Source organism: Dermacentor andersoni, chromosome 3 (assembly GCF_023375885.2).
Source record: "Dermacentor andersoni chromosome 3, qqDerAnde1_hic_scaffold, whole genome shotgun sequence".
Taxonomy (NCBI): Eukaryota; Metazoa; Arthropoda; class Arachnida; order Ixodida; family Ixodidae; genus Dermacentor; species Dermacentor andersoni.
Window position 1 is genome coordinate 77,084,222 of NC_092816.1, and position 72,089 is coordinate 77,156,310.

Consider the following 72,089-nt stretch of genomic DNA (forward strand, 5'->3'; position numbering starts at 1 on the left):
GCTCTAAAGACGGACGCTCAAGCTAGCAGGTAGCACGCTTTCTCTAATAGCCTCAGCGTCAGTCCTCTTTTGTGGGCAGTAAGAAAAAAGTACCACTCACTGTCAAGTATGAATGTTAGCTTGTTCATTAGCCAATGCGGTGCTTGGGCAAATGGGAAAGCACCGCAAACGACAAGTGATTCGTTGCTTGTCATGACGGGTTCTATTCACGCCCCAAGAGGCCGAAACAGAAAGCTGAATCTTGTTTGCCAAACTCTGCCGCGACACTTAGCGCATTAATTCCCCTGGAGAAGAATCGACCCTTATAGCCTTTTTCTAATTGCCGCAGAAAGTTGTCCGCTAATATAGTTTAGTGTTTTAATGTGGTGTAGACAGGCTGACGTAAAACATACGCCTCAGTGTTACCACAAAGGCGTATCCGTGAGCGCGACACTGTGGGACGTACCATGGTAAGATGTCACTAACAGCGCTGTTTTAAGTGTCCACGCCTAAGTCCCGTCTACGTGGTTTCCGGTGTACAGTTACAATCTAGCAAGCCTGCGTCGCCCTAAATCTCGAATTTCTAAGCACACACGAGTTAGAAGTAATTTTTAAGGCTCCATACAACGAGGCGTACGCGCATACTCGGGCACATTATTATTTAAATGTCTGGATAATTATGCCAGCAAGCCTCGCAGCATGTGGCGCAAAAGGTCACTGACGCTCGGCGTAGCACCGGGAACGATGGGCCCTTAAGAGGAGGCTTCAGCTCCAGCTTATACACGTAAGCCTGACGTAAGCCTGAAATACAGGCACGCTTTTCATTAGGTGCGCTCTCAAACGCGCGGCGGGCCGCTCGTTATATGAACAAGCACTCGCTGTGCGTTCACTCGCAGCACGCGCCCGTGCGCCCCGTCTATTTTCGTGGAGCATAGGTGAATTCGTAACTCAAGCTCAGGGACTTTAATCCTAACTCACACCAGCCATCTTACTAGTTAGTGTCTTCGTCTAGGCTGAGCACGACGTCAGCGCCTGCGCCAACTCCGGCCGCCCCTCTTTACTAACCTAGGCTAAGCGTAACGTCAGTGTTTGCGCCAACTAATTGCCACGCACCTTTGTGCCTAATAGCTCTTTTTCTCTTTGTGACCTTTTCTCTACTCTCACCTCCAGAAACGACGCAGAACAAATCCCACAAACTCGTAGACATAGGGGAAAAAGATTCACGCTGCAACTCCTCTGGGAGTTGTTTAAGTATGCGTGAACACGGTGCCACTTGCTCATCTCCATGCAGCCCGGTGTCGTTACCAATGTTATGAAACTGGATTCAACCAGTATAAACCCTTATCAGCCGTTATCGGTCGTTATCAACATTATCAGACTACACGCAACCCTCATCAACCGATAGCGCCTGTTATCAACCCTGCCTGACTCGATCCGAGCCTTATCAACACTTATCGGTCGGTATCAACCTTATCGTAATTGATCTGATGTTTATCATCCCTTATTTATCATTATCAACCTCATCGGACATGATCCTACCTTTATCAACTGTAATCGGTCCTTATAAACTTTATCGGACTTGATCTGACCCTTATCAACCCTTATCGGGGCTTATTAACCTTATCAGAATTGATCCGAACACTATTAGCCCTTATCGCTCTTTAGCACCTTATCCATCCTCGTCAAACAATTATCAATCGTTATGAAACCAATATAACCCTTCATCACTCCTTATAATCCTTATCAATTGATTCACGGCTTACGTGTCTGTGTTACGCGATGTGAAGCGCCCGAACCCTCAGAGATCGGCGGCATTTCGGTGGGTGAAGTAACGCCCCAATGGGAGGCGCATCCAACGAACGCCCAAAGGCATCGGTGATGTGGCGTGTTTGGCCTTAAATTTTCGCAAAATCTGATTTTTCTTGAAGTCTACAACACTGCAAGTCGGCTCTACATGTGACCTCAAAGATGGCTTTTACTACACCAACACGAAATGTTTAAACAAAACCTTTCTAGAAATTGTTCTCCTTTGACATTTGTTTTGTACCGCCGGTACAAAACATTCATATGGTTAAAATATATTTGCCTACAGCAAGCGTGGGTGTTTAGCCCACTGGGTCAGAAGCTCTAGTTTCGAGCGTGGGGTCGTAAGTTCGGAACTCACCACCGCCAAATATTTTTTTCACTTTCGAATGTTGTTTGAATGTTGAATGTTGACAGACGGACGGACGGGCTTCCTCGTTTGGTAGGCATAGAAATGCTTACGCATTCAAAAAATAGCTATTGCTACAATATATAGGGCAAGACAATTAGTGCCTCTTTTGTGAACCTCACCGACTACTACAGAAGGTAAACAAACGGATGCTGCATTACGATGCTCTGGGCCAGACGGGCAGATGTTTAAACGTGCGTATGGCGGAGCATAGTAATAAAGTGGAGAGCCTCGCAATAGATGGGCATCTGGCTGCCCATTGTAGAAAATGTGACGCAAAGGCACCATGCTTCCCTCTCTTAAAACAAACTGTTGTGGTCTATCTCCACAGGAATAAGATTACGAGGGAAATTGTCGAAGCAGCTGAGATAGCCAGAGCAGGTGACGATTGCGTTAGCACGCCGTCTATTCTTTTATCAAAGAAAGAGCTTGCATTTTTGGGCATAGTAGTCACATGACTGCTTTTCCTCCTTCCTTTCAGTGTGTCTGTTGCAGTGGCGTCCCAGTGAGTATATATATGCTCACCAGCAGCAATAAATCAATTGTTGAAAGTTAGCGCTCATCCCGTGTTTCTGCTTGTCGCTGTGTCATTCTTGCGCTATGTATCCCAGTTTGTATGTATTCCACCAACACACCCAAACTTCTTCCCTGCTAAAGTGCTCTTTCGTACTTGCATCCTCGGGTGCAGATGTTTTGGCAGGACATGAACCACTTCTGACGGATCAGTTCGTCGATGCAACGCACTGCGCAAAGAGAACACGCAAGGAAAGCATAATTTACTTCATGGAAGTTGTTCACAATTTAATGCATTCTAGTTGCATACATGATCTCGTCTTCCGGGACATCGTATTGCGGTATCCCACAGCAAACTACTAGGTCACAAAACGTGAGTTTGGGGTGTTCAAGAATTATATTGTATACACTTGTGCAAGCGCCGTACTTCCTTTCTTTTTGTCGCTATTAAAAGAAGCGCTGCCCTAGCACAGGGGAGGGCCATTTAAGCCCAATTTCGCTGGCCGCGCATAATCTACCTGGGGGCGAGGGGGGGAGCGTATTCTGTAAGTGTCCACCCAGTGGACACGTCCGTTTTGTCTGCTTCTGAAGTACTGATTGGCTAGAGTGCCTGCCTCTTTCTGACACGTGCCCCAGCCCAACCATCAGCATTTCAGCACTCTAGTCAATCCGCACTTCAGCAGCAGACGAAATGGACATGTCCACTAGGTGGACGCTTACAGTATAACACCCCCCCCCCCCCCCCCCCCCGCCCTGACCCCGTTGCACAGAAAAAAAAAAACCCTATAGTTTTCGTAATGCATTTGTTTGTTCACGTATACACGTCAAACAAGCACCTGGTGTTCGTCCAGACTACAGAGAAATTGACACGTTGGTCACCGTTGGTCATGATCACGCCTACCGCAGTATATCGCAGCACGGGATCACGTGCAGCTCAACCAATACCAACTGAAGCTAAAGACATTTGCACAGGTCTGTTGTCCTTGAAAGCCGTAACAATACCTACGCCAGCCTGCGCTACGATGGCTTATGAGGTCAGCATTTCAATATGACCTGCACTGATATGTGCGATCTGATCTGTGCGATAGTCTCTGCATACACTGTAGCGAGTACAGTCACACGTAACGCCTTGAAGGGCCTTCTAGCGACTACATTCATCACGCGTAGCCTTGTCAGCCATTTCAATGCGAAAAGCAAGGCATTTAGGAAAGGCCACTCCTAACCATAGCCGGCAAATCAAGGTGGGCCTCGCGTCGGCAGAGTCCCGAAAAAAAAAAAGAGAAAGGACAATTTCGAAACTGTTAAGGTTGACTCTTCGGTTCGTTAAGAATTAAAAGTAGACTTTGTTAATTATGGATAATTAAAACACCCCACTATAGGGTCGCGAAATGCACGACGTAGTAGAGATGTTATGCTGGATTCACAAGTAATACTCCAGCTGTTCGGTCTTTCACCCCCCTCCGCCGTTGCATTTGATTAGCTGTGCTGCTAGGCTCAAAGTCGCGTGTAAAATTCAGCGTTGGCCCCGGGTTTGATGCCAGAACCAGGACGAATTTTTCTTCCGCTGCGAAGTTTCTTTACGAGATACCCGTCCACGTTTTCTGTGCCTTCGTGCTACGGTTAGGTGGATGACAATTTTTACCTCTCAAGATCTCTATGATAGTGGCCCACACGTTCTTTCTTCCAAAAGTACTCTGTTGAGAGCAAGTTGGTTCGTAGTGAACAGGTAAAACCCTGTGTAAAAATACAACGGCGTATATAAAGATAGGACAGAACTTCACCCCTCCCCCCTCCATCCACCTACTTATATTAAACGAAAATCCAACATTCTTGCAGCGTAATGTAAGCAGTGAAGGTGTACTGCTTTATCGCTGCGTCGCGTTTGACGAGAGTGATCTAATTAATGCAGAATGCGTGAAAAACGCACAGAAAAAAAGATAATTTTTCACTCACTATGTGGCACGTATTCGCACACTGTTCCTTTCATGCGATGCTTGACGGCGTACATTTTGGAAAAGCAGCCACACGTCGCTATCCACCTTTGCGCCACGCAGAACTCGCTGCACTCCTGGTGGCAGAAAGTTGAAACAACAAACCAGCACACCAGTGCTCGTAAGTCAAAGCTCCACTAAAGAGAAACAACGAATTTAGGTTGATAAATTATTTTTGAAGAACTCTACTTTCGTTTATTTTGCGGTAATAGGTTTATTATTACGAGAGAAAATGACGGCCAAGGTTGTAGTCTTCAATTTTGCGACAGAACCCTGTATAGGGCTGGTACGTCAGTTTGGCATCACAGATTGTAATGTTTTTTTTCGTATTTCGGCTGCTGTGGTTCAATAAAGTTCTTGAAACTTTCAAAGTTCACTCTATGGTTCTTTTAGAATACAATAGAGTCCATTTTTAAAGATAAAGAATTAACTAGGCCCAAGCATACAGCGTCAAAACATATGACGTCACTGCGTGCTGGTGCGGGAATGACAAGGCGGCGGTGCCTCCTATGTTTTGTTCTTGTGTCTTTCACGGCTTTCCAAGCATCGTCTCGTAGTAAGATTGGCTCTTTTTGTAATAATAGGAGACGACGAAGAAGTGGCTCTTATGTGGAACCCCGTTTTCCAGTTCTCTCAATTTACGAGTACTTTTGCGCGTTTTCCAAAGGCGCCGCTCCGGAGTCTTTCGGCAATGGAAGTGGATTCAGCTAGGCGTTCCGACGAGACAGATGTCACAGCGTCAAGCGCTCCGAGGAAGCGCAACTACCTCATGAGCGACACAGGTAGCGAGGACACCCTGCTGTACTACTCTGCTTCAGGAGATGTGTTGGATGACGGTGACTACTTGACAGTTGTAAGGCAAAAAGGAAAGAAGAGAATCTTCACTGATTCCTCGTCTTCAACAAGGACGACGGAGATGGCAGAGAACACTGACACGGTCCATAGCATCCTCTTCTTGCCAGAGAAGCCGACCGATGACCTGAATCGGCAAAACAGGCCAGCCATATCTGACACACTAGAGGCTCTTGTTCCGCGTGAGACTACGGAGGTGAGAATTAAAACCCTTGAGAATATTATTGCATTCGATGTCAAGAACAAAGCAGTGCTCTTTAGCACAGTCAAGGTGATGGGCGCGCTAAATGTTCGCAACCTATTACCACAGGACAGCGATACTTCATCAGGTGTCATTTATGATGTCGATGGGTCCATCAACGACAACGACCTACTTATTTTGATTAAACACGCCATAGCCGATGTAATTATTATTGAAGTCCGTCGTCTAGGAGAATCACGTTGTGTGAGGATAACCTTCAAGGGAGGAAGCTTGCCGTCACACGTGAAAGTTGGATTTTTCCGTATCTAGCTTTCGTTCCGAGACCTCCTAATTACCGAAATTGTTTGAAGATTGGGCATGCCAGTGGTATATGCATAAATTCGATCGTGTGCGCAAAATGCTCTGAGCAGCACAGCGCTGATGCTTGCTGTGCGACTGACTTCAAGTATGCCAATTGCTTTGGTTTCTATGAAGCGTCGTCGAAAGATTGCCCGGGACTCAAGACAGAGCTGAAAGTCCTCAAACAAATGGCGAGAGAAAACTCAAGGCATAGAGGGATCGCCGCCATAGTGCGACGGCATAGTGGCAGCTGCAGACGACATTCGTCTACTAAATATACTGATACCGTCGTAAGAAAGGCGCTACTTCCTGCAGCTGGTTCTCCCAAGCTAGTTAATCGCACTGACAACACGTTGTCTGGTGATGCAGTGAATACGCTATCCGCAAACGCTTGACCTGCACTTCCGGCATCAAGTCCTCCTGCAGAATAAAGACTGACGGTGGACTACCGACGCACTAATGACTTCACAGATCGCACGCAAGGGCAAGACAAGCAAGTAATCGAAATAATCAAGTCTCTAATGAAAGTCATTCGTGTGATGATAAATGACATGCAGACGCCATCTGCTGCTGGTGCACTGCAAATGCTGCACTGTCTGGATCCGGTTGTTGCGAGCCTCGAACAGCAAACACAATGACTCTACCGTTTCAACCTTTCTTCAGACACGTCAAGGAAGCGTCCGTTATGCAATGGAATGCCCGTGGGCTGAAATACCGCATTGCTCATTTTAGCCAATACGTTTTCGCGAATCAATCTCCCATTCTTGTTGTCTGTGAGGCGAACCTACAGAAACCCTTCCGGCACTCGGGCTGTGAACCTTACGTGGAATTGACTTGTAATTGTAATAACAACGTGACTATCTACGTATGGTGAGAACAGTGCTGCCACATGACAGTAATCAGTATGTCTGCTTGACCGTGAAAAACACAAACTTGCGTTTTATTCTAGTGGGCGCTTACCTTTCTCCATCAAGTCGTTTTTACAGACAGAGACTCAGTGACATTTTAGATTCCACTCCTGGTCCATGGATTGTTGTTGGGGACTTTAACGCGCATCATTGACTCTGTGGAAGCATCAAGGCAACATCCAAAGCAAGGAACCTCGTTTCCTTTGTCTTGTGGTCATGAACATTGCTTCCTTAACAATGGTAGTCCCACGTTTCTGTGTCGCCGGACGTCTAGCATTTGTTTAGACTTAGCTTTTGTCTCGCGATATCTCTCTGACAGTGTTCATTGGTTCGCAGATATAGAAACCTATGGAAGCGGCCACATTCCTGCTTACCTGAAGATAAAGGGCCTACGAAAATCGGCTTTTTCAAATCTTGGACGAACGATAGATTGGTCCGTGTTTAGAGCATTTATGCCACGAAGCTTTTTCGTCCACACTCGAAATTAAGATCATCAAGGCGATGCAGGATGATGTGCGTTCATTCCGGCTATTGCAGAAATAAACGGATATTTAGGCGGAAATACAGCACCTCCATGCAATCCGCCGGCTAGCAGAGCGACGATGCAGACTAAATCAGTTTACGACCTGAGGCAGGACAGATGCATTCAAAAGAAAATTCAGCGTCGCATTGCTATGGTGCAAAATCAACGCTAGAAATGTTTTTGCTAGTCTCCTGACTCACGTAAACCTCTGTCGGTTGTCTGGAGAACAGTCCGTGGATTTCGAACACCTCCTCAACAGCGCCGTTCATTTAAATCGCTAGCCCTCCATCAAGGACGCCGAGAAGTCGACGTAGCCGAAGATTACTGCGCAAGGATCGCGGGTCCGGCGTTCACCTATTCACCTTGAGCACCTATTCATATTGGCCCCCCATGCTCCCGAGATCCTCTTATGGACGCTCCTTTCTCCATCGAAAAACTGGAGGCCCAACTTGCTGGGTGCAGACGATCTTCGTCACCAGGACCCGATGGCGTCACATACTCTGCGCTTGCAAACCTTGGTAAAGAGGCAAGAGACGCACTTCTTGGCCTATATAACGCATCATGGTGTGACGGCTTGGTCCCTACGACGCGGAAATCCAGTCGTCTTGTTCCACTCCTCAAGCCTGGCAAATTTCCATTGGAATTGTCTTCTTGCCGTCCAATAGCACTGGCCAGCTGCGTCGCAAAGTAATGGAGAATGATCTTTACACAATCGGAAAGACATGGGATTTTACAACGTTTATCCAGAGGTAATGGCTGGCTTTCGACGCCGACGCGCGTCGATATATAGAATTATGGACTTTGTAACGTATGTACGGCGCCGAAAACACCTTAAACGAATCACTGCGGCTTTAATTCTTGTGTTAAAGGTGCCTACGACAATATAGATCATCATTCAATTCTGGACGCCTTAGAAGCTGTATGTATTGGTGGACACGTCTTTCTCTGGATGCGGGGCTATTTGAATGGAAGATCTTTCTTTATATGGACTGAAGATGGACCAACGCCGTCTAGCTATACCAGCGGTGTACCACGAGGCGGAGTACTTAGGCCTAGCCTGTTAAATGTGGTGCTCGTTGGTCTCCCCGATTCGTTACCGCGAACCGTACAGCTCCCCAAACATGCAGACAGCATTTGCATGCGGCCTTCAGAAGTGACACGCGTAAAGCCCGCGCACGACTTCAAAAGGCTTCGACAACCCTATCAACATATTTAAGAAGGCAAGGCCTGGAGCTTTCACCTTAGAAGTGCGCACTCTTTGTTTTTACTCGCAAAGCGATGGTGGCGTGTGCTTTGCGGATTAATGGCGAAAATGTACCTTACAGACGAACGCACCGGTTTCTTGGCGTCATCATTGATAGAGACTTGTCTTGGAGCCCTGAAGTCTCGTACTTGACAAACCGTTTGGCCGCCATTGTGGACCTTCTAGCGTTTCTCGGCGGGAAGTCCTGGGGCGCTATATTACTATCAGTGTTGCAATTATATGAAACCCTATATGTAGGATTCCTGCGCTACAGCTTACCTCTACTAGGAAATACTTGCGCTAAATATATCCGCAGACTTCAGAGTGTGCAAGCCCAAGCACCCAGAACTTGCCTTTGTCTCCCAAGAACTACGTCATCGGTTGCGACAGTGGCCATTGCCAGAGATCGTCCTTTCGCAGTCTATATTGCCACAGATGCCCTGAAAGCACACATCCTACGCCTGACTCGGATTCCCTCACACCATTTTGCTTGCTTGTCAGCAATAAGGCCACATTCAACTTTTGCCAAAAGTATTGTAAGACAGCAGTTATACTTGCCAACAACATTCACGCCTGTTACACGATTATCAGCCCCATTGTGGTGTCTGCGCCGGCCACAAGTACAATTGACAATTCCTGGCATCAAAAAGAAAGCTGGAGCGCCATTGCAAGCTTTGAAGCAAACAACTTTGGAACACATTTGCAACGTCCACAGATTCCGCCTACATGTCTACATAGATGATTCAGTAAAACTCAACAGCTCTGCCGCTACAGTCACTGTTCGGGAAAAAGCTGCAGAAATAATGTTAAAGGCTTCATGTGTGACCCCACCGACGGGTGCCGAACTTGCGGCCCTCCGTACTGCACGGGATTTCATTAATTAGGAACTAACGCAACAATGAAAAGTTTTTAGTGATTCCTAGGCAGTCCTTCAGTGCATAGAGAACCCAATGCGCCACGGACACAATGAACAACTGGCCTGAGAAATTCAACGGATATGTCATCGCAGCCATTACAAGAGACACAACAAAATATTTCAATGGCTTCCGGGACAGTGCAACATCAGCGGGAATGAACAAGCCGACCAAGCCGCCCAATCTGCGCATGAAAGTGGTCAATGCCTCTTGATTCCGCTTTCGCAAACAGATAACGCTGCTGGGCTGCGATTGATGTCACGTGAATGTACTTTGCGTCTGTGGGATCCGATATTTTTCACCATGTGTCGTTTGTGTTCGTTGTCTCCGGTCATACAGATGTATCTACCGCCTGAACTGCCACAACGTGAACAGAACATGCTGTGCCGTCTGTGGCTAGGCGTTGCATTTATCAGCCTTATGGTTTCCTTATTGTAATGGCCAACAGCCCCACGTGCGACAGATGCAGCTGTGGAGACGTTCGCATACATTACCTGCGTCAGCCCGCGCTCCCGAGAGGTAAGTGATGTGCAGAGTGATGTACCAATTGGGCAATCGTCCACTATCAGAACTGAAAGCTCGAGGCCGGTTCTCCCAAAAAGCATCCGCGCAGAAGGCCTTATTAGCGCTACTAAGATTTCTACGGTCTACGGGCCTTCATGATAGACTTTAAGAACGCCGCCGCCTACCGCTCTACAGTGTACGAAATTTGTTTGTGCTAGTCGCTCTTGCTCTCTCTCTCTCCTGCTTCCTCTTTCTTTCTTTCTTTCTTTCTTTCTTTCTTTCTTTATCCCCTACTTCTTCCTCCCGTGCAGGGGAGCGAAGAGGAACTACCTCTAGTTAACCTCCCTGCCTTGCTACACAACCCTTTTCTCTCTGTTATGATGCAAAGGTTTTTTACTAACACTGCTCGAATCCTTTTTCTATTTAGCATCCCTTTACGCGGTGAATTCAACGTGAGAAATTTCGCTATTGTTGGTCGCATAGATACTATTTAATGACTCACTACAGCAACGCGAATTTCTAAGAATGCGATACATCGACAACGCGATATAATAGAGAAGAACATTTGCGGATATTACTACCAGGGGTCTCTTTCTTCACTCGGCTTGTCCACTTTTTCTTTAGCATGCAATAACAATGTACTTGTTTTGTGCAATCTTACGTGGCAACTGAATGGAAAATAAGTCTGTAGACCAATCAGGTAAACTGCACGTCATTTTCGCTGAACTACTATTTGACACAGAACGGTGACGGACCCTGCATACTTACCTCCTCTTGAATCTCTTTCTCATCATACAGAGATTCATCCGCGGTAGCGACGTAGTCGATGCAACGGGTCTCATATGGTAGCGGCAACGAGACCAGCTCTGTCTGCGAAAATAATAGTAAAGGTGTCCGTTAAAACATGCCTCTGTGCGTTGCAAAGCCGTTGCATAGTGTGAAGCTTCTTTCTTGAGTGATTTGAGTATTGATTCTTGAGTGATTTCTTGAGTATTGACTATTTTCGCGAAGCAGTTTGCTCTAGGAAACGAGATGCGCTTTCGGTGGCGCACATCTAGGTTTCGCTAACGCACTGCTCGATTCATGCTGCAGAAATATGGAGCGGTGGAGTGAAGACGTGTGCAGTAGTTGGCTGCAAAAATTGTGACTGGCATATTAAGGAATGCAATGAATCCGTGTGTCCAAGTTCACGGACCACTGCTACATAAGAACTGCCTGTGTTGCCGGCTCTTCGAGTTGCACGGCTTCCCTTGCGGATAAAAAAAATTTCGCTCATCCGCCAGTGTTGTAGCGCTGTAATCTCCTAGGAAAGAACGTCAACCTCGGATCGCCCACAAAAGTGAGTTCCACTCGTTATACGGTGACAAAGGGAGTACCGCCGCTTCTTATTTGACATATAGGAAGTTTCTCGCACGTTATCCACACACACACGCACACACACACACACACACACACACACACACACACACACACACACACACACACACACACACACACACACACACACACACACACACACACACACACACACACACACACACACACACACACACGCACACACACACACACACACACACACACACACACACACACACACACACACACACACACACACACACACACGCGCGCGCGCGCGCACACACACACACACACACACACACACACCAAATCACACGCAAACTTACGCCTTCTCTATCGCAAACGTGTCAAGCATAAGTAAACGAGCGCACACTTTAATGAATGCCTCGAATCATGGGTAACAGCGGCTATACTGACAGCACACTAACGTATTTGCTACAAGCCATTAAATCAGGCAGAAAATAAACCAGATAGTGTCGGCCCGGGGAACTTAGTATACAAAGTCAGAAAGTTGACAAGCTGCTCACTAAATGTATTTGCTGGATGCAGAACGAAGATCTAAACGCACTTATACTGATTCAATTCATAAGCGGAAAGTTAGAATATCTTGGAATACATCTTCAGCCCCGCTTTTATTACAAGCATCGTACACGCGGCTAGCGCCGTTTCGACAAAGCGTAATTCGCTTCGAAAGCGCTTACATGTCTTTTGAAGCAGTAGCCAAAGCTGCGCGTGTCGTCCGCCCAGTCACCGTCTACGATATCAGTCGAAACATTGGTTTGCATCACCGCATCGGCGTCATGTACACCCATCGTAAACACGGAGGCAACAGAGGCAGCTAAGGCAAGCAATGGAGGCGGCACCACGTGATCAAACATGGCAGCGCCCCTCGGCATCGCCGTGAAAAGGGTCAATATGGTCTTGCGGAGCGCGATCAGATTCGCGTGAGAACCATTGTCACAGTACAACTTCTACAAAAAAAAAAAAAGCTGAATTCGCATGTGTTAGCTTGAATACTATGCAGTAACGGCTCCAAAGAAAAAGTTGGTGCATTTCTCTCGTGCACTCTCAAATCAGAACCTTATTATAGCCAAGCGTCCCACGCAATGTTCTTGTGGTTGCATATTTAAAGCAAAGATCTCATTATTTACATATTCAGATCATATTGTCTCAGTATGCTTTGAAAAAAGCGCCTGTGAAACCTAATAGTCCTAATTTTTACTTCGTCACACTATCTAAAGCAACTAGAAACGTGATCCTTAGCTTTTCTTCTAAATTCAAGTAGGCAAAACAGAATTACTGTTCGACGCGGAGAGACATTGTACAAAAAAGAAAGAAAAAGAACTCTTCTGTGAAGACAAAATAGTGCCGGGGAATATGCTCGGCCATATCTTAACCCACGATTATGTTCGCTTCATTCCACTCGCAGCAACTACTCAGTCAGCGCAAAGATTTTTACGACTGGCATACCCTCCAGTCCCATAGAGTATAGCTTATGTTATTTCATCTACCATATAAAACGGAATATAGGTAGAGCCGGAATATAGGTGGGCCCCTTACTCTGAAGTGAAAAAAACAAACAAAACAAAACAAGAAACAATATCACCCATCCGCATTTATTTTCGAAACGGCGCGCAGCTTTGCAGCGAACTGAGTGCTCGATCTGTCACCGGTAGCGAGCGCGCACGAAGGTCCCGCACGAAGCCCACAAAATGATGTTTTACGAGCGTTGTACGTCGACAGTTCTCCTTTCTGCGCCCGCCAATATCTCACGCTTTCTTCAGCAACACCAAAGTGGCGCTGAGCGGCCATGTTGCCCTTCGCTTCGGCATAGTCTGCAATTTTTATATGGAAACGCTGGTGAAAACTGCCTCGCATGCCGCTACTCATCACTTACCAGAAAAAGAAAAAAAGAACAAACAAGAACAAATCACAGATGAGGTCAATCGGAAGAGACCACACACGATTCAGCGACAATAAAAAAAAAGAATAAAAAAAAGAGAAACGCCAGCACACAAGACTTAGATATAGATACGAATTTGACCGCGCTCGCCAACGTGCACACCGTTGGTTGCAAGACGACGAGTAAAATTCTGCTAAAGGTGGCTATATAAGACAACGAGTGAGCTTAGCCTGACCCTTTCCTTTTTTTTTTTCGAGAATATATATCGACTGATATTACAAATTATACGGTAGTTAATTTCCCGTTCTTGTCGTTGCGACACGCTTGTTGCAAACATAGTCATCCTACTTTTGTCGGACGCTGCCGGACGTACGCGCCACACTGACTGGCAGACAAGTGGAAGGGGTAACGGTCCTCACCTGAGCGACAGAGATCGTGTATTTGCGACCCGCCTGAAAGCGGAAGGTGTGGATGATTCCCGAAGTGTAGCTGCTGGTACCGTGCAGCAACGCCGAGAAGGCCATGTTCTCGTTCCGAGGATCCTTGGTATCCGCGCGAACGCGGAAGTTGAGCCCTGCCAAAATTTCCGAAAAAGGAGGTCAACAACGGGTAGCAGTAAACTATATATATATATATATATATATATATATACATATATATATATATATATATATATATATATATATATATATATATGTACGACCACATAAGCAGCAGCGTTACACTCGGAAACATAGCGCAGCAACACTAAACTCAACGTAATTTCGTCGCAATATTAAGCTCGGCGAGATAACTCAGCGACACATTAAGCTACAAGTAATTCTCTAGAATTTGCACGTCATAACAATTGCTTAAGTGGTCCCCATGGTCTTTCTAAGTTTGGTGATTGTTGGATACGTTAGCTCGGCGCTTTTCTGCATATATATAAATATATATATGCGTTGTTTTTTGCGGAGCTTGCTTGTAGTTCTTAAGTTGTCACCTACCACAGTGCTTCGCGCGGCCAAAAACTTTACGACATAGAACACGCCAGCTGCTCTCCACTGCTTACATTTCTTTAGCTGGAAAAGCTTGGCGCGAGTCTCGTGGTTTAGTTGCGCCTGTGAAGTAATAAATTTGTTTAGGTAGTTGACGGGGCTTCGCCACGCAGTACGAAATCAATCAAATACAAGTAGGGCATAAATGTCCCAAAGGGGCATTGTGGGTTAAGGGGGACGTCGTAGTGGGGGACCCTGGATTAATTTTGGCCACCTGTATTTCTTTAACGCACACAGATAAATACGCAAGCGCTTTTTTTTTGTTGCATCTTGACGCCATCGGTATGCGGCTCCCGCAGACCGGCAGCGAACCCGTGGCCTCGTGCTCAACAGCAGTATCATCAGCCATAGCAACTGTGCCACCACCGGGACAAACCACACATTGCTGTTACAGTTTTTTTTAATGTTTTACCTGCAGAGTGTTAGACGACTTAGCCCCGGTTCCGCTACATAGAGCATGGTCTGTTGCCAACTCGAGAGCACTACCAAACAATTTTACACTTCTGCTGCATTTTCTGACTGGTAAAATCAACCTTTATGTTAGGAAAAACTTATTGCTCTTGAATGTTGCAAACGTGAGCTCCACTGGCAACGCGAGACTTTAATATTTCCAGCGATGATATATGAAAAATGAATGCGTAATGTGGGAAAACATGGGACATCTAACTTAATCCCACAAGAATATGGCTGATAATACGTGCTTAGTGAAAAAGTATAGCCGAAGGTTCACTACGTTTGCAACCATGTAGAATTTCGCGAAGCCATGCACTCAGAGGCATAAGATGGGAATAAAAGTAATGGCCCGGAAGAGAGATGACTTTTGACCCAGGCGTAGACCCTGCGGGCGCCTTGGTAGAAGCATGGTGATCTTCAGTAGAAGTCCGTAGAGGCACAGAGGAAACACGGAGAAGTGTTTGAGCCATATCATTCACCCGTAATGAGATTTAGTTTCGTGACACATAATGTCCCCTTACTCGGAAAGAGTTTTCTTGCAAAGTCAACTTGACGTTGATAAATGGCCTGTTTAAAGGTCTGGACCACGCCAGGAAGACTGTCGGCGCGCGGGACACGTTGCTCTTGTGCTTCTCGTTTTTTTTTATTTGCTCGTATACTACGTGCCCGCCTACGGTTCATCAAGACGCTGGAAATCAATTAAAGGAAGAAGTAACGTAGTGATTCTTTATCGACTTAATCACACTTAATCTCTCTGTCTTGTCAAAGAAGAAAGAAAAGGTCCATACGAAGATCAGGCTGGTGTGGTCTCACTAGCACGCGCCCATGTTTTCGTCAGGCATGCAAAAGAGAAGCCAGACATTTCTCTGCCAAGTCCTCTCTCGTGAGTGATGACGCCCACAAGTACTTCTGTTTTTAATGCGAGAGCATTACTTGGCTCATTGTGCGACCCCGCCGTCATCAGAAGGCCGTGGCCGAAAAGCCTTGACAGAAAGACGGCACGCAAATTACGTCATGCAAATTACACCATCTTCAGATAACTAAAAAAAGAAGTGGCCACGATGAACATTTGATCCTCTGCCCCACTGCCACAACTACGGCTTCGTAGCCTAGCGCGCTAACCCTGGCCTGTGCCCCCGTTGCAACAGGCCACAGTGAAGTGAACATCTTCGATCCCGTGGTTGGGCTCTGCCTCGTGGCCGCTTGACAAGATGGCAGAGCGAGCATCTTCGAACCCATGGTTGGGCTCTGCCTCGCGGCCGCTTGACAAGATGGCAGAGCGAGCATTTTCGATCCCGTGGTTGGGCTCTGCCTCGCGGCCGCTTGACAAGATGGCAGAGCGAGCATCTTCGATCCCGTGGTTGGGCTCTTCCTCGCGGCCGCTTGACAAGATGGCAGAGCGAGCATCTTCGATCCCGTGGTTGGGCTCTGCCTCGCGGCCGCTTGACAAGATAACAGAGCGAGCATTTTCGATCCCGTGGTTGGGCTCTGCCTCGCGGCCGCTTGACAAGATGGCAGAGCGAGCATTTTCGATCCCGTGGTTGGGCTCTGCCTCGCGGCCGCTTGACAAGATAACAGAGCGAGCATTTTCGATCCCGTGGTTGGGCTCTGCCTCGCGGCCGCTTGACAAGATAACAGAGCGAGCATCTTCGATCCCGTGGTTGGGCTCTGCCTCGCGGCCGCTTGACAAGATAACAGAGCGAGCATTTTCGATCCCGTGGTTGGGCTCTGCCTCGCGGCCGCTTGACAAGATGGCAGAGCGAGCATCTTCGATCCCGTGGTTGGGCTCTGCCTCGCGGCCGCTTGACAAGATAACAGAGCGAGCATTTTCGATCCCGTGGTTGGGCTCTGCCTCGCGGCCGCTTGACAAGATGGCAGAGCGAGCATTTTCGATCCCGTGGTTGGGCTCTGCCTCGCGGCCGCTTGACAAGATAACAGAGCGAGCATTTTCGATCCCGTGGTTGGGCTCTGCCTCGCGGCCGCTTGACAAGATAACAGAGCGAGCATCTTCGATCCCGTGGTTGGGCTCTGCCTCGCGGCCGCTTGACAAGATAACAGAGCGAGCATTTTCGATCCCGTGGTTGGGCTCTGCCTCGCGGCCGCTTGACAAGATGGCAGAGCGAGCATCTTCGATCCCGTGGTTGGGCTCTGCCTCGCGGCCGCTTGACAAGATAACAGAGCGAGCATTTTCGATCCCGTGGTTGGGCTCTGCCTCGCGGCCGCTTGACAAGATGGCAGAGCGAGCATCTTCGATCCCGTGGTTGGGCTCTGCCTCGCGGCCGCTTGACAAGATGGCAGAGCGAGCCGCAGTGGAGCGAGCACGGGGAGCTGCAGCCGCTCGCTCTGCCTTTCGCGTTGTCGGGGGCCCGCAGACGCCGTCGCCGGAGCCCATGGCGGACGACGAAGAATAACATGCAACGCGCTTCAGGTACCCGTCGCACTACGACTACGCCATCCCCCTAAAGTACTAGGTGGAGTTCGCCTTACGAACCCAATGAAGAAATGGAGTGTCAATACCGCGGTGCCACTATGGAAAATACTGTCATCGCTCGGCAAAGTGGTGTGATCGTGCTGAAAAGTTGTGTTATCGAGAAACAACACTCAAGACAACATGCGTGAAACACTATTTTAACGAGAGATCGGCAAATCAAACTTACCTGAGAGAACGCAATATGGCCGGTTTGTCGTCTTGCGTCGTTGCGACCTCATAAGCAGCAGCGTTACTCTCGGACATAATAGCGCAGCCACACTAAACTCAACATCATGTCGACGCAACATTAAACTCAGCGAGATAATTCAGCGGCACATTAAGCTACAAGTAATGCTCTCGAATTTGCAGGTCCTTAGAATTGCTAAGGTGGCCCCATGGTCTTTATTAAGTTTGGTAGTTGTTCGATACTTTAGCTCGGGGTTTTTCTAGCGAATCAGGACCCTGAACGTGACATGAAAAAAGAAAACAACTCTTGTACGCTGTTACTCTGAGAGCACGAGCTAGGCAAATCCGTTTACTCTTAAGATGAGAATATGTGCACAAATAATATTGCGTTCGGTTTCTTCGTACTTAATTTATCTCAAATGATAATCGTTAAAACGGGTTGGAGAGCGTTTGAAAGCGAAATGAGAAGAGCATAAGACGCCTCAAGCTCTACAGTTTGAATGAAATAATGTTAGAAAAACAACGTTGTCGATAAGATCAGTAACGGGCAGGGACCTATTGAGCAACTGCGTCGATGACAACACGCGAAATTCAAAGCAAATTAATTTCGTCGTTCGTAATCAGCGCGTAGCCAAGGATGAAAAAAAGAAAGCGGCATGTCCTTCACATGCCAGCCATTTCAATCATGCAGCGGAAAAAAATTACTGTTCTTTTGCAGTGCAGTAGAAGTTCGAACTGCTTCATGGAACCATCGCGCCTAAGTGAAATTGAGTGCATGGCCACAGGTCTTTATGTACACAAATTAATGTTATTTGCACACTTTTATAGAGTGCAAACATTGCCGTAGTGTAAGATAAAGAGTTTTGTGTTTCCGAGACTTTTCTTTCTCTCTGTTCTTCCATTATACCCGTTAAAGCACGGCGTGTGATAGGTCCCGTCTCCTCGTGAACGAAAGAAGAAGGAGAAAAAACAAACAAACAAACAAACAAACAAACAAACAAACAAACAAACAAACAAACAAACAAACAAATGATTTACGTTATCCCCAGGATGTGGCAGAGACAGCAGATGTTATGCCATAAGAATATAATTTTCACAAAGAGAACGAGAGGGAGACACAGAGAGAAAAAAGCAAGGGGAATACAGGGAGGTTAACCAAAGGAGATCTCCGGTCGGCTTCCCTGTCCCGCGGAAGGGGTGCAAAAGATGACAGAAAAAGAAAGGAAGAATGAACAATATAGAACTGTCTCCAAGGGTGTTGTCACACAGTCCTTGTCATACGGTTCAATGAAACAGATCGACAAGCTGAATTATGCAGCTTCTAGCCCCGCGTCCTTTCCTTGTCGCTCCTCGGGCATCCTGTTTATGTCCAGCACAGAACGAAGGTCTCTCCCAGTGATCATCAAAAAAATTGTGTCTTGAGCCAGCCGGCACCATCTTATGCCTACTCTATCGACACTAACCTTATGTGCTACTATTTACGGGTGAGAAAAATAAGGGTTTCGATATCTTACGGTATTTGTACTGCTCTCGACATCTCTGAAGTTCCGGTGACCTTCCGATGTTGAGGATGAAGCAGACGCCAGTCTTCACAAATGTATATGTGGGATCCCAGCTGCGTGCGTTTAGAAAATGGTCAGAAAGCGGCGCAAAAGCATTGTTTCTCGTGCTCATCTTACTTTTCATTATTAATTTTATTCAAAGTTCATATTCAGTGAGTGGACATGGACAGCCGCAATTATTGGAAAGGTACTCAATCCTCTATTACATTGCATTTCAACAAGCAGAAAGCTAGCCGCTGTATTTATTTCGCAAAGTTTTGCATGCCACTAGTGACAAAAGTGTATAGGTGATGGCAATCTGGGACAGAAGTTGCAATTTTAATATTGATGTATACAGTAAATTCATTTTTTAGTGTAGAAAGCTGTAGTGAAGTCAGTATCAATTAACGGGGCATCGTCTGTCCTGGCCGCCGCGACCCGTTCTTCGTCCCGTCAACGTCTTTGTTGATGGCTCATGTGCGCCAGTCTTAAATTACGTGGTTAATTCCTCGACTCCAATGAATCAAGCTTACTATTATGACTCATAGGGGTCTACGAATCTTGATGGGGTTGCTGTCAACAAATCGACAAGAAACATCGTCTAATGGTATCTTTCCTCATTTTTTTTGGAATCGGGATTTAAATATAGACTCCGTATTTTAGAAATGTTATAACAGCACATGAGTGCACTCATATAGGTGAGTCTACAGGCTAGTTACATATTTATAGGTTCAGAAGCTTAGACTGTTGGGCCAGTTGGTGTACAAGCGGAAGTATGGGGGGGGGGGGGAAGAAACGCAGTGGATAGGACAGACGCTCCTGTCCACTCCGTTTCTTCCCGTCCGTATTTCCTCTCAACGACCCTACATACTTACAGGTTGTCACATTTGAAGCTTTCACATATCTCTCCGGAGAATGTCATGGTGCAATTCGAAAAGACGTCAGCCGGAGGATAGGTGTAGTTGATCACGTACTTCATGGCGATGATATCGTTGCCTACAGTTGTATCCTAGAAAAAAAAGTGACATTAAAGTAAAGCATAATTCTTGTTTTTTAGCGCCGGAAAGTCAGGCAGTGGGCATGTTGTTCTTGCACATAGTATTCTCAATAGTTGTACATGACACCTTACGCAATACCCTCTGAATGAAAAAACGAAAGTTTCTAACTTAGAGCCCACGCGGCCGAAGACGCTAACTAACGCATTGCAATTTCCAAACGTGTATAGTAAATTTGTCAATCGCAGGATGGCTTCGATGTTTGTTCAGCTTTCGCGATCTGTTTACAACTCGTACTTATAGCTATTGAAACGCTCACGTTATCTTTTAACCGTTAGTATTACGAAAATGACATCCTATTTCTTTTCTTTTTGGTCAGTATTACAAAAAATATCACTGTTATCATGCGTGTCAAGTAAAATTATCGTCTATGGCTTACAATTCCTATCAGCGATTAATTTATTTCATCAGCGATTACTGTCTCCCAAGGATAAGCACGAGGCGTGGCGTCCCAATCCAGCGATCGTACGTCTGGTGCTCGTTATGAAATTTTCAAGAGCGAGGACACAGCACATTAATCCGTACAGCTCTGCCGGCTCATGTGCTTTCCTGTACACACACACACACACACACACACACACACACACACACACACACACACACACACACACACACACACACACACACACACACACACACACACACATATATATATATATATATATATATATATATATATATATATATATATATATATATATATATATATATATATATATATGGTGTCCCAGCTACTGGTCAGCATTATTTGCTTGTTTCAATATTTCCTTGTTCTCGCGCATTACTGATGATATATTATGTATAAAATGTAACAATCTTACTTATTTGTATACTTGATTGCTTGCCGCATACATCTTGTTCTTTTCTTGTTTCTACATTGTTGCACTGTATTTTCATGATGTTCTACCCCCTGAGCAATGTACGGGTAGGGGGGGTCTTTGTTAGGCAGTTGCATCTGCCTTTAGCCCCTACATCGCTGACAATATATTGTCTAACTAAAGCATTCATTCATTCATTCATTCATTCATTCATTCATTCATTCATTCATTCATTCATTCATTCATTCATTCATTCATTCAATTTTAGCCAGAGCTTAAAAATACGCAAATGCCACATAACTGGACAGAACAAAGGAAGTGTTGTTTTCCGTCACTTGGAGATAAACTGTTTTGTTCATTCCGCCTAATTACATAATTAGTCTTAATTAATTAATCAACTTCTAACATAATATAGTTGGATGAAAAGTATAATTAAGAAAATTGTAGAGCAACATGAAAAACTCCCGATACAGCTTTCTGTTGCGCAATACGTGGTACATAAAACTGTTTTTCCCAGCGTGTTTCAGAGAGGCCAGTCGAGCGCCAATTTTGCATGCATTTGCGGGCTTCGTTCACGCTCGGAAAAACCCGTTTATGTAGCACGTATTGAGCAACGGCAGGTTATATAGGGAGTTGTTCATGCCCCTGTACAATTTTCTCGTTGACACTTTTCATCGAGTTATACAATTTGAGAAGTTGATTAATTAAGAAAGGCTATTTATCTAATTGGGCGGAATGAAAAAATAGTGTATCTTGATTTGCATATATTAAAGCTCGGGGTAAAGTAAGCTGGAACACCCCATGTATATATATATATATATATATATATATATATATATATATACATATATATATAGGAAGAGGGAATGAAAGAAAGGAGCGGGCACCCTTCCCGTCATACGGCCTAATGCGATAACTGTATCCTAGCAATATAACAATATAGATCCTGTCAATTGCATGCTTTGGTTCCCTTTCCTATGATATTTATATTGTGCATTGAAAGAAACTAATATGCTTACAAAAGTAGCAGCGACGCATTTGTTGTACCTTCCGTACTCTGCACACATCCTAGTGAAATTCACCCTGAAACGAGGACACAGGAAACATATATTTTAAACAAGCCTTTGCAACAGTAGAAAGGATTTAGTGTAGGACTTCTGTACAAGGTTTGAACGAAGGTTACAACAGCATATCAGCGAAACAAATTGGAGAGCGATAAGAAAACAACGGAATGAAAATTACGATAAAGATTGTTATGAGGCCTCCGTGTAACTTTTGAGTGGTGTGTATACATCCTATTCAAATAGGAAGAGTCAACTTCTTTTATGTAATGCAACAAATATGAGTTATTTTTGGCGACACACTCTTATCAACAGCGGGCGTAAGTAAATGTGTGCTGATCACGGGATTAATATTGATTGAAATGTGCAAATTTACTTTATCACTAAGAACTTAGGGCATTATTTTCCAACTGCGCAATTTATTGACGTTGGTATTCTAGGCGTGCCCATTTAGCAGGAACCCTGAGCCATTTCGATATGCCTATTGGTTTTCATATACTATCAAGAACTACACTGGTCTTCCACTTATCTGCGTGCTGCGATGAGCAACAGAGGCTTTTATGGAAAATATTGTTTATAATGCAGATGCGGGTCTCGTGAAGTGAGGAGCTGGTTATGTCGATACTGGTGTCTGTCTCAGGATTTCTGGAAAGTTGAACTACCGCTATAATCATGCAACTATAGGTGCCCTAAAGCAAATATTAAGATAACTGTGCAAGGTAATCATATTCAATTTATTATTCAGCAGTAATCATTTATTTAGTGATGGACGCCGCTGAAACTAATCCGTTGTCACCCAAAAGAAAACTTTATTCTCCCTAGGATGTCTCACAGAATTTTACTGTGACAGGCATAATACATTGTTTCCCGCAGCGCCAAGTGGCTTGCAGCCACCGAACAGAAGCAGACACGTAGCCACCCACTCTTTAAGGACACTGGCTAGCAGTGCGTGCTGCGTGTCGCCACGATCGTGTTGGTCATGTACAGCGATTTCGATGATGAGAACGGTCAGCATGCCTATCGGCGACGTCACACCTTGCAGAGCATCGTGACATTTTAAAGAGACGTCATTTGCTGCAGTATAATGAACTGCGCCATCTGACATCACAAAGAATCATTAAAACAGACGAATCTTCTACGGACGCACCACTAGATATACAGCAGTCAACGTGTACCACTGTGTCGGTACCGTCCGGTAGCGACCTTGCCTGTAGGGACAGTCCCTATACCCTTGCTGAGAAAAGGCTCTGCGAGGTGTCTTCGTTCGCTTTCTCGAAGCCAAGAAGAATTACAGGCTTTTGGGTTAATTGGTTTGATACAGTTAATGGGTGCATAGCGCTCTCGTGACGCGGACAAGGATGGTCACAGGATGAGGAGATGGTAACAGCGGGGAAAGAGACGTCCTTGTCGTTTTTCCTTGTCCGCCTCACCTAAGCGCTATGCCCCCAATAACAAGAAGAAATGTTCGCGTGTCTCGGATTTTCACCTACGCAGACATTGAAGACGTTGGTACGCTGAAGCTTTGTTCAATCTTTAAGTTACATTGCACCTTTCCCTCAGCGAAGTAACTTTACTGCGCTGCTTCTGTCAAGGGTTGGCGTTTACGAAACCCTAATCACGACTTCTGACCCTTTTCAGAGACAAAGATGCTTGGGCCACAATCTCACGGGTCGCCGGTGTACAACGCAAGCAGGGTGTTAATTGTCACAATTTGTTAAATACACCGGCGTCGGTGCATCACAATAGAAAACTGGTCGAGTTAGTAAACATGCATTCTATGGTGGCAGTCCTGCTGAGACGAAGACAGAAGAAAGTACAGAAACAGGACCTGCGCCGAACTCTCAACACATTTTTTATCGGCAAAATATATTTCATCCTTGCGCAGTCGCGATCGAGGTGCCTTCATAGTTTTCACTTACGTGACCCTGCGCATTTGTATACATGCAAACCTTTTTTTTCCTCAATAAAGGTTTCGTTAAGATTTCAGCAGATGTTTTCTGTATATTCCCTTCTGCCTGTGTTTCAGTAGCGCTGCCACCATGCAGTGGCTTCTGTGACTGATGGTGTAGATTAGCGCCAGGGTTGCAATGTGGGTTCGTTGGTTCATGTCAAGACGAGGTCGCGCCTCGACATGTACGTCGGCGTCATGTTACCAGCTTCACGTGTGGGCATCACGAGTGCTTCCCTTTCCATCTCACTTTCCTCTCATTTTCCTTTTCCTCCTTGCAACCCTTTTCTCCACTGTAAGGCAGCACACAGGATACGCGTCTGGTTTTCGTCCCCGCCCATACATATTTGAGAGCGCCGCTCTTAGGCGCTCGTTCCTGCGTCAAGCGTCGGCGTAACCGAACGAACGAGAGCAGCGAAAGGTGAAAGCGAACGTGGAGAGAAGCGGGCGATGAAAGACGCGAGGAGGAAAGCGGAGGAGGAGGGTATGGCGAACGGGCGAGAATAAAATCGTAGTGCGGCGACGATGAATTCCAGATGGCGCCAGGGTAGCGCGTGTCGTCTGGGAGGCCTAACGGCGGCGGCTGCTGTGAATCACGCCCACGCGTCACCCACGCGCTGGCTTTCGCGATCTCCACATATGCGAAGCAGTCGCGCCCCACTTCGCCCCGTTTGCAACGTGTCGCACGAGACAGATTGTTCGCGCCAGCCAAAATATCGCGAAATGAAAACACGTATAGAGCTGCGCTCTAATTTTGCATTAGGAAGCATCGTAATCGTCGGTGAATTTTCTTTCTCGCTCCTACTCAGAGTTGTGCGGCTCGGAAAAGAAAATGCACTGAAGTGCGGGAGAGGGCGGATGCAACGAAAGCTTCGCTCTAAATGCAATGCCGAGGAGGCGGCAATGGGCTCACGCTTCGTATGAGCAGATGGTCACAGCGGGGAAGAAGACGCCGCGGATGTTTTGCTGCTCGTAGGTGACGGCCGTGTAGTAGTGCCGGTAGTTCTCGTAGTCCCCGTAGATGCTGAACGCGCACGCCACGAAGCAGCCCTGTACCATCAGCATCTTGCACACGCGGAACAGGAAGCTGATCCTGCAGCGCTCGCATCGAGAAAATCACATGCGCAAGTGTTGCATCAATGCTGAATGTTGAAGTACGTTTCCATGCACCACGTTAGCATAGATTCCAGTCATCAATAAGCCTATCCTCGCCTACCTCGGTACTGGTGGCACATGTACACACTTTCTCTTCGAGAGCTGTGCTTCGAGAAGTGGCTCACTTTGATTCCGCAATTACGGCAGTCCCTCTATAGTGATCAAATAAAAGTGTTCATAAGATATGGTTATGTAACAGTTGTATTAGCGATTGTCACGCAAGCTCTTACATCCGCCACTGCTGTGATGCTTGGTCAGCGAAAATTATCGATTTGTCTTGAGCACCCCATTCTCGATATTCCGGTACATTTCCCGCTGGCATGGTGGGAAATGACTTCACGTAAACTCGAAATAAAGAATCAGGTTTACCCACTTGATATGTGTTAATAACTGCTATTCATAATTTTGTGATTTTTGCTTTTGGGCCGCAGTCAGACGCAAGACTTGGTGATTTACTTGTTTATTTATATTTTTATATCTATCAATTCTGACAGTGTTTAAGGTTTTAAGACTTAAAAGAAAAATTTAACAATTTCAACATTTTAACACGACATTGAACATTTGTTTGAACATGATCTGATTGTTTAAAGGTAATAGGTCTCACGCCAATTGATTCTGCTGTTGCGCGATGAAAGTATATTGCGTTTCGCAATGTTTGAAGGGGGAGAGAATCGGAGTACGTCACGTGATAAACTTTTCTCTTCAACTAAAGTTCCGACGGTAACATTGGACATTTGACAATCCCATTACAACTGATAGTAATCACATAAGCCTTCATAGACATAATTGCATGGGCGGAAAAATGCGTACCGCCTGTTGGTCTGGTGAAAAAGAAAATTTTTGAATTCCCATATATCTATTCCAGACCAATCTTTTCCGACGTATTAACTGTCCTGCAGCTAAATGTGCCTGCATTCACAAAGTGCTGCTCAATCGTTTGCTAAACAGGTGATAGCTACACAAAAATAAACCGTCACCGTTTGGAAGCGCTTCTAGTGAGGCTGTAAAGATGCGGGGAGGAAGAATCGGCAGTCATCCGCTGATCACGCGTAATGCGTGAAAATGAGCAGGGATTATTCTAGGAGGGCAAGCGGGAAGGCACCACGCCTCCAGGTACTCAGACTTAGGCATAGTGCGCCAGTTGCCCAGGTGGCCCCTAGATGAGCCATTCGGCAACAGTAGGGAGACATCATATCTGTATTTACAAGGATGCAAGCTAAATGACAAAATGTTTACAGATTTCCTGCTGGGATCAAGAAATAAAAAAAAATAACTTCGTGGCATGTCGCCGTTTCCCAAAGCAAAGAGAATGCTGCGAGACGTCCCGTTCAGACTCCGTAATCTAGGCAACGCTGCGGCGAATAATTGACGCCCTGCAGCAGCTGCCGTCTCGCTCAAGTACTCCTGCGGCGAGACAGCTGCGCAAATTTTGCATGCTATAGGCGGTTTCCTGGCTATGCTCGAGTACCATCGACATCTGTACGACAGGGTGGACGTCATCTGAAGCATGCACATGCCGGTTTCACAAGTACAGTAGACCGGAACCGCAGCTATGAACATCATCTTCGCATTAACACCTTCATGTTCCTAACCTGTCTCCTTCCTAGCGAGGCGAAGCAGGCTAGGGTAACATCAGTCAGGGGCCCAACCTTTACAACTTTCCGAAATAAAAGTTCCCCTGTCTTCATCTCTCTCCATTTCCTAAAAGCAGTCCGACGTCTGTCCAGAATCTTCGATGCTTCATTCGTTACCGCAACTAAGAACGAGTCAAGTGGCGTGCGCGTACCTGCTTCAAGTGCACGTTCACTGCATACCTCAATGCAGCGTGTTGACGGAACTATGCAATGCGCACTCGGAGTGAGTACATAGCACACTTTCTTCTCGCCGTTTCCGAAAGCGTAAAATTGCTTTCGGGGAGGAACAGCGCCACTGCCGACATCGTGTGGAGTGGGGACAAAATACACAAGGCTTCGGTTGCGCGCCAATTTTGACCGTTACTTACGCGGAGGCAGGCGACGCTTTCTTCGTCTGCCACAACTTATGACTTGACTCAAGATTACGTATATAACGGAACGCGACTCGTAAGCACCTACTCCTTCCTAATGCATATAACGGAGCCTGGGAAATACGGAATGGTGACGTCACGCCACAAGGCTGACTGTCCATAGGTTCAAAGGCGGTGCTTTACACAACTCTCTGAGCATCAATTTATCTGCCCCTACGTTTTTGTTTTACTCTCGCTGAAAGGGGTTTTAAACATAATGGCTGGAGAGGGCGCCGCAGAACTTGGTACTTGTTGCGCCGGTGATACTAGTCTGAGAAAGCGCCACCTTTCTGTGCCTTCGTACTGCCGTTCTTGACGGTGCACCTGTCAACATTCCTTGCTTTCCCGCCAGAAGCTTGCTTGCCAGTTGTTTGCACTTTCCTTATCAGTAACACACAGCAGTGAATTTAGGCTTCAATCAATTAATGAACCAATAGAGCTTTAGTTTCTCCTCGAGAAAGGTGAGGGCTATAGAAACAAAAGCCGCAAATATGAAGTTGACAGGACTAGTGTACTTTGCCGAGGCAAATACAGTATATTCAAAATATGGGTAACACGCAACATATGGACTGGCCAAAAACTTATACGCGTGAAATAAATTCACAAAATAACTTATACGTCGCAGCACTCCGGGAGCAGCGAATAGGCTAGAAAGGTGAAGAAAGATGAGGAAAAATGTTAGCGACTTCAACCTAAATGAAAGAAAGAAAGAAAGAAAGAAAGAAAGAAGGAAAGCAAGAAGGAAAGATATGCATTAGAAATAGCAATGAATAAAAAAGTAAAAGAAAGACAGATTGTGAACTGCCTGATGAACAAGGTGAATGTACGCTGGTCACGAGGTTTTAGATATTCGAAATCATATTTCAGCTCAATACAATCCGTTTGTAAGTTATCCTGAAATAAATAGTATGGGCTTTGAACGTAACAAAGGCCTCAAGTGCAGGAAACGTGAACATTGGTATTGCCATGTCTGTATTTGGTATAATGATAGCGGCGACAAACTTGCGCTTATTGCCACCCCAACGTTGTGTACTCACTCGGCCTTGTGGAGCCGAGATCGCACGCGTCGCCGGCAGAAGTCGAAGACCACGCGCACGCTTTCCGTGGCACCCACCACTATCGCCACGCCCATCCAGAACCCAGAGTAGCCTCCCACGAGGCCCAGCACTTGTGTGCCCTGCGGGGTAATCAAACATTTTGAACGTTTAATCTCAAGAATGATCAAGAATGATTTGCTTATACGGGCTGGCAGTGTCATCTGCTCATTAGGTCACATGAGCACTGCTGCACTTTTTTGAAGACATTGGAGCTCTGCCACTGCCTTTGATTGTGTGGTCAACGTTGTTGTGTGTGCACGCGCATCACTTGTACCTTTCCTGCTTCCTTTTTCCCTTTCTCTTTCTTCCCCCTTTCTTGTCCCCCAGTGCAGTGTAGCAAACCTGGTGCAAGCCGGTTTCATACTCTGCCTTTCCTTTTCTTTCATTCTTTCTTTCTTTCTTTCTTTCTTTCTTTCTTTCTTTCTTTCTTTCTTTCTCATTTTTGGCTGGCTTCTAGTATATATTGCGACGGACACCACACCGATATAAATACGATGCAGTTTAATATTCTCTCAAGTCGCCATCTTCCCGCTTCGGACTCCTCGATCTCTCCTTGTATCCACACAGCTTAACTCGCAGAGGAGCTGCTCATAATGATGTAGAATGTGTCTTGGCCTTCTGACCTTCACCCGTGCGTAATTGCACCCCCCTCTCAGATGGTTGATCGTTCCGCTCCGCAAGGACGCTGCCGTTAGTGTGGGCCAAGGCACAACAATGTAGAAGGTAGGCTTCAGGAAATACGCAGTGGTGGTTGCTTCCAATGTCAAATAGGCTAGTGGTGTGAAATATAGGTCGCTGGGTGAGCGCTATGTCTACTCTCTGGGACAGCGTTTCAGACTTCTTCGACATTTTTCTGCCTGGCCATCTTGCTGTTGCATCAGGTGCTGACACTTTGCTACCGCTGGCTTTGCTTTTTAGTCACATTATATCAGTCGGCCAACGTCTTGCGCATAAGCGGCTTTTCGCATGTGCTTGCCGGCGGGAAGTGACCCTTCAATACCTGGGTGTGCCGAAGCATACTCAACATGCCGCCTGCCACCTTATTCTGGCAACCGTCTTTACTCAGCTCTTCTTGGTGTGAGATGTCTCGCACGGTGACTGACGCCAAACCTTGGTAATCTCGGCCGAGTATGTGCGCCGGCAGATCCAGCAGAAGCGTGTCCTTGTGGCGGGCGGTTGATGATGCTTGCGGGGAATGCTCTCACAATTCCCAGGTGTTGAGGCAGGAGGTGCAGTTTGCTGTCCTTTCCTTGTGCACCAACGTGTTTCGCGCGTACCACCGTTTGATCCGGATTCTCGTGCGCCAGCTCCACCATGGACGTGGCAAGCGTGATGGTGCTAGTAGTCCCGTTACCCTTTATGATCGCCGCGCTCACCGTGGATTCTGCAGCCATGATAGCTGGGTCTGCGTTCAAATGGGCGTCGATGTCGAGGGCGGCGAGTTTCTGCTGTGGCACGTATGGTGACTGTCTGGGTGTTGCCTTATGTGACAAGGTGCAAGTGCACGTAGTGGCTGTTGCCAACGAGCCCGCAAGCTGTTTTAAACGCGAAGCTTTTCTTTGCGAATCGCGCCGGGTTTGCGTGACCGTGCCCTGTGGGGTACAGAAAAAAAGAAAAGTACCATTAAACTCCAGGACGCCCCCAGATCTTTCTCTTCAACCATTGTACCACCACCACATGGCCCTCGAATTCGCCCATCCGCGCCAACGGCCGCGGCATTGCATTATCCTCTCTACAATGTCTGGATAAAGCCTTCCGTGTCACTTCGTGCAAAACTTCAATACGCACATACTCACGTTCCGGCTCTTTATGCCCTCACACATAGCTACTCGGTATAAACATTCCAACTCGTTGGATCTGGAGCACCTTTTTCTTTCGATGCGTCGTTCCATTTGTTTTTGCTCGTTCCAGAGTCGGGGATCTGGGTTCGCGTAAGAATCGTCCATTGCAAAGCGCTCGAGTAAAGGCCCAGGCACTTCAAACGTTCCTTTGTGCTTTGCGGTTTGACGGAGCGCTTGTCGCACTCGCTCAAACCTGTAGTACATACTGCGTCCTTGTCATTCGGTGCTACAAGGACTCGAGGCGGCCGCAGGTCTGTGCCTATTCGTCACACGTGGAAGTGTCTGCTCCAGTGACGCCAGCCACTTTCGGTCGTACTCCTCCAGAGCCTTCTTCTCAACGAGCTCACCTCGTCGTCCTTAATTTGCTCCATTGCTTCCGATCCCACCGCTGCCACCACTGTAACCGGCACCGCAGCGACACAAATACCGTACACTTTAATACCCGCACTAGTCGCCATCTTCCAAATTTTGCTCATGGTCTTCATCGTTGAGTCCTTACGTCCATAGAGCTTAACTTGCTGCGGAGTTATTCATGATGATGATGATAAAGCTATCTTGGCCTTCTGAGCTTCACCCGGAACAACAAACTCTTCAAGTGTTGCATGCATGCCGTTAGCTGACGCGCATACAATACACGCTTTCGAGATAAGTACAGAGCTTTACTCTTAAGCTTTTACAGTCCGTTACACCAGGAAGATTTACTGGCTACACACAGTCGCAAGGCAGCAGTGCTACTACTCAGTGCACGAAAGAGAGAGGAAATCATTACACTGACCGTTAACAGAGGAATGAAGTGCAGTGCTTCGACGCTCCGCGACGTCATTAGCGCTCGCACTTTGACGTACGTGAGCCTGAAAAAAAAGATAAAGGTAAAACATATGCTGCCGATTGCGTCCAGAGAGCCCACGATGCGGCGGTTAGGCTCGGCCTACCAGTCCCCACGTGGGAGCGGCCCGCAGCTCTGCCCTAAAGCAAAGCTTCTCAGGACCTTGTAATTAAAGTTCTTTGTCTGTCTGTCTGCCGATTGCGTGACACAGAAAGAGATAGAGAGAGTCGGAGAGACGGATGTATGGTTAGATAGATAGATAGATAGATAGATAGATAGATAGATAGATAGATAGATAGATAGATAGATAGATAGATAGATAGATAGATAGATAGATAGATAGATAGACAGATAGATAGATATATAGATAGATAGATAGATAGATAGATAGATAGATAGATAGATAGATAGATAGATAGATAGATAGATAGATAGATAGATATAGATAGATAGATAGATAGATAGATAGATAGATAGATAGATAGATAGATAGATAGATAGATAGATAGATAGATAGATAGATAGATAGATAGATAGATAGATAGATAATCTTTGTGGCGGCATTTACATCTCAATGATTACTAGATTTCTGTGCTAACTTGTATCACGTAAGTTGCATCACTTGGCAATTACATTACTACTTTGGCCAGCTACACCCCCTATGTATACATTTTTTTACAGCCACAGACAAATATACAGCAGGCTCCCTTAAGACGAATTCGAACAAGCAGTAAAAAATGTGTTAGTCTTACAAGAAATTAGTGATCCACAAAACTCAAGATCCACTTTAACGTGCATTTAGAGTTTAAATGCAATTAGCAGTTCCTGATGCACCCGAATATCCAAGCCATAAAACTAAAACTTAAACAAAAATAATGAATCTTGCGGTTTCACGTGCCAACGCCACGATCTGGTTATGAGGCATGCCGTAGTGGGGGAGTATACGTATTAATTATCACCACCTGGGTATTTTGATGTGCGTTAAGTAGACGGTTCAAAAGTGTTTTTGCATTTCGCCCCCATCAAAATGCGACCACCGTGGCCGGGAACCAAAACCGCGACCTCGTGTTTAGCAGCGCCACGCCATAGCAACTAAGCCACCATGGCGGGTAAACTTAAGCAATATTAAAACCGAATGACACGATCAAAGGGAGATTTTTTGGATTTTCATGGTACAAATAGTTGATTTACGTAACTTTTGGGCAATTGAGTAAGTATAGCTTACCAGCACTGCTTCAACCCTTGCGCTGTCGCAAGAACTTGTTCATTAGTTTCTGGGGCAGCTGGTGCCCCACCAATAACTTTCACCTGCACAGGCACCTCGAGGACCGTGAATTAGTGTTTCTATGCAGTGTCAGCGCTGTGGGCTTCCGCTTCATCGTCGACGCTGGCGTAGCTGTTCACGTCCCCAGAAACGCCATTTTCTTCTCGTGTAACCAGCAGAATCGTTTCCTTCATGTTGGCCATCCCTACCCTAGTCTCTCCCGTAGCCAATTAGTAGGCGTCAGTGGCGGTTGCGAAAGTGCAGCCGAAACCGGTTTGTGTTATATTTGTTGTTGTTCTTGTTGTAATTATTATTATTATTATTATTATTATTATTATTATTATTATTATTATTATTATTATTATTATTATTATTATTATTATTATTATTATTTGCATTGGATCGACGGGAAACCGACCGAATGTCCAAACGTTGTTCCTCCCAACAAGATATTCGGCTAAATCTGGTTCGTATTAGCGGTAGTGTAATATAAGCTGCGATGTCATACTTGGCATCTCGTGAGCAACAGATTCAATCCCATATCACTATGCTATATCGTACCATGATATAACATTTCATAAAGAGTTATATTAATTCTACTATGTCACATTAGTGATTGGAACAGACCGTGAAGAGACCAACGACAAGGATTCTCTTTTTTTCGCACTCAGTGCGGCACTCACCCCTCCATAGACATGCTGGTTTCTTGTTTCCATGCCGACTGCGTTGCCTTATAGATGGTCTCCCTGAGAAAGCCAACAAATGTGAACTGAAAAATTTTCATGTACGTCTAAGCGTAGTAGATCTGCTTCTTTATAGAAAACTATGAAATAATATTTGCTTGTTTGCTTCTTTGTTTCAGGCTGAATAATTGCGCAAGACTAGGTTCTCTCCCTGAAAGAGTAGGCACCTGAGCAAGCTCTTGAAAGCACGTTGCACAGACAATGCATTTGGCACCATTTTCGGAGGAGTGCGATTTATATCCATTACTAATTTATTTTCTTCGTCAGGGGTCCGTTAACTTACTCAAGGTTGCCTATAAACTGTCTGCCTGCCAATATGGCTGTTCGAACAACAACGTGCGCTTTGCATTACAGGGAAATACAATTTGACTAATCCTATCCCGTGAAAGTTACACACAATTACGGCGTACATGATGTATATTCATGCACAATAGTTGCACAATAAACCTTAAACAAGTTACACTGGTAGTCGATATGTACGCTACACCTTACAAGAAAAGTACATTTACCTCAGGAGATGGTTCATATATTTTACTGATTAGTTTAGTCACAACGATATAGAAATGACACCACTATTTTGCAAAATAAAACACGGAAAAGCCAAACTCTCCTCTCCTGGCACTATATTACGAATAAGGTGGCTTACGGATGCGGCCCTGACACACAAAGTATACGAAACAGCAGCAGCATTCTCTGTTAATATACTCGCTTCTGTTTTACTTGTGGGTACGCGGCACTTTGCTCCTGGCAAGGTCTCCAGGGAAGCAATCTATGAGAACCTTGTACCCACCTGCACGCCGTGTGACAGCGTTCATTGCAGACCACGCTGTACATCGCTCGGCCATCTTTGTGAACGCAGTGAACTGAGGGCAAAGAACAAGAAAGGCGAAAAAAAATGGCCGTGTCAGAATTGCTTTTGCAGGACATTGATAATGAATATTTCAATCCTACCCATATTGCGTTAGAATATTGCTTGAAGTGAAGAAACGCATGCAGTTCCGTGCGCGGAAATAAACACTCTTGACGCTATGCAATAATACATGGTATTGCGGTGTCCGCCAAGATGGGCGGCCTGTATTTCTTGTGTATATTCTGATATCAGCCAAGCGCAAAAAAAAAAATATGCGACGGGAAATGGAGAAAAGAGTCACAGTTTCGCCCAAAAGGAGAAGCACTGATTGTGATAGGAAATTATTAGGTAGCTATACGAAGTAAGGCTTAGTCGTTTTATCATCTGCATAAACTGGTGTAAACATTTTGCTTACTAACGAAATTAACAAGCACGTTGTCACACGCACATAATCAAACGCGCGGACACTCTCTGTCAGAATACTGCCGTGAGAAAGAGCGGCAGCAGTGGTGAGCGAATTACCCGTCGTGCCGCCTCTCGTTTCAACCCGAACTAGGCTTGCGAGAATGTAGCGCACACGAATATAGCCTTCGAACCCACTGCAGGTTGCCTCCAATATAGGACGCGTGTGGTCGCGCTTAGCCGCTACAGCTGTAGTGGAAGAGGAGATGCGTCTTAAACAGCCGCTCCCCCCGCATCCCCCAAGCTCGCGCATATCTCCCCCCCCCCCCGCCCCTTGGGCGAGTGAGAAGAGGGCGTGAACCTTCCCGCCTTCCCCCCTTTACGAGCGCGAGAACACACAGCTGTATCAAGACACCATTCTTCTCGGGTCACCCTAGCAAGCTTTCACTCGAACCTAGACCATAGGGTGAGTGGCCACGACCTTAGCGCACTTGGACTTTATACGGTACATCCCGGCGACGCCGACGGCGGCAGAAATTTGTCTGGAATATTAATATAATTGCTATCGCAATAAGAAAGAGACACAACCGTAATGTTTTAATAACGAACAATGAAGCTATTCATCCATCATGACTCACTTTGTCATTCTTGTTTTTCAGATTAGGCTTTGCACGAGATTTACATTACAGCGTTGCACCTCTTATCGACTTTAGGAAAAGGCTCATTTTATAAAAGTAATTGTTAAAGCCACATTTTTGCACAGTGATTGCAACTGGAAATAATTCTAATTATGTGTCACTGATAGGCTTAAAGACACCTAATACATTGTTCTAGAGCATTTTATTTGTATACATATTTGAGCCCCGATGTAGAGAGCAACATGTTTAGCCTCTATTGTGCACTGCTGAAAAAAAAGTTGCAGTTTCGCCCGAAAGGCGAAGCATCCATTGTGACAGCAAATTAGTGGACAACTATATGAAGCAAGCACAGTAGTTTTGTCGGTGGTATATACTTGTAAACATAGTCAGACTAACTAAACTAACAAGCATGGTGTCACGCGTGCACAAACATACATGAACACATCTCTCTCAATGGCAGCGGAAACTCGCTGTCAAAACGCTGGAGTGAGGAAGCGCGATAGCAGCAGCGAGCGAATTGACCTTTGTGCGGCATTTGCATAGACGCGAACTAAGCCGCGGAAAGACAGCGCGCGGCGGACTTTGTCCCGGCGCATATAGCTTTCAATATACAGGGGCCCAGGCGGAGGCGCGCGCCCGCCCAGGCAGTCCGAAGAAGAAAGCGCCCCTCTTTCCTACACTCCTCCCGGAGCCTTGAGCGCGACGGCAGACGGCGCGCTTCCTGTCCGCTTTCCTCTCTTGCGTGGGCGAGATGAGCCGCCAAGCGCCGGCTCACACTAGCACGTTTTCACTCGCATATACACGATACGGCGCCCGGCAACAATTTTATCCCTCTTGGACGTTGTGCGGATGCTCACGGTGACGTCGACGGCACGAATGCGCCTAGAGTGTCCACCTAATTCGTGCCGCAATAAAACACGACTTACTTGTCTCGGCCAAGTCGCAGACTTTTTCGCTTATGTGATTTCGCCAGGCGTAATCATTTGGGATACATCCACACACTTGGCGCGTTATTTCCTTCCGGCACTCTTCGTAACATATCTAGAAAGACAGAGAAAAGGACGAAGATTAACGTAAGCAACCTCGAATTCAGAGGCCACAAGAACAACAATTTAAATTGGAGAAAACAAAAGCATATGGGCTTCCACTGAGAAGCAAATTAAAAGTTAATTGACATTTCGAAACCCGTACGAGTTCCTTGTTCATTGATAGAGTCAAAACCAGATATACAAGAAACCGTACGAATGGCACCTTGCCCATTGTTCATACCCAATCATTACGCCACCTGCTACGCCCATAATTTGACGACATCGTTATCACTGCATTGTAAACCCGCATAGGTTCCGGAACGTCAACTAACTTTGTGTTTTTTATCTTACCAGATAAGTTTTTGTCGAACATTTGACTATGTGAACAACTTCTAATTTATTTTGGCAACTAAGCGATGCACGCAAATTTTATTTCTTCTTTTTTTCAGAACAGTTCTCAAGTCGTAATGATCCGCACATTTTCTGTCGTTTCCACGATACTGGAACGCGGCCATAACAGCTAAGGATCACCGCCAAATTGGCATAGCGCTTCAACATACCACGAAGAAAGCAGTTTTGCATGTCTGAATTTCGTCTAAGAAGGCCTCCATAACATTGTGGAAGCATTGGAGGAATAATTTTTATTTAAGTATAGTCTTGCTATAGCCCTTCACGACGAACAGGTGTACAAAGTGGCTTAAAAGAAGGTGGCACTGACCTCCTTTGAGTACTGGACCTTGTAGTTTGGTAGGCGCAGGTACCGGCTGTAGTTGTCACACTTGGTGGCGAAGGGAGCAGGCAGAGATACGACTCCTTCCTGCGACAACACCGCCCCCAGAACAAGATTCATTTACTTGACCACTAAGATAACGCCATTGCGGTAACAGCAATTTTCTTAGCAGCAGATAGCTACGGTAAAAGACAGACACAATGAGTAGATAAAAGCAGAAATATCCAAAACAAAATAAACAGGCCCGTTAACCCCGAACTTAAAACGCAGACACTATAGCATGCCTGTTATATGTTGTTGATGTTGTTTTTTTGTTTGATTTATGTTAGTGGCTCATGTTCACTATGCGGGATTGGCGAAGATTCGGATGGAATGAAAAGGTGATTAATGATGTCAAGAAAACAAGAGAGATAACTGGGATGTAATGAAAGGAATGCAAAAAAATAACGATATATGAATTTAACTAGAAAGCGCCTGTAATACCATTATAGACTCTGGAACGGCTGAGCAAGCATATCCTTGTGACATTGACCAAGAGAAGAGGCTCTGAGAGATATAACTTCAGGAATTGTAAAATTCACTGCAGTTTGTGTAAAAGTGATATTTGTAAAATGTTTTTTTTTCTTGCATTTGGTTGTGAATCTGCGGCAGAATACGAAAAAGAATGACCAATTACATCATTTTTACCACAGAATGGACACAGCTAGGATGTTCGACGTGAATATTCATGGCGCATACCCATGGCGGAGGACCTGCCAGGAATCGAGTAGTTAAGAGAAATGGATAAGGACGCAAAGCATTACCAATGTGTTGCCGCTTCCAGATAAACATTCAGGGGTGCGAGAAAAATAGAACTAAATATCAACCACGAGACACTGTAATTAAAGGAATAATAGACAAAGGAACTAGTCCAGTAGCGTAATCGGTTAGGTTCAGTAACTCCTCCTCCTGTATTCTTCAATCTTGATGTCACCTCAAAAATCTCTTGAAGCCCTGCATACAGCAGAGATGACATCACCAGCTTCCAATAAATTCTTTCTCTCTGCCTATGCAAGCCGTACAACCTTTATTCCCGGTTGCGCAAGCCCCTCTGAAGAGTTATATCTATATCAATGGTATTTTGATCGTGGTTGCACTTTACTACTTAAATTCGTGTAAGCCTCCTCAGTTTTTTGTTATTTCTAAAAGTACAGGCAACTTCGCACATAAATCGAAATACACGCAAAAGAAAAACCGGAAAGAAACGAAAAAAAAAACAGCTTTTAGATGGTTATATTTCCGCAATGTCAGTAGTTTACACCGTTAGCACGAAGACTAGGTTACCGAACTTACAGTAACATTTCGAGCTGTTGTTAAGTATTACTTTCTCGATGGTTTGAGGAAGCCAGGGGAGAAAACACAATAAAGGCGACAGCACAAGCAGTGCCATTCTGTCGCTTTGTTGTGCAATAGATAGTTCTCCGATTCTGTTCGTGCAATCGCTTTCTCTATGTTAAAATCGTTTTCATGCGGTGATGCGGGCAGCATGCCAAGTAGTAAAAACACTATTTACCACTGGATTGGGTGTCAACACTTAATTTAACCTTTCTCGCGTCGTTTACTTTTTCCCAGTCTTACGTTTTATTTGCTCTGTTATCTTGAATAGTGCAAAGAATGCCCTTAAAAACGTGGCATGGGATCTACCTAAATCGAGAGAATTTTTTACCCTATATCGAAACCAGGCGAAGTCCAGATGAAGCCAACGAGCCTACGACCCATAGCTCAACATTAACAGTCAACAAACTGGCAGAGAGAATGATAAACACGAGAATACAGCATTAAATCGAATACGTAAAACCGGGACTGCCCACAGCGCCGGCAGGTTTACGGGTAAATATTGGCATACACAGCATACACAACTGCCTACGATTGCTCCGCATACTAATAAAGCGCAAGTCTCACAAACAGATACCAGACTGTTTGTGAGACTGTTTGTGAGACAGGCTGTGAATATGCATGAAGCATCTGACAACCTGAAGCAAGAGGCCATTAGGAGGGTCAGGCAAACAATAGGTCAGTTAGGAGGGCCAGACTATATTAAAGCCTCCCGCCCACCCCCCAAGCCGCTCTCTCAGCCACCAAAGCATGCTTTTATTCATCTGGAGGCGGGAACACCTCACGTGTTAGTCAAACAAAATGCCTTCTTTGATCAGACGTTACTGGCGGTTGTATCCGCGCTCCGACCTTCCCTGCTATAAAGAAAGCACAACTTGGGAGCAGGGGTGCTTGCTTAGTCTAGCCGCTCCGTAAATACTTGGTTCAGGCAACAATTGCTAAATATCCCTGCTCTCGGGCTACAATTCCCAACGACGCCAATGAGCTTCCCGAGGTTGCATTGGCCGTAGCATTGCTTCTTGTTTGTGAGAGTCTTGTGAGAGTCGTCCTTTTCCTTGACGAAAGCGTTTCATTCATTCATTCATTCATTCATTCATTCATTCATTCATTCATTCATTCATTCATTCATTCATTCATTCATTCAGTCAACGACGTCCAACACAAATAAAATATTTAAGGAAAGTGTCTGCTGTAGGTATTTATTTGATTTATACATTTATATCAAATTATTACTTTTCAAAATTTAGCACGTTACCATTCCTCTAATTAAGACATATTTATTAACACTCCTTTAATTACTTTTAAAGTTCGCTAGCAGTTATGCTCATCTATGCTTTAATATTCTAAGTTTAATGAAGCCGAAGGAGTGCGAACTCGGGAAGACGAATTAAAATAGGGTGCGAAGAAGTAGAAAGAAAGTAGTAGTTTCCAGGGAAGGGCTTGTTGGTGTCCTTCTCTTACGCAAGATTTAATTTAGTTATGCCCATTAAAGACACTTTAGAGATTCTTGCTTCACCAACAATCCCCACTTGCAGGGGAGCACCATCTTTCAAAACCAGAACAGAAAATTAACTCGAAAGGGAGCTACATCAACAACGCCAATGTTGTTTCTCGGTGCAGTCCATTTGAATCGCCCATGCCCACCGACCTGCACGATTCCGAAGACGAAGTCGCCTGAGGGCTTGAAAGCCATGGCGTGCTTCTTTCCCGCTGTGTTTGTGTCAACGTGGTGAAAGCCGAGGTTCATTTCGAATTCATCCATTTCTATGAGGTCGTCTTCGGGCCAGGCAAAGAGCACGTTCATCTCTGAAAATGCAGTCAAGACGAGTGAAACCCACGCATAATTTCGTCGCTGGTTCATCTGTAATGATTACCTTAATATCTATGAGCATTTCACGACAATGATCGAGAATGCACTGAGGTAAAGGCTTGCGACTGAGTGAACTAGAGGAAGTTTCAAAGTGAGAAGCAGACGAAATAAAGAAAATTAACCTGTTGCAGGCGCTCGTGCGAAAGACCTCTGCTCTTCAGCTTAAATACTGTACATAGACATTTTTTCACATCGGTCTTCTTCGAAAGATGTATGTACGTGTGATACCCAATGCTGCATCAAATAATTTACGGATGCATTTACCCTTCGTTTAAGACGGACAAACAAAGTTGTTCCGTGCTAGGCTCGAGTATAACTTAAGACTTTAACCTCTGCTGTGTTTCTGAAATGGAGCATTAACGACGCTTCTTCCCTCGGCTAATGCCACTTGAAGTTTCGGCGAATGGAATAGCCATGCGCACAAACCGAAGGCCAGGACGTTTTGGTGGACGGTATCGATCTTGGAGTCATGCCTCCAATTCATGGTGTAACACATCTGGCTTGGAAGGCGGGAGTATGATTGTCGAGTAACGCTGCAAGAAAGGAGACACATGAAATGAGTTATACGTGGGAAGGCTTGACATGATTCATGTTGGCACAGTAGCACGGCAAGCTATGATGTAATGTCATGGTGCTTCACCTGTTACTTTCGTTCATATGTCGATGGCAGTTGTGAAATAATAAATAGAATAAGAAACAGTTGAATGATATCCGAGCAATTTGAGTATCACCCTAGTTCCTCTCTCTGAAGGCAGCCACCTCTGCGTCCTAATGTGATGCGCCTCATAATAAAATAAAAATTGTCGAAATAAAACGACAAAAATTGGTCTGATGTAACGGAACAGAGTTCAATTAGATCACTCAAGCCAGTGAAATGCGCGCAGAACATATTAGAGACGCAGACATCAAATGTGTCGACAGTAGACATCACTGGCAGGTCTCTTCATAACGATGGCGCCAATTTCTGCCCTACGTTTTCGTAATGTTCCCAGTTACGGACGACCTGTTTCCGGTAAGAGACGCTTGCGGGTTTCTGTAGGCCTAGATTAACATTCCAGCTTGACCTAAACTTTACATTTAGTGTGCCCTTTAAGGTTAAACGAAGGCATGTAGGGTTTTCCCCTTCCCCACGTATACATCTCTTACTTCTCAAATAAATTTTATGAAATAAATTATGCAAGTATTCATATAAACATGTCGAAGACAGCGGGCAATGACATGTGTTTAATTGTGCTATATGGCACATTTATATCGAAACGTCGACGTGGAAGCTCTTGACCGGAAAGGAAGTGACTAACTATGGGTATCACGGTTGACTAATTTTGTCTGCTACCTAGACACGTCGACGGCTGACAGCAGCATCTGCGTAGACTTAACGTTTGCGAGAAATGCAGCGGATTTCTGCACGCGACTTCAACTATCACAATACTCATGTTTCTTTCAGAGTTCGCGCGTAGAGTGCTGTATACGCAAAATGAGGCACCGTGCGGAACAAACGGGGTGTCTAGTTGCTCACAATGTTTAGGATAGGATAACGTTGATTCGACCAGTTGTTTCAACCAGTTGTGAAAGAGTCACACATTCGTACACTATCTTCGCTAAACAATAGTTCTGTTAATAAACAAAGTGACGGGAATTCTTTCTCTGTGTTATCAGTATTAGCCTAATAATGACCGCTGAACTACAGAGGCGTCTGACAAGAGTGACCATTTTCGCTCAGGGTAAGCGAATGCGGTCTTGTCGTTTTCGCCACTCGTCTATTTCTGGAACCACACCTAGGAGCTTTTACGGGCTTGTTCACGTTGGTGATATTTTCATTCGCAGAGCGGCAGCCTGATGCACAGCCTCCCCATAGGTCACATCACATGACAAAAATTTCAGATGGCCTGAAGCTGGAGCACTCATTTCTTCATGCCATATCTGGCTAGCTAAATGTAGCCTTATAAAAAAATGTTGACGATATGTTTACGACCATTTTCCGTCAACGTTTCGATGAAGTTCAGCAGACTTCCAGAAGGCATATGAAACAATGTAAAATTACTAAGTGTGCTTTTTTTTCTGTTTTGAAGCGAACAATTTTTTCAATTGTTTGTTAGAACGAGATGTTTAGTTTGTCGTAGGCTGTTTTTGAACAGGCTGGGTAGCTTATTTCGGGATTTCTTGAGGAGGCTGTCTGCTTGTTTGTGCAAACTCGTCTGGTCCCACAGCCTCCTCCGCAGACCACCAATAGCCGGTGCCCCCGTTAAGAAAATCACTCTACCATTTCCTAATCCTATATTAAAATCTAGTTCTACGCTGCTTCCAAATGTACTTTTCTTACACTTCCCTTCTAATCTTATAACTCTGTCTCTTCTCTGTATCTGAGCTTCCTCAGTTGAATGCTGATTCCGTCATAAGTGAGATACTTTTACGGTTATGCAAACAGCGTTTGCATACGTCGTGCGATGCATGATTGCTAAGCTAGGGGACAAACTATAGTCAACGGTCTCACTTACTTTGGACTCAGGTAAAACTCGAAGAAATACTGCGTTGGGTTAACAAAGCCGATTTGCAGAACATCTTCAGAGGTGTGAGCTATGTCTCCAAGGTTGCCACCGGTTAGCAGCAGTCTTTTCAGCTCTTCTACCTGTAGAAGCATGAGCAAATAATAAAAAAGACCAAATAGGCATACATACTGTAGATTTTACGGCTTTCACATTTGAACATTGGCCAGTCATTCGAGGAGCGACGAAAATTTCGCCGCGCTTTTACTCGAACTCGATAACACATTTCCGCATGACTTTACCAGTGCTTTCAACCTGTCTCTTTCGTGCTTTCTGAGAACTTCTGGTTTGTACGAGCGGCTTTTAGCCCAGTACTGTCCGTGCACGTCTTTATATCCCCCTCTCTCCCATTTCTCTCTGTCCCTTCGCCCTTCCCCCAGCGTAGGGTAGCCAACCGGACTATTGACTGGTTAACATGTCTGCCTTTCTGATATCCGCCTCTCTCCCCCCTCTTTCTCTCTCTCTCTTATCCTGTCTCCCATAAATGGAGGCTAATAGAATATAGCCCTGATTTACAACTTCAGAATTAAGACTGTTGTAATTGTGTAGCATTTTGGTTCTTTTGCGCGGCCTTCAGCTACACGTAAAATCAGCATTTAGCATAGACAAGTAGCTACTAAAAAACCCATGGGCCGATGATGTTTTGAAATACCTACGTTAGTGTTGTTGGTGTCGCAGAACTCCTGGTAGTGCTCGCAGAGCTTGGTCTTGCTAATCCTGAAAGAACGTAGAAAGGTGAAGGCGAGCAAAAAACTTGCTCTGTTATTTTTTTTAGGCGGGCGTTTATTCACTGGGCACCGCAAAGTAACGTCATTATTTGATGCATTACGTCACCTATATATAACCTCGTTTATTTATTTATCGATACTATCAAACTGTCTTCAGATGTGTATTCAGCAGCCTTTGTGACTACGCTTATACTCTTTCAGAAATTGACTGGTGTTAGCGCAGAGCAAGTAAGCGAGACAGTCATTACAAGCGTTAAGGTCGTGCGTCAGCGCCGTATTGCGCAGGGCCGCCAATCGAAGGAGCGCGAATCGAACAGAAAATCGCGCTAGCGGTCTGAAATAATGAAAATGTGCTGCCTGATCCCAGCTGTCTGTTGGCACATTGCAAAAAAAAAAAGCTCGTTTTCTTTTTATCGCTTCAATTTGGGCCTAGGTGGCTTGGACCAGGTTGTCGGGCAAGACGAAGGCATCACCGAACTCTTTCTAAACGGTACGTATACGTCCTCTCGTGACATACAAAAAACAATGTTAGCATTTCTTTTAGCGTCTGTATTTTGGAGCGCCACTGAATGGTGAATACCAGACGAAATCTGCCTCACCACGGCGATTTTGCTACTCGCTCGTTAATGGCTGAAAAGTGGGAGCCCATGAAAGAAAGTCGGAGGAGAGGAATGTCTTGCAGACATTTGACATTACTGTAGTGAAAGCGCTCATCAGCTCGGACGCAGCGTTAAAAACAAAGGCACTGACGAGACACGAACCAGTTGGTGACGCAGACCGAGAGGCCAGGAAAGAGGAGCACCTCGGTGCCCTCGATGCGAACGTCGACGGCGCTGGGAAAGCTGAGGTACTCCTCAACCACTTTGGATGCCTGGTACAGGAAGCCTATGGTCATCACCATGAAGACGCCGATGCGCAGCAACCGCACGCGATGCTGGAACCTGAGCATGCGCGCAATGTTGACACCCAAGCTCGACATATCAGCAATGCGTACATATAGGAAGAGACATCTTAGCTAAAAATAAAAAAAAAAAAATAAAAACGCAGTTGTATTTATATTTCCCAGAACGAACTAAAGCAAAAGAAATAATATTTAAGTACCGTTACTGCCACGATACGCACTTTTTGCATTGACATGTCATTTGCATATTTGCATTGATATCTAACGGTTATTTGCATATTGGATAGTTAAGACTGTACTTTGTACGTACTATTTATGGACGGCAGTGGATGCTCTTGAGATTTCACAAATGGAAGAATGACTAATCTTGTCTTGCGCTGCATCATCTGGCGGAAGTAAGTTTTGAAGAAACAGCTCTACTAGACCGACATCATGATTAGGATACGCGTGAAAACTCTAACACTTCCTGTGTAAAAAAAAAAGAACGATTACAGCGGACCTCATTTCACGATGACTGTTGATAGTAATGCGATTAGCATTCGAGCAGTGTAGCGACACATCGTCTTTCTGGTCACCTTTATTTAATATCTGAAGAGGCCACTCAGAGAATTCTATTGTTTCGGCTATATATTATGTACTCCAGCATCGTCCCACTGAGCAATCTCACTCGCTTGCCAAGAGGGACCAGGATAATGGTGGCATGACGCAGACTGTGTGACTCCGACGCCGTGACGACGATGGAATAGCGAAGACTAAGGTTTATTGTACGACCAAAACGGTATGACCACAATGAGATTGTGATTTAAATGACGACGATGGTATAGCGACGATAGCGTGATGGCGATGAGATGCAGATAGTGGAATGAAGACGAGTGCATAATGATGATAGTTTGACGACGTTGGCATGACGACAACTGGATGACGAAACTGCGATGACGACGACGGAATGACGACGATATCATGACAACGGCGGCTTAACCACGGTTAAAGACAAGATTTTAAAAAAGCCAGCAGATCACATTCCCTGTGGGAAGGAATGTTATTCGAAGCAGTGTGTGGGGAGTGTACCAAGTTAACGAAAGGAGCACGAGAGCACCAAGGCGTAGGTGGCTGTTTGTTGACCTACATGACGCGTAGGTTATGACACTCATGTCATGAACTATCATTTACATCGCCTACACTCTTGTCATACTATGGCAGTTTTGGTGTATACCGAGGGTAGGTGGCTGTTTCATGACCAACATGACATGCATAATGACGGCTTGACGACAGCCGGATGACGAACCTGGAGTGATGACCATGGAACGACCACGCCGGCATGACGACATCGGTACGACAATGGACCCATGATAACGACTGTCTGATGACGACCAAATGACGACCCAATGACGACGATGACATCGCAACGTCGTAATAATCGCGATTGAATAAAGATAGCATAATTACGATAGAATGATGAAGGACTGACGTCGATGGAACTAGGAACGCGGAGTGATGGCGATGGAATCGACAATGAATTGAGGTTAGTGAAATGATGATGAGTGTAAAACCAGAGCGTGACGACGACGGCATGACGACAAATATATGAACATTGTGTGAAGATGACGGCATTACGATAGTCGGATGACGAAGTTAGAATGACGACGATAGAATGACCGCGACGGCATCACGATAGATGTATGACGACGACGTGGGAAAGGTATGAAGACAATCGAATGACGACGAGTGTGACAACAATGCGTTACGACGACGGGATCGCGGCATCTGTTTGATGGCGATGGCGTGACCAGGATGGCATGTCGATAGCCGAACGACGTAGTTAGGATGACGACGATGGAAAGATCGCGATGGCATCACGACGACGGTATCATAACAAAATTATAACGATGACCGTATGACGACGACACAATGACGACGATGCCATGACAATGTTATGAGGAAAATGTGATGACGACGAGTGTATGACAACAGTGGCGCGACGACGACTGTATAACGAAGCCTGTATGACGATGATGGCGTGAAGACGACGGCATGGCGATAGTCGTATGACGAAGCTCGAGTCACATCAACAACAACAAAAAAAAGAACTAACACGACGGCATTACGACAACAGTTTGGGAATGAGCGCATTACGACTGTAGGACGACGGTGGCACGACGACGAGGGTATGACGAGGCAGATGACAAAGCTAGAATGACGATGATGCAACCATCACGACGGCATTACGGTCCCGAGCACGTAACTAGTGGCTCAAGCTATAAGACAACTTAGGGCCCGTGGTTAAGACAACTTAGGCATGATGACGACGGCACGAAAACAGATCACAAAGTTGAAATTGCGACGACAGAACCACCACAATGGCATTACGACCACGAGCACATACCAAGTAGCCCAAGCTGGTAGACAACTTTGTCCACGGGGTCGGCATAAGAAGATAGATTAGATTCAAAACGCCTGAATAGGCAAAGAATGCTAATCGCATTAAATATCTAGTGACAATTCTTTAAGTCAACCATCTATGACTTCACACGAAAAACTATTCGCATTCTGGAACTCATGTTGCCGCTACTTTCTCTTTTTCGGACTCTTCATTTATTTATTTTTTGTTACATGTCTCTACAGAATGTTGCTGCTGTTTCTTCGTTTTGTTGATAATGCCACACGGTTGCGGTACCATGTTCGGTAAGCCTCTATCTTTTTATATTCCTATGTACGCGTTTTTTGGCTAATAAAATTCAGTTCGTAGTCAGCTCCTTCCATTGTACATCTTTCCGCTAACCTAACACCTGGTGCTTTTCACTGTATTCGCGTCATTAAACAACATATTAAAAAAAATTATGGGGTTTTACGTGCCAAAACAACTTTATGATTATGAGGCACGCCGTAGTGGAGGACTTCGGAAATTTTGGCCACCTGGGGTTCTTCAACGTGCACCTAAATCTAAGCAAAAGGGTGTTTTCGCATTTCGCCCCCATCGAAATGCGGCCGCCGTGGTCGGGACAACATATTTCTCCTATTTTACAGTACTTACAACTCTGTGCTTGTTGGTTTGCAGAAGAGCTTAAAAGCGGTGCGCTCTGTCATGTGCTACTCAAATGTAAAACAGTGTCTAAGAAAAAAAAAACGAAATTCACATTCGCAGGTGGACCCACATACTCATCCGAACTTAATGGCCTCATTGTGGCTATGTTGACGGGACAGTGCAAGAGTCACACGTCTTTCCCTGAATAAATAGGCTTTCAACTCAAACAACCACAACAAACTGCGCCGCTTGTTTTGTTTGTGATTCGCACCAAGAGGTCGTCAGTACAGAATTCCAGAGGACTGACAGCCGGATAAGCGATTCTACAGACGTCAGTTATTATATATTATAGAACGCATTTGTGAGCGAGAGAAATGCCACAAATATAGCTTTTTATATTTCATTCGCACAACAAGGCTTGAAGCTTCTCACTTTTTCTTATCGCCATTGGCTCCCAAATCCAGAATCCAGCGAAGCGTCATTTCGAACAGCCAGTTGTACACGATCTGCACAAGCAAAAGCGTAAGGAGGGCTCTTGGTGCTGATCAGAGCAGTACAATTAGAAGAAAATTACTATCTGTTAATGGAAGCACACGACCACAAGGTAAAAAAAGGAGGGGGGGGGGGCGGGGGAGTCTTGATCTTAACCAGGATAGAAACTCTAGAAAAACGTAACAAAAGGTATAGCGACGAAAACGTCTTTATTTTGAAACTGACCTCGGGGCCTAGGTCGTTCTCGCATTGCCTATATCAGGGAATGCAGGCCTAAAACCATTATATGTATAGAAGAGGAGTGAATTAAAATAGAGGCCATGAACCCACGCCCGGAGGGCATCCGGATGAGTAGGTGGTACTATTCCTCGGGAAATGTGCCTTCGAATGTGTTTTGTGGCGCTTCGCTTGCAAAGGAGATGTGCCGCACCGAGCGCTTCTTCTGTGCAGTTGCAGTGTGGACAGGGTAGCCTTTCCTCTTGTTCCTCACAGTTCTGTGGACGCTGCCGCCAACGTTCCACGAGGTGTGGTGTGAGTGCGACGCCAATTCGGAAGCGCCGTAAAATCACTTGCTCATTTCTGGTCAGGCGTAACAAAATAGGTGAGAATTTATCATCGGTGTTGTTTTTCGTGGGCTAACTACTGCAAGGGAGAGAGCCAATTAATCAGAAAGAAAGAGAGGAAGGTTAAGAAGATTGCACTAGCTTTGCTGCCCTGCACAATGAGGGAAGTGAAAGTAGGAAGAAAAAAATGTCCGTAACGCGAAATAGTTTAATGCACAGAAGTCTTCAGCTATTTCGTGAGGTGTTTGTTGGCGTGAACATTCGCAGATGCGAGCCAGTAATTTTCTTTTGACAGGCAAAATAATTGCGGGGAGTATTCAGTTCATGACAGTGATTTGTAATAAATTCGTCTTATCTTGCTCCTCTCACCTATCCGGACTTTGCCTCTGGCCTGTACTGAAACAATCCTTCCGCTTCTGACTGCTGGATTTTTTTCAGATTCTGTAAAGCTTATAGTTGGATTATCTCATTCATAGGCCTCACGCTTGATGCTCCAAAAAAAAGCAAGACGACATAAGCGCTATCCAGTAAGAGAGAGATAAACACTTCATTCGGTCTAATTATGGAGCGGGGCAGACCTTCAGTTTCGAGTTTAGCTGGTGTCATTCTTCAGCAATGGCCTAATGAAATTCACCAAGTTCTGTTGTGCTGGTAAGGCAGAAGCCAGGGTCAGCTACACAGCCAAGGGAGCAAAAGGGAACAGGGATAGGGAAGAAGGGGGCGGCGGATGGCGTGGGGGCAAGTGAATGAGAACAGGTGAAGAATTAGGGTGCCCCTCCCGAGCACGAGCCGGTTTATTGCCGCCATGGACGGCGAGCTGCGGCTTGTGCTGCTCTCTGCTCATGTGCTGCTTGCGACACTCGCTGGCTGCAGTGGAGAGAGATCGCCTGTGCGCCGCTTCTTGAGCTGCTGTGCGCTCTTGACGCACAGGAGTCAGGATGCTTCACAGAATAGGCCTCACGCTGTCCTCGCAGAAAACAAGACGACGAAAGCGCCATCCAGTAAACATGAGAAGGAGCCGACCGTCAGAAGAAGCAGACTCAGCAAAACGAAGCATCGACGCTCAGTCATTGTCGTGTACATGTAGAAGAACCAGCATTAACTGAGGACCACCTCGTCAAGTGCGGAAGTGCGTGGTTCACCTCTCACGTAAGGCGCTGTATTAGTAAATGAAAGCGCTCTTATTCAAAAGCTGAACTGTCGACTTCTGATGATGGCTGGAAGTGCTATCGGAAAGAAAGTTATGCAAAACCGAAATTGAAGCAGCTAAAGACAACATTTTTCAATCATGATATTGCCCACATATCAGCAAACAACAGAAAAATGATTCTGGAAAGTAATAAACCCCGAAGCGTCATCGTCAGACTTCCTTTCCATAATGGAAGACGAGTTCCTTCCCTCATCAGAGGTCGCTGCTGCATTAAATTCTTTCTTTTGTTCTGCTTTCACAAGTGAACTTCCCCTTACCGGTAATATTCAGTTCGGTTCTGTTACCTCCATTATGAATGATATCATGATCACTCAAAAGAGCACTGAAGCTGCTATTGATGGTCTTTCTAACAGCTCGGCTCCTGGTCCAGATGGAATCTGTCCAAAACTACTAAAAATAACTAAAGCAGTGATATCTTGCATTTTCGACGGTCTTTTTCATCAATTTATTGATTCAGGAAGCGTTCCTGAATCAATAAATGGAAAATAGCTAAAATAATTCCAGTCTTTAAGTCCGGTGACACATCATCTGTCTCTAACAACAGACCTATTTCACTGACCAGTATAAGAACACTATATATAAACTATTAGAACACATCATCAGCAATTATGAAATGACTAACAAAGCCCAATCTTCTCTTCATTAACTAACACGGGTTCCAACAGGGTCGCTCACCTGAGATTCAGGTATTCGTGTCTCTGACTTGTACCAAGCTATTAATGAATCATCACAATTTGACGCCATATATATAACACCATATTTATTGTTATGGCGATGGCTATTGAGAAGGTAACTCATAACCGTTTGTTATTGAAACTTCGCTATTTTAATATAGAAAGCAGGGCTGCGAACTGGATTAGCAACATAGATTACTTCTTGGCATATTCATCCGCCACAGGGCGCTGCAGCGACAGGAACATTATTTTTTTTTCTGCAGAGAGAACCGATGGGCACGTTACCGAATTATTGCTTCTAATCATTTCGAATGCCTCGATAATCTCCCTAGTCACTTGATCGGTGTCTCTTGATATCACTTTTGATCTGTTAAGCAAGGGTTTACAGCCACAGCGCTAGCAGTGTGCGGATGGATGGCCAGCCTGCCAGATTGCCAACATTGTTAGAATGCTCCCGTAAGCGATCATTGAGGCATCCTCCCGTGTTTCCGTTATGTTGCTTTCCACAGTATACATAGATACAGTAAACCACTGCTTCCGGTCACGAAACAAAGTGTTATCGGTGTTTTTTATTGCACCCATGACACTTCTCTGTACTATTGTTTACATTGACGCACAAACCAGAGAGATTGAAAGGCGCTGAAAAAAACGACGTCAGTGCGGACACGTTTTCCAGTTTTCTTCAGTGCTGTGCCTTCGTCCACTTCAGTTGTCTTACGTGCTCTCTTGCCCTTTATCTCAAGTCATGTAGTAGCCCACCAGCATTTTTTTTTTGTCCCGGATCACTTATAAAGCTACCAATCATTTACATTTACACTATCATAACGATTACTTGTCTTAACTTCGCAAATTACGCCTTTTTTATGCAGATACAAGACATTACACTTTTCGCGTGACGGACACATTTTGCTGTGGTACTCACCAAAGTATTCATACGCATTAAAGTGACTCAGACAATCAGTAGAGAATCTATAGATGCTTTACTGTGAAGTCCCTATGTGAGAAATAAAACACGCCATGTTTCAAAAGCAAAAAATCACGACTCCCACGATCGATTTTATGGCACTCAGACCTCTGCTACCCACCATGTCTTCTGCAGGCACAGAAAATATACAAACGCCAATCGAATATTCTAAAAGGAAATGCGACGTTTCCACATCAGCAGCAAAAAAAAAAAAAAGAAGGACTAACTTTACATCGGCTATTTGATAGGTATTAGGACTATATTCACGTCTATACTGAAGATTCTGTAGTCAAAGTTACTGTGACGATAGTTTATATCATCCTTACAGTTGGAGTACGCTCGTCGGCTAGGAAGCACGTCGTCATCAATAATAGCAGAATTAGCGGTAATTCAACAAGCCATATATTTTACCAAATATGAGACACAAAGAAGTGGGTAATTTGCACGGTCTCTTTATAAGCTTTAGCTTGTCTTGAAAATATTGATGACAATCAACCACAAACACGTATAATGAACATGCACAGTACTAAACAGTTTAACACAGGCTACAGAAAGAAATCACGAAGTGATATAACAGCTGGTACCGGGCTATGCTGGCATAGCAGACAGGAAAGGAGCGGAGTCGTTGGCAAAATGGGCCCGTAAAGATTGAGTAATTCAACTCATCACATCACTAATGGACACGCAAGGCATATTAAACGTACTAAAGAAGGAATTGTGTACGTCAACCAGTTTTAATTAAAACACTAAGGAATCGATTCATTACGAAGTGGACCCCCAACTGGCTGTAGAACTTCTGAAAAGTACCGATACACTAATTCGTCGACTGCGCCTTGACACCGCATAATCAAAACATCTTCTATATCGCATAAAAAAGGATTCATCTCCGGCTTGCTCCTCGAATGCGCCGGACGCACGGGGCAACGATGGCAGCTAGAACAAGAGCTACACTCCCTCGATCCTCGCCAACCTTTCTCACTCGCAATATTGCTGGGCCGATGGCCATCGAGAATAACACAGCGAAAAGCAATGAACGCACTCGAACATCTTTACGAACACGCAGGCATTCTTACCGATTACCATATGCCGCACTGAATAGCAACACAATGTAACTAAGACTTCCTTCCATTATTTGTAATTATTAGCGCTTGTGTATTGCGTGTTATACCCTTGTGTATTCTGCTGAAGCTCACTTTTGACTGCTATATCTCTATGCGTGCATTATTTTATCTGTGTCTATGCATCGTCTACCAGCTCAACGCAGACGCCATCACGGCCGCTTGTGTGACGTTGTGACTGCTAACGAACTCAGTGTGGTGCGACACACCTTCGCATTTTATGCCTATATGTCTGTGCGTGCACATATCTGTGTGCTGTCAACTTGACCATAGGACATTGTTTCTCTTCATTTTCTTATTACATACATATATTTTCTATATCATTGCTTCTGCTATCCTAAAGACGGTAGCAGTCATCATTATAATGCGTCATCTTTCTTTCATTGCAATTCAAAAAAATAAAAAACAAGAAATCAAGGCCTGACGTGTTTTCTTCGACTGACATCGGCTGAATTTCCGCGAGGAAGCCGTTACGTTAGTACATTCTACAGAAAAGCATGGCAAGTAAAGTCAGCTTTTAGAATACCCATGCAGATACGTTAAGGAGTTATTCAAAGTCCAACAACATCGCCGTACCTTTCGTAGCTCGTCCTCTCCCCCAGTAGACAGCGCGAACTGCACTGAGGCTGCGCATGGAAACTGAACTAAGATGGAGCTCGATCAGTGGAAATGTATACCAGAAAGTTTATTATTATGCTTATTTGGTTTGCGCGAGTAAAAACCAATACAAATGACAAAAATAAACAGGAAGAAGGACGACAACTGGCAGCAGTAAGTAAACCCCCTCCTCGCCTCTCCCCTCCCCCCCAAAAGAAGAAACGAAAACAAAAAATACCTACTCAGCTAAACCTCAGCAAGGTATGGAGTTGACATAACAGCGCACGGTGCAAGCAAAAAAGCTTTCAGTCGACTCACAGTAAACAAAATCCTGTCGATACCCTGGATGTTTGTGCGCGCCCGAGTGGGAGTGTGAACGCTGGTGAATTAGTCTGCCTGTGGGGAAACGCATCTGCGTAGACGTCGTTTCGCAGTGAGCGCACAAAAGATACAAGATTCACAGCGTTGGCGAGGAAGGTGCGAGAACTTCTAATGGAGATTCCCTGTCTTTGGCCAGACGGCTCGCGCAACGTAAACACTCAAAGTGCTGCACGGTTCGGACCGTAAACACACACAGGATAGGACTTTGCGTGAAAGCGGCACACAAAGCATTACGCTGTGTGTTTGTCTCTCGCTTACTCCCTTTCACGTCCATTCGGGCTTCAGTTAAGGGAAGCGAGAATGCCTACGTCATTCTAGTTGCGTTGGAAACGCTGCGAGAGAAGCGCGTACTTTCGGTTGGTGCGCTAAGTAGTGCGTATTGATCAGTAAATTACAGTAACGTTTCTTTTTCTTGTTTTCAATGCATCTGCCGCTTGTCTGAGTCAACTGTAGTATTCTTTTAGATGAAATGGTAAAATCTGTGCGAGAAAAACGATTCGTGCAGGCTGATGCACGAAACTGGTAATGAAACTCGCAATACTCTCCCTTCTCGTCTAGGTGTCACAGAAATGTATTCGGTGGTGGGGCGTACGAATGAATGGGCGCACAGGGCAAAGGACAGATGATTGTTACAACACAGGAATAAATAATTTTAAAGTTTATTTTTCCGCCCGTTGCTCCACTTGACTGACTTATATCGTACTGCAATATTGGTCAGCGTGCACACCTGACGGTAATGAGGATGAGGGTGAAAAGGAGATGAAGTAGACGGAGGAGGTCATGTAGCTGCAGTCTGTAGGCAGCCGCAAGCCCTTGCAAGTAACTGCCGGCAAACATACCAGCCAGGCGCCAACTGTAACACACTGCACTACCACAGTTTCACGAAGCCCGCATCTTTTACAAGTGAGAGGAACTGGCGCGAGATTTCGATCAGCCTTTGATCCCCGGGGGAAAAGCAAGCCGCGCATGTCCCTCCAGCTTTCAAACCCGCAGGCGTAGAAACAGTAAGCACTAGCCAAAAATTGAAGACAGCAGTTGGGAAAAGAGTGTTAAACGTGAAGCCAGGGAGACAGAAGCCGCATACTGGAAAGGCGCCATGAAGACTCAGACGGCGAAAGGACTTTTCAAAAGCGGACAACGACCTAAGAAATGAGGACCTTAATTATGATAACTTTATGTTATCTAATACTTATTGTCGACTGTTATGACTCCTTTCTCTCGACCGACAAAAAGGAGTTAATTGAGGGACGAACTTTGTCGGTCATGACGATTCGTGCATGGCATGCGGGAAATGGGTACAAACCATCGAATATATATATATATATATATATATATATATATATATATATATATATATATATATGTATATATTGGTTTTTCTTATTTTTCTCTCTCTCCTTGCTGTCTGCTGCCTTTTAAACCTTCTGGTTATTAGGACTAGTCAAGTTGCTTTTTTGTAAAAACTTTTTTCCTAGTGCCTTAGCACTTTGTACCACCTGTTTTCACGAACAAAGGTGTGAATATATATGTGTGTGTGCGTGTGCGTGTGTGTGCGTGTGCGTGTGCGTGTGCGTATGCGTGTGTGTGTGTGTGTGTGTCTGTAAGGTACCAGTATTCACTAGAGGTAAATGCGGACGGAGCTGGTGCCTTAAGCAGTAAGGACCGCGGGAAAATGTAACGTAAAAATTTGCAGGACACTTAAGCTTCGCCTTTAAGAGTGGAGCATGATAGCATTCAAAGATTGCTGACTGCTTCTCACGCTCCCCGGCAAGTGCAGCTTATGTAACCGTAATGTTTACCGGGAAACGCTGGCGCCGAACGCTATGCACGAAGGCGGGCTTTCTGGTTAAAATGCGGCCTCTTGCGTGGGCCTCAGTGCGGGGGAGGCGAGCGACATCTAGAGGTGTTGCAAGGAACCGGGCGCGGCGCTCCGTGGCCTCCCAAGATTCGCGCGCGCCGGCGCGCGCAAATCGCGCACGCTGTGGCCGGTCTATGAATGGTAGAAACACTGGAAAAAAATGCTTGCTTGAGTTTCCGCGTAACAGAATTCTGTTTTCGCGTATATTAAAATTACAACCCAACGCTGTAATGTGTATAGGCTCTCTAAGTGCCGCTTTACGATTTTTCTACGTATTTTACCTTGGAAAATTCCTTTGGCTGAGTAACTTCCTTGCGCCATATGGAGGACCTGCGTGGTTGGGTATGCGTGGGTCGAAATTTTTTTTTACGAAACAACGTCCGACGCGGGACACCAACCCACGTTTCCCGCGACACGGGGCCTTTAACGGTACCGCGTTAGTAAAAAGAAGTCAGCGGGGGAGACTACTATACAAGATGCGTCTGAAAACAAAGTTGCGCGAAAGAAAGGCAAATAGTGAAGGAAGCTTTACATTACACACACCAAGTTAGCTTAGACTATAGAATTTAGAAGAATGCAGAGACGAGCAAGAGGAAAGGCTAAATAAGGAGTTTCATGGTGCATTGGCACCACACTGCTTGAAAGAGGATACTCATGTCGCGCATTTACTCATCCTGTCTATACTGGTCTTTGCACTGCAGGAAAAGGAACATAGGATAAGCGGCACGGCTGACTGAGTGGAACGATGAATACCAGTGCCACATGGGCACTTTCCATCGCGATAGAACCCAATTGAGATCAAATGTCTCGTTCGGGATTGGCTGACTTGGACAATCTGCGGTAAGGAGTCAATCGCAGTAGTGAAATTCGATCCTAATCAAGCTCGATCGCAATTGAAAGTGTATCGCCTCACGAGTGCATAAGAAAGCTTGGCATGCAAATTGCACTAGAAACGTGTAGTCGACCGAGGAGAAAATAATCTTTAAAAAAGTGAATGCATTGTCCAGTATTGATGGCAGAAATTCTTATTTGTTCTTTCTGTTGTATGAGTGGTGCAAAAAGCACGAAATTAGCGAATGCGGAAATCCATTTATAGTGTCAGAACAGAAGAAAATTGGAGCCCGTAATAATTAATCACTTTAGGCACTAAAGTACCGCACAAAACAAGCGACGGCCAATAGAAAAGGTGAACATAGCAGATACCTTTAAAATAGCATTCGGTGCCTTGCGTACATGAAACGCAAGCATGTTGCTTATCGTTGCGCTTTGCACGACGTGAAGTCGGAAGCAGGAGCCGCTATATTTGATAAAAACAATTTACCTACATAACGCGCTCGTGTTAGTTTGAGAACATGATTCATGGACCCTGTGTTGTAATGATGCAGCAGTTGCTAAACGAATCGGCCACCCCTAGGAAGAGGTGCCACTCAACCCTTTATTAAAGTCGATTTCCGCAAAGTTTCTACAATATGGTCGTTTACTTTTTATTTCAACGAATTCGTTTATTCGTGTTTTATCCGATTCTTGTCCAATCACCCATTGTGTGCATGTGAGCCAAACATTGTGAAAAACCAAACCCAACTCAATCCGAACTGAACCCAACCAATCCCGACCCGATTCCGGCCCAACCTGACTAACCGACCAACAATTAGTTCCAGCGGTTTTTCATTTTTGCCTCTGGGTGGACCTGCTCTTGTATAAACGACTAAATAGCATCTTGTTTGTTCATAAAAGACGCAATGGAGCTATTTACGGAGTATTCTGGCCAATGAAGAATTCGGTTTCACGATGCACGCAATATGAAAACTCAGATCAGAGACCGAGTGCCTCGCAGTGAACAAGGAGAAATGTTTATTTGGCCCCATGTTAACATATACACTGTGCATTTGCTTCTCCGAGTGGGAATGTTGTGCAAGAACATCAAACAAGAAAACAATCTTCACAATGGTGCAGCCTAACGATTTCACTGCAGTAAATCAACAACAAATGGAGAAAAAGCGACAGTAAATTTCAAGACAAAAACGAAAGGCTGCATTTAAGCCAGCAGACGAGCGAGACACATTGCGACAACAACGAAGCGTAATTCAAAAGCCACAAAAACAAATGTTGTTTGAGAGGGATACATACAAAAATAATTGGTTGCTCAACGTAACATTGTCTTTGGCTAGAGGGGGTCAAACATACATATTTTGGGCAAAACTTTATCACTTGACTAAGTTATGCACTCGCCCCCCCCCCCCCCCCCACACACACAAACGATATTAGAAAAACAATGCAATATCACGCCAGATCAAAAAGCATCAAGGAATAATAAAATTACTGTAATCGTATACAGTGACAGGATGTGAATGTTCACATGAACACGATAAAACCATTTAAAGTGATAGCGGTACACTTCGGGCCAATATAGCCGAAAAGAACGTGACAATCAACTCCTTATTGAAAATCCGCTCGGACAGCGCTTTGTCTCGGTTATCAAGACTTCACGGAAGCACAGAACGTTTTGAACAAGTTGGCACGTGTCGTAATCACCTAGACTTGCATATAACGGTTAAGAAAAAAAAAAGGATAAAAAAGGGAAAAAAAGAGAGCTCGCACCTAATTAACCGCGTAGTCTTCTCTTAATTAAAACTGACTGTGGTTCACTAGAACCACTGCGTTGCGGTATACTGCATTTTCTGCATTCCAAATATTTATTTAATCATATGGCACCATGGCTTTCTTTGTACTCATTCCAAAGCTTCCGTAAAAAATACATCATTTCGACAACATTAACTGCGTTTCCCAGCTAAGCCACGCTCCTCTTTCTATCATAGAAAGTGCGAGAAAGAACTTCCCTTGGAATAGTGTTTGCCTCAGCTCGTTGGATGCACTTTGCAAGAACAGGTTTGCAGCGGGAAACATGAACCAAAAGGTGTCTGTATTTTTCCCATCTGAAGTAGACTGACTTTTTTTTTTTTTGCGCGCGTGTTTCAGTGCAGCGACTGCGACCGTTCGCAGCGCCACCACAACTGAGGTTGAGTGCTGTTCGCAGAGAGTATGCTTGAACACGATAGCAAGAACGCCCAATACACCGAGTGCAATTCCTTTGCGAAAACAGTACACGAAGCTTGCCATATTACTGAAGCCTTACTTCTTGCTTTATGGAGCGACTTCGGTTGCACCTCCAGAACTCAGACTCGGGTGTGGTTGTCGCCTTCCCGAGTTTTGAGCGACCCAACTTACCGGAGGCACATTCACGATTACATGTACAGTGGCCCTCACGGCTTTACACCTGTCGTTTCGCTGAACCCAGGCAGAGCCATTGGTGGCGGCCTAGCGAAAAAGGCACCCGGAATCGGTCGGCGTGGTAGAGGGGAGGGGAGGCGACATCGCGGTAGAGATCGCGAACGGAGAGGGAATGGTGCTGGCGACCAATGAAACCAACGGGTGCGGGCGTGGTGGAAGACTGTATAACTGATTGGCGGCGAATTGAAAAACCCCATACTGAACACTTTTCACACTATACTCAGGCGAAATTCTTCCGGCATGAATACTCACGCGTTGACTCTGCATTACGCGCGGTGTGCATATAGCTATGTGTCCATTTCTCGGTAATTACACGTAGTGTGTGTTTCTTGTACTATCAGAGATTGTGAGAGACGCTGATTTTCAATTTTTTTCTATTTGAAGTGTTCTTTCGCCCCGCGTTCTTCGCTCTTATCTTTAGCTACAATTTTGCGAGAGCGGGGACTTCAGAAGGCAACCTTCTCACATTGCTGGGATAATTAAACGATAGGAGAGACACCGCTAGTAATCCGGAGGCAGCCGCAGCAAAACAACAAGCCCTGTTCCTCATAGACATCAGTCGCTCTAGAAGGGAATGTAATAATTATAGTAGAGCTGGCTGATGCACACAGTTAGGTGTTCGTTACTTAATTGTATCTACAAAGGCCGGCGTTGTTGACCTGTAGCCAACAAGATACGCCTGCTCGTCCTCCTATTTCAGCGGCGTCCATTTTTTATATTCTAAAACAGGGTGATCTTCTTGGAGATGGGTTTACGGCACATGTGGCAGACGCTGAGATTTTCGGCACAGGTGGCACAAGAGGTATGACCGCATAGAAAAGCCACGTTGCGCGGCCGTTCCATGCAGATTCCGCATGTATGGGATTCTTCCAGTTGTTTCAGCCTGGACTCTAGCTTCCTTTGGTCGTCGCTGAGTACGGATCTTTCAGCTGCAGGAAAAGAGAGAGAGAGAAAGAAAGAGGGAGAGCGAATAAGTGCCGGTTACAGGGAGCCAAAAAGTTAATGACAAGGTAAGTGGAAATTGCTGCAAACGGCTGAGCGAGATGAAAAGTGAGTGATTAGGTTTAGCGTGACATCACATAGTTTTCTTCTAAAATAATATTCAACGATCTTGAGCCAAATGAACGAAAACACAATTTTGAATTTAGTAAGATCCTGCTATTGATGGAGCATGTGCGGGCCGCGGTTATAAGGTTAGATGACCTCTGGAGACGAGCGTTCTCTTTGGCTGCACAAACGACGAAGCCAAGGGGACGCACTGTCACGATTTGCAAAATATGCTCTTCTGAAATCACGGCAGCATTGTGGCCGTCGCCGCTGGGATGAGCGTTGTGCGCGAGGAGCTTTTTGCCGTTTTGATCGAGCGGCCGTGCCTGTGCATTGCATACAAGGGTGCGTGCAATGGTTTGAGTGGAGCGGATAGTAAAGGTCAAGCTAAATCTATCAAACCGCTTCGGTGGGCGCTTAAAAGACAACCCCCGGTTCTCCGCAGATCTGGTCTCGAGCACCGATCCAGGTGAGCCGCATGTAGCGCCAGCCTTGTATCACGTCTGGTATCTGCCGAGGCATCGTTCTTGCTCAGCAATTGTCTTGTACGCTGCATCGCGAAATACCACCTCCGCGTATTGTTTGTTAGCACACCATGCGAGCTGCTCGAGCACAACGTTGGATATCGCTATCACTTTCGATGCTTTGCCATTAGGAACAACTGCCAATTATTTTTTTTTGACTGTGTAGTGAGGTGGAGCCGTGTGATGTCGAATGGCCCACATAAGCAACAACAACAACAAAAAAGAAACTTGCTGCCGTTCCACTCTGTGAAGGATGACCAGCTAAGCTGTATATGTGAGCCCCTTAATGGCCCCCTGCACCTCCGCAGCGGGTCTGCCCGGCACCACACTATCTTCGGGATCTGTCCATGTATGAGGAGTGCTTAACGCCTGGTTCACCACCGCCGTGTATCGGCCCACATTGCACTGTCTTCGGGAGCCGCCCACCTATGGGGAAGGCTTAACGCCTGCGCCACCACCGCCGCTGGTCGGCCCGGCATTGCGCTATATTCAGGATATTTTTCTACACGCACACACGAAATTGGGGAAAGTAGCCCTTAAGAGCTTCGCTGTAAAAGATGAAACTAGTTAATGAAGCCGAGAGCTGCTCACCGTCCGAAACTTTCCCTGTAATGCGTACACCGCAGGTCAGACAGCATTTCATGCGCTGGCAGCATTCCGCACAATACAGGCGATGGCCGCAAGGTTCGAACCACACATTGGCGGGAGTGTCAAGGCACATTTTGCACTTTCCATCTGCCGACTCGGCGCTTGCGGTCGCTCCGCAGTTTGTTCGCTGTGGGCTCGATGACTCCTGCGTGCTGAAAATGTAGGGAAGTGCAAGAAGGTTAGGTGGTGGGTGTTTCAACACAGCATCTGACAGTAAAGCGGCCCGCGTTTTCTTATGCCAACTGGAAAGCTAAGGCCTTGCGCTAAGACCATGCCTTGTTCTCGCGCCAGCTTCGCAACAAGATTGCACGTTTTGCTGCATATGTTGTTTAGCAAAATACTTGGTACCGTTGCTTCCCTGGTCCGATCGGATACTTGGATGCGTTCAGGAAGTGAAAGCACTCTGTGTCTCTTCAGTAGCGCACTTCTCCAATGCAAAATTTGGCATATACGAGGGCGATTCTTCGTTCTTATTTTGAGCAAGCCATGCAAGGAAATGTGCCCTTATAGAAGGAGTTAAAGGTAGCAAGATAGACCACAAAGGTGCCCCACATTGCGGGTGATGAACGGGGGAATCAAGTGAGGAAGACAAGGAGCCAGCGAACGCTACCTGCACGCGGGAGCTGCCAAGTGTTTGATCGACAGAAAAACTGCGCATCTTGCTGCGTGGTCTGAGCGCAAACAGAGCAGTGGTAGGCGCTTTTTTTTGTTTTGTTAGAATAAGAACGCATGTCATTGTAATTATATACCTGATACCACACTGCATGTACACTCGCTTTACAACTTGATGAGTCCCGTTCCAGGCATGGAATCCATGATTGATGCATTTCTTGGGGGCGGTCACTACACCATTTGAACTATGCCAGGGCAATTGCAGATGGCCGCATGAGGTCGAATAAATCAGCACCTCATCTTCGCATGGCGCTTAGAACGAGGTAGAAAGTGAAGGGAGACAGCGTCTTTTGGGAAATGAACCAGTTCCAACCCATCCAGTTTGCTAGTATTAATCGCCAACTGGAAATTGAAGTTCACACAATGAGCAAACACGAACTGGAAAAAAATCGGCAAGACCAAGGAAGCTTCAGGACAAGGAAAAATTGGTATGCACGCCGTCCGTCGTTTACATCCCAGCCATCCACCCAGATCATCATGCACCAGGCTTTACAGACTATGTGAAGTTTTGAAAGATTGCTTGTGGCACGTATAGAACAAGTCAAATGATCAAACTAGATTGCTATATGTGGCGGACATACACCCACAATGAAATAAGAGCGCCTCATTGACATGATGAAATAAATTTTACTAATTCACTTAACACGGTAAGTCATGGCACGTATTGAAATTTAAGAACGGCAGGCGGTGGTTTTATAAAGCACATTCACTTGGAACCAATTTTGAGGAAAGCACTGGCTTGGTGATACGCGCCGTCAAATTCACGGTAAAAGTGCACCGTTGTTACCCTTACTTTTCTCCCCAGACGCCATTTCGTGCATTGTAGCCCAAGAATAACGGGAACGCCAATCTATCTTGTAGCCAACTTTGTGATAGGATGGGACGCCAACTAGTCCAATATCAAACTCTGCGGTGCCACTGCCGCAACTTATCGCAATGGAATTTTTGTAGCCCTCGAGCAAGGTGAAAGGGAACAAAGTTGCTTTCAAATTTCTGTAGTGGCTCATCAGACATTTCCAGCACAAGAGTGCTCAGTGTCACTAAACGTTATAGGGAGGGTTACCTGCTGCTGCATGTTGCAATGTAACATTTGAACTTACACATCAGGAGTGATTTCTAGAAAAGGAATTCCTTGTTGCCGCTCGTATCGCTCCCAACTATACCCGGAGATACCTTTTTTGAGTCTTCCAAATTAAAAGCAGCTCGACGCATTTAATGCCTCCAGCCATATCCAGGGGCGTCCGTCCGGCTTTGTTCTTCCGGTGGAGATCGCCGCCCCTGCTTGCCAGAAAGCAGGCCAACGCTAGGTCACCGTCCACGCCCGGAGTGCGAGACTGCAGAAGTTCACTCGCGATCTGCCCAGAAATAATAACAGAGACAATTGTGGCTCCATAGCTCGCTGCTGTGCAACAATGCCTCGCCGAGTCGTAAAAGTGCAATGAAGCTATATATTTCCGCCATATGATCGCGGGGCCAACAACAAACACTTCACCGCCGTTTCTGTGCAAGGCTCCAGAGTGGGTTAAATAATCACAGGAATTCTATCTCATTTTTTGCGCACCGGTTGGCTTCAACTCCGCAAATACAGTGCACCCAGTGAAATATTTTATTTCACATCCTCATTAATGTACTCATAGGTAAATATTTTGCCTAATGTAGTGATTACCACGGATATATTGACGTGCGCCTCCACGAATTAAGTGTCACAGAAAGATCGTCGCTTAAACCTTAAACACCCTGCTTCTTTCGCCTTACTTTACTTGATGAGCAGCCGCATCGAAATGCTTCAGGAGAGGTTTTGCTTCCTAGACGAAGAAAAAAAAAAGAAAAAGGAAAACCGGAGCACTGTCTCCTGACGAAGAAATAACAATGCGATGAATACCCGTCAGCTAGACTATAGTGATAAATGGGTTACAGTGAAGCCGAAAATAAATTTTGCTATTGAGAGGGGGCTCAGTACAAACAGTGCAAGCTTATTACAGATATTCCGAAGTGAAATCACAAGACACTCCTATGCAAGGAAACGACGGTAAAACCGAAACAAGATGCAACACATTGCAAGACTGAAGCTCGATGCCACGGCCAGATTGAAGAATGCGCAAGAGCAAATAGCAAAGACAAATATTCAATGACAGGATAGTACTTCCTGAACATGAAAGTGTCACGCCTGAAACGCGCTATAACGCGAATGGCGACGTAAATAACGTAATTGAAGGCATCCATCACGTGATTTCATCACTTTCGACTTTAGAGCCGCGGCGTCAAAAGCATGAAAATAGCTATAAATCGCTATTGTAGCCACATCAATGCCTCAAGAACGTTTTTATAGGATGCCGGCCATCCGAGCAATTGAATATACAAAAGAATAGTCGACGATACGTGCGGTTAGCCACAATGCGGAAATTGACAATGACCTATATTTCGTCAAAGAGTCACGGTGGTTTCCAGGCAAAGCAACGCATAACCACTGTTGTAGTGATGACCACGAAGGCTCACGAATGAACCGATGCAGCCAAATCAACTTCAGCAAGTACAGGTGCGGATGACAGGAGGTGTGCCGTCGCAGCGCAGTCAACGTAGCAGAACGTCTGCAGGAGACCCTGTCTTTACCTGTGAGAACTGACTGCCTTAATTTGAAGAAAGTCTACGTGGTATGAATAACTAACATTGAACCACCAGGACTACAACCGGCGCAGATATTCACTAAGCAAAGGAACAGAATGCATGAGAGCCCGTACATGATGCGTACAAAATGGACGCAGTGCAAAGACAGAAAATCGTGTTGGTTTCGCAGAGTGCTTTGCCGACAGTGCACATCGCATGACGCGTTGACAGTTTTCATAAAGACCAAGCAACGACAACAGCATTACCAAGCGTCAGGTTTCTGATGTTCAAGGTTGAGCAAGATCGTCTAACTCCTCTACGCGTGCACGCTAGAATCGGCTCTGCGAAAGAAAGTAGTAGTGCGTATTTTGCAAAACGATGAGGGCACACTGCAAACCGCGGCGGATTTCGATCACAAGACGACTTCACACGAAACAATGAACCCCTGCGCCAAGTTTCATTCCCATTCACGACACAGGCCTATGCTGGACTTTGTCGCTCGAGTACGGTTTCACTGGACTGTTACGAAGGATACTGAGATACACCCCCCCCCCCTCCTTATTTTGTCAGGGCGGGGTATGTGCTGAAACTCCTTTCTTGCTTACCCACCACCACCACCACCACCACCACCACCACCACCACCACCACCACCACCACCACCACCACCACCACCACCACCACCACCACCACCACCACCATCATCATCATCATCATCATCATCATCATCATCATCATCATCACAATTGTGTCCCTTAAAAATCGCCATGTTGTGCACCGACCGCGCTGCTCCTGTTTGGTCCTTCCCGGGTTTGTGCAAAATAGCTCACCTCTGTCGACTCAAGCCATTTAATCCGATCCCTGATACTGCACCATGATTCGGCCCGCGTCAGTGATTTTGCCCGCGAGTTTGTCCCGCCAGACTGAAGGAGGCGAAAGCATCTTGTCACACAATACTGACAAGCCTACTTTGATATTTTTCCCGTGGCCATTACCGGCTGACCAGTGCTATAGTTATGTCGGAAAATGCGCCTTCCTGCAGAGGAGCGTTATCGAATGTTGTCGGCCGTTCCTGCGGTGAAACAATTTTGCCTAGTCAGACTGCGTGTACGAAGCGAATAGGGGTGCACATTATGGAGCGTATGCGAGCACCAGCAATTACGCTGGAATGCATGATGAGTCACGCGTCATTAGCAGAAACGCTTGACCCGCAGATGAGATTTCCATGACCGACGATCGTGATCGCCGCTACCATTGTGGTTTCAGTGTTGCTCCATTTCCTGGGCACAAGTTCTCCCGATAGAGATTTAACTTCTTAACTCACGCCTTAGGCGGTGTCTTACTCTTCACTGTCGCGATAGCGTAAGAATACATCAGCTAAACGATGAGAAGGTGCAAGTTCTTCCACGCCTTGGCGTCTATTGCTAAGCCTGTATCTCTTATTTTCTTTTGTAGGTATATGTAAACACACAATTTTCTGCAACGATATTATCTCAGCGCATAATCGGAAAAAACGCAATTAAACATCGAAATGTGCATCATTAACCAAAATAGCATTTGTTATTGGTGATATTCGTATAAATTGACAAATGAGAGAACGCAGGCTAGGGGGTTAAAGAGGTAATGACAGCTGCGTTGCGTTTTATAATTACCTAGTTGGTTAACAACTGTGTAAAAAAATTCCGGCCGAGCCAATGCCACGATGACTGTCAACGTTAATGTGACTAGCATTCAAGCAACGCAGTGACACCATACTGCTATGGACACCTTCATTTAGTATCTGCAGCGGTCATTCTGAGATTTTTATTCTCTCGTCTCTATGCGGCATGCATCGACTGGCCTACTTTGCTACTCGAGATGTTTCACCGAGTCAAAGATACTCGGACCGTGGCCACACACGTCACTGGCTCGAAAAGCGATTCGTGCACTAGTGCGGTACTTGAAGTGCACGGGCTTAACAGACCGTTTATAGTGTCCTTGTGTATGGTGTCGCTCCCACACGTACTCAGTGCTTCCTCTCTCCCTTTCTTCCTCTTTCTATTCCCCTTTCCCCCACCCCAGTGTAGGGTAGCAAACCGGATGCTGTTCTGGTTGACCTCCCTGCCTTTCCTACCCTTGTTTTCTCTCTCTCTCTCTCGATCGCCCACAAATTGGACATGACGGCACGATGACCACTGGATGTCGACGACGGAGCAGAGTCAATAGGACGACGGAGCGGAGTCGATAGGACGACGGAGCGGAGTCGATAGGACGACGGAGCGGAGTCAATAGGACGACGGAGCGGAGTCAATAGGACGACGGAGCGGAGTCGATAGGACGACGGAGCGGAGTCGATAGGACGACGGAGCGGAGTCGATAGGACGACGAAGGCGGTGTGACCACGACGGCTTGACGGCAATGGGATGACGATTCCGCGAAGATGATGGTATAACGAGGACGACTCAGCACAACGATATGACGATAGTGCGACGACGACTGTGCGACAACGTTGGCGTGACGAGAATCGAAAGCTTCTCCAATGCGAAAATAACGTGAACAGTTACTACCGCACACTCGGACATAACATTGCACCTATACCCTGTGTCTCATGGTGTAGCATTTATTTGAAACATTTCACCAAAGCTTCGTTTAACTTCAAGTTCAATAGGCGCATTCTTTTTGCTGTACTTTCTTGTATGAGACATTCCGCTCGTATTGGGCTATATGCCGTGTATTTCTGCCACGACAGTCTATGATTACTGAATTCAAGGCAAGCTCACATTTTTTTGCAGACGACGCTTTATAGCATGCGTGGGGCATGAAAATTTGAGTAATAACCGTTGACACTACTACATACGAAATTTTGCTTATGCAGTTTTTAATTATTTACTCTGAGAGAGATGTTATTTCAGAATTGAAGCCAGCCAGTATACAGATTACATAGATTTTCCTAGAAACTGTGGTGAACCGCAGTCATAGGCAGTGAGAATGAGCCGTTGAATGGACCGCTGTTCCTGCTTGTAGTGTTCCGTAATGCCTCTAGCTGTTTTTCTCAGCTCGTCAAACGTTAACAGTAAAGCAATACAATTCCTACCCTTTCATTAATTGATAATTAATTAATTATTAGTTTATTTCAGTTGCCCTCTTTGCTGTGAAAGCATTACACAGGGCAGTAGGTTATAACAAAAGAAGTGATAGACTGATATAGGTGACCTTGTACAAATACGGAAAGAGGTTCACCTAAATAAAGCACACAAAATAATGCAAGCGGTGTGTTTTAAAACAGAGGAGAATAGGTACACATAAAAATAGCGCTTAGTTTATTACCTCAAAGATAAATGGAAGTGTCGCACAGATGAAAAACAAATACGATTAGCACGTAAGTACTATTGTGAAGCAGTTGACAAACAAAAATAGCAGAATGAGACTGGCGAGATCACGAAAGGATATCATTTTTCAGTTGTATTCTGTGGAAACGTATTAGTACTTATCCCACAAACTCTAGTGCAAGGTGCAGTGGTTTTATCACAAGGTTACTTTTTCGGTACTAGCTCCCTAAAAGATGTAGATAGAGCACCCCCCCCCCCCCCCGCCTGTCAAATAAGTAATTAGAACATTAGTTAGTAAACTGTAAATTACAGACTGCATCTGCAGTTAGCTAGCATACCATAATGTCAGTGGCTTCTATGAAGCTTGGTGAGTAAATGTTATTTTGCCTCTAATTCCCTATCCAATTATTCAAAATAGTTCGTCGCACGTCCACTACACGCCTTGCGGCATACATAGGCTTGTTTCGACATGAATACCCGCCTGTTGGCATCGTTCCATTCGTCCATCGCGGACAACATGCATTAACAAGTGCCACCTACCATTCTCGTCGCCGGCGCTATGACGGAACTGAGAGACTGGACCTTGATCTCCGATCGTCTCATCAGGCTCACGTGCATGGGAGTGTCGCCGTCCGCGTCTGGTTCGTTGATGTTTGCGCCGGCTTCGACTAGCAGTTCAACAATGTCGCAGTAGCCTTTGTACACAGCAAGCAAGAGTGCCGTTTGTTGTTCATTGTTTTTTAGGTCAACAGTACAGCGGCCCTACAAAAAAAAAAAGAATACGCGTAGAAATATTAGCGCTTTCATGTGGGCTTTCAAAGCTTTCACAAGAGCTTTCTGTGGCGATGAAAAAAAACAGCCTGCAGGTTTCAGTTTGACTGCTATATGCCGGATGTAATATATTTAGTACACCTCATCAGATTACGTACACCATTTGAAACTGGTGAGGATGAGAGCGAACAATGTGGTACATGTTTTGTGCTACTTCGAGAGTGCATGAGGAAGCAGTTTTGCAGACACATTGCTCATGCTCCATATGGCTTTAGTACGGTGCACACTGGGACAGTCATTTCCAGTATAACAGCAGGGGTAAAAGCAGGGCGGTTTCTTTTTGTTGAAAGGCGTGTTTCCGAGCGAAACAAGCTTAGGAACGAAGAGTTAAACGACACGCGCGATACTTTCTACTACTCAACTTACAAGTTAAACAACGTCCTATAAGTACATAAAATAGCTGAAACAAAATTAACAAATCAGACACAACTACACACGGGCACCAGGTACTACTTGAATATACTATGCCTCTCTGTCAGCCATGCTCATGCCATGCTTACACACTTATTGGCTTGTTAGCATATACCGAACGCCTCGAATACATATCTCTCTCTTTCAGATTCCTGTTGATGTTTTCGTAGCTCACGTGTAGCTGCAAGCTCCGCAGTGCACCCGCATGTTCGGCAATTATCAGTTAAGTGTCCGTCCCCATGACGTTGGCACCTTTACATATGCCGAATGCTCCCTGAGCCGATCATTGAAACAGTGCCCTCTTTGTCTGATATGAGACTTTCCACAATGTAGTTGTACCTTCCCCGTCAGGCCTATTACACAAGCGATGAACATCGTAGCACGCCTATTTGGGCAGCACCGGGTTTCATTTGCCGTTATTTAACTTGGGCACATTTTAGAAAGCTTAACGATGCTGAAAACTTGATAGGCGTGCCGTACTTCTCCCTTACCTTCTTCAGGCAGTGGGACAAAGAGTGCCGCAAGGGAACTGCCACCTTTTCATCCCCACGTCTTACGTCTTTTGCAAACGCTTCAGACACCAAGATTCATCCCCCCCCTCCCCCCCAATTTCTTCGGGTAGCTCATTCTCTCCAACTATTGCATAAATTTATTTCCCTTGTCATCAGATTTAGATGTGATGACAAGTGCCGTTCGCTGTCTTGTGTAAGCGTGGTGTTTCATTCCACACAACAGTATTTTAATTGAAGACAGGTAAAAACTATTACAGAAACCATGGACAGTCTCATAATATTTGTTAAGCATTGAGCATTCATAGGAAACAATGGAGGCTAAAGCTGACGTTGCCTGTAACATGACACCAAATATATTTGCAAGATGAACGCAACATGTTTGCCAACCGAGCTGGTTACACTATGGCAACCTTTTTCCAAAGTACCATGAGGTCTTTCTATGAGTGTACCTAGTGTGCCAATAGCACATGTTACAGTCCATTTACTGTGCCGTCTTTTTCCGAATTGCCACCAAAACTTTGTCAGTGATCGCCGTAGGCTGCATCCACCTTGCATTAAGCCACTCCTCCTGCTGACTATGCGTCATGGTTTTCTGAATTCTATGCGCAACTTCTCTTTAGGAACAATGGTCCCTCTTACCTTACTACCAAGTTTCAACTCGAAACTTGCGCAATAAAGCCCATCTTAACAGCTGCTTAACATGTAGGTTTATGCTGGCACTGAGCTTGAATTGAACGACTCTTTCGTTCCTCCATCCCAGCATTGCCTGTACGTACGCCAGAGGTGTACATCACTTGGTTCAAAGTTCCTAGATGTAGGCCCAGTTGTGTCTCATGCAGTCCTGGAAAGCATGGGTTAGCGAAAACTGTTTGGCGATGAACTGTTTCATCATTCGCGTATTTTCTGGAATTAACATAGTGCATAAGGTGTACTGATCATGGTCATACCTTCGTCAGCAAGATTTTCGCGAGGCTACAGTAGTTGTTGACTGCCGCTAGATGCAGAGCACAGTAGCCGTCCTTTTTCTTCAAGTCCACAAGCTCTGGCTTCTTGGAAAGAATCCTTTCCGTTGCACTTTGAGAAGGGAAAGAACAGAAGCATCAACTAAAGCAAATATTCACCTAGTTTGATTAAGTATGCGGTGAGATTAATTAGCAAGGAAGACTCAATCAACTTCAACATTTCCCTTCCAACAGGTTGAAGACGAGCGCTATACAAAGCAACAACCTATCGACTTGATTGAAGGCGAGTAAGCGACACGCGGACAATATTTCAACCAGCATCTTCGCATTAGACATTCATCAGGGGTGCGACCGGAGACCGTAGTTCGGCGCGTTCGTTCGGTTACCGGAGCGCGCGATTGGCCTACTCCGCGCTGACATTGCCAGCCGCGGGGCGCGGCCACGTTTTTGGTGACGTCAAAATGACGACACGCTTCTTCAATCATCCTGAAACCGAACACGTAGTCTGCTAGGTGCCGAACGGGACGAGAAGTTTGGAAGTTTGGAGCGATCATAGGCTCGTTACGAGACCGGCTTCGCATGGCGCGTCTGGTGGATTGGATTGGATCCAAGCGGCAGCTCCCGCTGCAGAATGGCACGTTCGGATACAATCCATAGTTTAATTCGAGGAACTAGCGGTTGCGATGAGAACTTCGGTTCTTGCATTGGCGTTGCTTGAGGAGAAACGAGAGCAGTGGACGTGCGATACTCGTTCGAAGAAATTACAGAAAGCGAATTCTGGCGTCACTTTCGTTTCTCGAAACAAACAGTGCGTTGGTTGTGCGCCGAACTCAACCGCATCATTTGGTGCCAGCGAGCCACTGGAATGTTGTTGTGGCCTAAAGAAAAGTGCGTCCCTGTTCCCGTCATTTCTCCTTTCCTTTTTTTCCTCGTTGTGCGCGACATCACCTAGGGACGACACAAAGAAACTAATAGTTATAAATCGGAGTAGTCACACGCATTACTATTTGAAATCACGTTTAACCTTAAGAAGAAAATATATATTTTTTAGACGAAGATTTCATTCATTGGAAGACGACAAAAAATACATTTCGTTTTGTAGCACATTATCTGCAAGCAGACGACAAACGAGGGAAGTAAACTTCTGGGGAGTTCACCGCTTGCCGATTGGCTTCTCTCTCCGCCCCGTTCTCACCAATTTTGCATACTGCCACTTTGTGACGTTTAAGCAACCGAACAGAACGCGTATCGAACAAAGATCTCCGATCGCGCCCCAAAATTCTTCATGAGCGTCGATCGAACGGGAGATGCCGTCGCTAAATAGCGATGGTCCACTGATCAGCAGCATGATGTCATGTAGCTGCGGAGCCATTATAGCAAGAGTTTAGAAGAGCAGTGATCGAATCGCTAGAAACTTTAAGTTGTGGACAAGGGCTCGAAACAGGAAAATAGGTTACGTAATAAAGTACGCAATTTCCTTGTCTAGTCGAAGCATAATGTTATACTTGGGTGGAAGGGAGCATTTCTTGTACAGTGCAGATGAGAGTGGAGTAGTGGAGACGAAACTATATTGAATCACAAACTCTTCCAATGGCTTAGGGCATATCATGAAGCCATCAGGAAGAAGACATTCCCTGGGCAGGCTAATAATAGGTGGGCGTTAATCCATGGCGCCTCGCTGTGGAGAAAAACCACTGCCATCAGATTCACATCTCACGCACGACCACGGACCAACCCCGAGAGGACTACCTAGGCGGCACGAACATGCAGCGTGCTGGGATCGTGGGAGATGCGTCAGCGCTTTCAGGTACAGATGTCCTTCCTGTCGGCTGCAACATACACAACTGCAAAACGTGGTCAGCGTGCAACCCACGTGAACATCCACAGCATGCCGGATCGAGAAAGCACTTTGACGCGAAAGGCTACGTCAGTTGCATTAGCAAACAAGGCTACAACAGCATTGTTCGCTGCTTAGGATCTTTACTTTGAGAGGATGTAGCCTTGAGGCACATACGTTATGCACACGTGCACAGCGTGCCAAGAAAGCTTACTGCGTGTTTCCTTTTAAGGCGGCTTGATGGAATGAGTTGAAGCTGCGCTTGTTCGTGATGGTAAAGTTCATGGTAGGGAAGTCCACGAGCAGATCAACGATCTCCTGGTTCTGCTTTCCTATAGCATCATGTAGTGGCGTGTCCCCGTATTCATCCTACAAGAAAGACCGTTACCTAATGCAGCAGCAAGATCTTCAGAAAAAAAACATGACCTGCGTGTCAGCCACACCCAACACTGAATTATCGTTAACAATAAGTGTACCTTATCTAAGCCAATAATGCCCAGCCGAAAACAGAACAACTCAAAAAA

General features: G+C 45.5%; 2 protein-coding genes across 6 annotated transcripts in view; both read right to left on the minus strand.

Moving 5' to 3' along the window:
* Positions 1-2,832: 2,832 nt before the first annotated feature.
* On the minus strand, positions 2,833-47,574 carry LOC126544576 (uncharacterized). The gene is made up of 20 exons (XM_072286845.1): positions 47,500-47,574; positions 43,906-44,085; positions 43,073-43,133; positions 42,369-42,499; positions 40,300-40,406; positions 39,652-39,809; positions 36,618-36,716; positions 35,798-35,912; positions 33,772-33,844; positions 32,922-32,984; positions 30,924-30,999; positions 28,248-28,387; positions 24,925-25,104; positions 22,022-22,085; positions 20,005-20,138; positions 19,103-19,203; positions 13,862-14,016; positions 10,949-11,050; positions 4,658-4,772; positions 2,833-2,934 (listed from the first exon to the last, which is right to left on the minus strand). Exons 1-20 carry the CDS (start codon positions 47,547-47,549, stop codon positions 2,843-2,845), a joined length of 2,196 nt encoding a protein of 731 aa, XP_072142946.1. The 5' UTR covers positions 47,550-47,574; the 3' UTR covers positions 2,833-2,842.
* A 9,184-nt stretch (positions 47,575-56,758) lies between these two features.
* LOC126544581 (E3 ubiquitin-protein ligase MIB2-like) overlaps positions 56,759-72,089 on the minus strand; it is an 83,727-nt gene continuing 68,396 nt past the window's right edge. For all 5 annotated transcript variants that reach the window (XM_055061646.2, XM_050191998.3, XM_050192008.3 and 2 more), the window contains 6 exons: positions 71,780-71,934; positions 69,714-69,840; positions 67,553-67,774; positions 62,277-62,458; positions 60,375-60,583; positions 56,759-59,141 (listed from right to left, as the gene is read on the minus strand). In XM_055061646.2, coding sequence (XP_054917621.2) covers positions 58,933-59,141; positions 60,375-60,583; positions 62,277-62,458; positions 67,553-67,774; positions 69,714-69,840; positions 71,780-71,934 — 1,104 coding nt within the window. In that variant the 3' untranslated portion in view covers positions 56,759-58,932. The remainder of the gene's footprint in view (positions 59,142-60,374; positions 60,584-62,276; positions 62,459-67,552; positions 67,775-69,713; positions 69,841-71,779; positions 71,935-72,089) is intronic.

Excerpts from the sequence above, each read along its gene's own strand:
- LOC126544576 (XM_072286845.1), bottom strand. The coding sequence starts at position 47,549 with ATGACGCTTCGCTGGATTCTGGATTTGGGAGCCAATGGCGATAAGAAA. Across the intron at positions 36,717-39,651 it reads TCGTCTTCGGAATCGTGCAG|GAAGGAGTCGTATCTCTGCC; the intron begins GTCGGTGGGCAT and ends GTGTTGTCGCAG. Across the intron at positions 35,913-36,617 it reads AGGTCCAGTACTCAAAGGAG|ATATGTTACGAAGAGTGCCG; the intron begins GTCAGTGCCACC and ends CTGTCTTTCTAG.